At 42.5% G+C, this 72089-nt stretch overlaps 1 protein-coding gene across 1 annotated transcript; it reads left to right on the top strand.

The window, feature by feature from the left end:
* Nucleotides 1-18859: 18859 nt before the first annotated feature.
* Nucleotides 18860-50440, top strand: NAMPT (nicotinamide phosphoribosyltransferase). The gene is made up of 11 exons (XM_035549374.2): nt 18860-19038; nt 29635-29791; nt 30995-31098; nt 33994-34122; nt 34602-34760; nt 35123-35259; nt 37351-37576; nt 38783-38902; nt 44590-44730; nt 44866-45000; nt 47525-50440. The coding sequence occupies exons 1-11, from the start codon at nt 18979-18981 to the stop codon at nt 47636-47638; spliced, it is 1482 nt and encodes a 493-aa protein (XP_035405267.1). The 5' UTR covers nt 18860-18978; the 3' UTR covers nt 47639-50440.
* Nucleotides 50441-72089: the final 21649 nt, after the last annotated feature.

Below are 72089 nucleotides of genomic sequence, written 5' to 3'. Positions count from 1 at the left end.
CTGGCTACTGCCATTAAAGATAACAAAAAATGTTTTTATAAATACATCAACACAAAAAGGAGGACTAAGGAGAATCTCAATCCTTTACTGGATGCGGGGGGAAACTTAGTTACAAGAGATGAGGAAAAGGCTGAGGTACTTAATGCCTTCTTTGCCTCAGTCTTTAGCGGCAAAACCAGTTGTTCTCTGGATACCCAGTACCCTGAGCTGGTGGAAGGGGATGGGGAGCAGAATGTGGCCCTCATAATCCACGAGGAAATGGTTGGCGACCTGCTACAGCACTTGGATGTACGCAAGTCGATGGGGCCGGATGGGATCCACCCAAGGGTATGAGAGAACTGGCGGAGGAGCTGGCCAAGGCGCTTTCCATCATTTATCGGCAGTCCTGGCTATCAGGGGAGGTCCCAGTCGACTGGCGGCTAGCAAATGTGACGCCCATTTACAAGAAGGGCCGGAAGGTAGACCCGGGGAACTATAGGCCTGTTAGTTTGACCTCAGTGCCAGGGAAGCTCATGGAGCAGATTATCTTGAGTGTCATCATGCGGCACTTACAGGGCAACCAGGCGATCAGGCCCAGTCAGCATGGGTTTATGAAAGGCAGGTCCTGCTTGATGAACCTGATCTCCTTCTATGACAAAGTGACACGCTTAGTGGATAAGGGAAAGACTGTGGATGTGGTCTACCTTGATTTCAGTGAGGCTTTTGACACCATTTCCCACAGCATTCTCCTCAAGAAACTGGCTGCTCATGGCTTGGACTGGCGTACGCTTTGTTGGGTTAGAAACTGGCTGGATAGCCGGGCCCAAAGAGTAGTGGTGAATGGAGCCAAATCCAGTTGGAGGCTGGTCACTAGTGGCATCCCCCAGGGCTCAGCACTGGGGCCAGTCCTCTTTAATATCTTTATCGATGTTCTGGATGAGGGGATCGAGTGCACCCTCAGTAAGTTTGCAGATGACACCAAGTTAGGTGCATGTGTCGATCTGCTCGAGGGTAGGAAGGCTCTGCAGGAGGATCTGGATAGGCTGGACCGATGGGCTGAGGCCAACTGTATGAAGTTCAACAAGGCCAGGTGCTGGGTCCTGCACCTGGGGCACAACAACCCCAAGCAGAGCTACAGGCTGGGAGATGAGTGGTTGGAAAGCTGCCTGGCAGAGAAGGACCTGGGAGTATTGGTTGATAGTTGGCTGAATATGAGCCAGCAGTGTGCTCAGGTGGCCAAGAAGGCCAACAGCATCCTGGCTTGTATAAGAAACAGTGTGGCCTGCAGGTCTATGGAAGTGATTGTCCCCCTGTACTCGGCTCTGATGAAGCCGCACCTCGAGTACCGTGTTCAGTTTTGGGCCCCTCACTACAAGAAGGACATGGAGGTCCTCAAGAAAGTCCAGAGAAGGGCAACGAAGCTGGTGAGGGGTCTGGAGAACAAGTCTTATGAGGAGCGGCTGAGGGAGCTGGGATTGTTCAGCCTGGAGAAGAGGAGGCTCAGGGGCGACCTTATCGCTCTCTATAGGTACCTTAAAGGAGGCTGTAGCGAGGTGGGGGTTGGTCTATTCTCCCATGTGCCTGGTGACAGGACGAGGGGGAATGGGCTAAAGTTGCGCCAGGGGAGGTTTAGGTTGGATATTAGGAAAAACTTCTTTACCAAAAGGGTTGTTAGGCATTGGAATGGGCTGCCCAGGGAAGTGATTGAGTCACCATCCCTGGAGGTCTTTAAAAGACGTTTAGATGTTGAACTTAGTGATATGGTTTAGCGAAGGACTTGTTAGTGTTAGGTCAGAGGTTGGACTAGGTGATCTTGGAGGTCTCTTCCAACCTAGATGATTCTGTGATTCTGTGAAGATCTATCAGCAGTCGATGAAGGACAAGTCAGGGATGATTTGTAAGAATTCAACCCATCCAAGTGCATGGGACCAGACAGGCTGCACCCATTAGTGCTGAGAGAACTTGGCAATATTGTAGTGAGGCCCCTTTGTCATTTTTGAAGGTTGAGTAGATTGGGAAAGGTCCCCAATACATATAGGGAAGGAAATGTTTCACCTATTTTCAAAAAAGGCATGGTCAGCATCACTGTAAGTTACAGGATAAGACAATTTGGAGTCAGTTTATGGGTACATGAAGGAGAAGATGGTGATTTGGAACAGTTAGCATGATTTTTAGAAAGGGAAAATCATGCCTAACCAATCTGATTGTCGTCTGTGATAAAATGACTGGATTTATGGGGGGGGGGAGAGAAATGGATGCAACTCACTTTCACTTTAGCAAGGTTTTTGACATGCTGTCAATTTGACATCAAATTGACAGGTAAGGAGAGGGAACTGGTCAGTATCCTCAAGGGCATGGCAGTCATTCAGAGGGACCTGGTCAGCCTTGAGGAATGGACCATGGGAATTTTCCAAGAATCCACGAGGACACATGCAAAGTTCTGCACCTGCAACAGAAGAACCCCATGCAACTATACAGGTTGGACACTGGCTGGAGAGCAACTTCACTTAAAAAGACCCGGAGGTCTTGGCAGATTGCAAGCTGAACATAAGCCAGTGGTGTGGCCTGGCAGCAAAGGCTGGCAGCCTCCTGGAGTGTATGAATAGGAGCAGTGCAAGTAGATTGAGCCAAGTGATTATCTCTCTTGGCATTCATTAGACTGCATCTGAAATACCGCATCTGCCCTCCAATACAAGAGAGATGTTGATCAACTGGAATAAGATGAGTGGAGGTTCAGAACAATCAAGGGGCTGCAGCAGATTCTCCAGGAAGAGATGCTGGGCCTCTGTAGCCCGGAGAAGAGAAGGCTCTAAGTGATCCAAGGCAGAAGAGCAAAAGATAATGGGCATAAATTGAAATAATAGAGCTTCAGACTGGATATGAGAAAAAAAAAATCATCATGAATTTTCAAAGTCAAGCAATAGAACAGATTGTCCAGAGAAGTTGTAGAGTCTCCATTCTTGGAGGATTTCAAGACCCAACTGGATAAAGCCCTGAGCAACATGGTCCAATCTCAAAGATGACTCTGAGACCTCTTAATGTCCCTTATAACCTGAATTTTCTGTAATTTTATGCACTTCATGGAGAGCTCATTGCTGTTGGAGCTTGCCTCTGTGCCCCATTCTCAGTGGGCTTAGATGTGACACAACATGGATTCAGGTAGGGACTGGAAGAAGTTCTAATGGCTTTTAGTGGAAGACACCTCCAACATACACTGGCCTTACAATTGTTTGTGCATGCTGGGGATGGTCAGTGTGAAGAAGTAAGAGGTTCCTATTCTGCATAGTCTTACCAGAAAGTTCCTATTTCTTCCAGGCTTTCCTCCTTCTTCTACCATACCACTGGAATGGTTCTGCTGATGACTGCTTAGACTTGTGGGAATGCCAGTGGGACCTGACAACAGGTAGATGTTTTCCAAAGAGATGGAGAAGGAGACATCATAGTCCAGGAAGTTCTGGAAAAGGAAAGGGAAGGGGGACAAAGTGCTGCACTGATTTTTACCATGTAAGGTGAATAAACGTAACTGCAATAGCACTGACAGTAACACCACGACACCAGGCCAATGACAGGAAAGGAAAGCAGATGCTGTTCAAAGGAGTTTTCCTCCCAGAACTGTAATCACAATGTACATAACCAACACAACTGTTACTCTTAACCACAGTAACTGATGTGTTGTAACTGATTTCTGAACGTAAGTCCTCTCCAGCCGATGCCAAATAGGGGAAACTCCTCTTTAACAAACCCAGTACACTCTACCATCTGTAGGTGGTCTGAAGCAACAAGAACGGCTGGGACAGCTTTAAAAAATGCTTGCATTCACTATTCATTCCCTTCATATCCCCTTCTCCCTTCTCTTAGGATTGAAGCTAATGCACAAAGCAAAGCAGTCAAATGTTAGGTTTCTGCGTAGTCAAGAATCATGGCATGAAGACTGAAAATGGTGTGACAGAAGAAGTGGTTTCTTGATTCTGAATTCCATCCATTTCTTGATTCTTGCAGTCCATCCACTGGATGGACTTCACCTAGATCACTGTTCTTGATGTTGGATGGGAATGACAACAGAAGTGTCCCAGGTTTTCTCTACCATAACAGACTTTATATGCAGGCCAAACTACACGCAGTACCGTGATGAATGCTCAATCAAAGTTTTCATCTTGATCATCTTAAGTGAGATCATTTTTGACACGCTCTTGACCATAGATTTACTGCCCTAAATCTCAAAAAAAAAAAAAAAATAATAATAGCAAACAGCAGCAAAATTGGCCTGTGCCAATGGGTCCTGCCTGTTGAGTGCAGGGCTTCTTCTTTGAACTACATTACAGGTCATTGAGTAACACAAGCAAAGTCAAGTCAGAGTGAGGTATGCAGTGACAAAGGTACAACAAAAAATGGTCACTCTACCAGGTGAATACGTGGAATAGAAATCAAGGCTAAACATAATTAAATACTAGAAACTGTTCTGAACCCAGAGCCTGGGACAAAAACTTTGCCTCCCCAAAAAATCAGTGGACATTTAAAAAATGGTTACAATTCTGTATGCTTTAGTTTCCCAATTTGTTAAATGAAAATAATGCTGCCTACTTGGTATATTTTATAGGCTTCTTTCCTTCAATGTTCAAAGGGCTCTAAGATCTTAAAAGGGTAGACTGATGTCGAAGTATAAAACATATTCTTTTTGACTGCCATCTTATTGATCAAAATCTCTCATATATTTGGAAATACTCTCTCCCTGAATTGCAGTGACATTTCAAAACCACACAGCAGTGTCTGACAACATATGAAAAATAACCTGAAGACCCTTATTCCAAATAAGCTGAAGAGATGAGAAATTTATTCAGAATGCTGGATTAATGTTCTTATGTGTAAAAAATCTGTAAGATTCTGTAAGATAATAAAGCCACAAATAAATCAAAGTATAAATTATTACATCTCAGATCTCTTTGGGTTTCTGATCTGGCGGCAGCAAAAGACAGAAAAATGTTAAATTTCAGATCCTGCAGGGGAAAAAAAAAAAAAAAAGAAGAAAAAAAAAAAGAAATCTGTGTGTTGTACATAAAAAGGCATTTACCAAGGAATGCATGTGTAACCAAGTTTCCATTAGAGATGTTTTCCAATATCTGACTGCATTGATGACATTAACAAAACCTTCCAACAATTTTTACATGACAATATAGTGATGTGGACACTTTTATTTTCATTCTTTAATGCACGACTTGGTGAATATTGCATAAACAATCAGTGACTGATACTTGTAAAGTAAAAACGCAGTCCATTTTAATAAGGGAGTATACCGTATACCTCTCATCTTGTCCACTGATAGTCCGTTGAAGGTAAGAATCTACAACTGTTCCTGCTGGTGCTTTTAATACTGACAAACCCAGCCCTTGGGAGCTTAATCAGATTTAATTTAACAGTCTTGATTTGATATACAGTCACACTAATGTGAAATACAGCAATTTTATTTATTATTTAAAAGACATAGAATAATAGAATCATAGACTATCCCGAGTTGGAAGTGACCCACAAGGATCATGGAGTCCAACTCCTGGCTCCACACAGGTCCACCCAAAATTAGTCCATGTGTCTGAGAGCAGTGTCCAAACACGTCTTGAACTCTGGCAGCTCGGTGCTGTGCCCACTGCCCTGGGGAGCCTGTCCTAGTGCCTGACCACACTCTGGGTGCAGAACCTTTCCCTAACACCCAGCCTGACCCTCCCCTGTCCCAGCTCCATGCCGTTCCCTCGGGTCCTGTCGCTGTCCCCAGAGAGCAGAGCTCAGCACCTGCCCCTCCGCTCCCCTCGTGAGGGAGCTGCAGGCCGCCATGAGGCCTCCCCTCGGCCTGCTCTGCTCTGGGCTGAACAAACCAAGGGACCTCAGCCATCCTCATACATCTTGCCCTCTAGGCCCTTCATCATCTTTGCTTTATCAAGTATGTAAAAAGAAGTATGTTAATGGTACAGGTCTCTGTTGATCTTTGAAGGACTTAATTGTTATGATTTAACCAAATTGTGCATGGATCAGAAAAAAAGGGGGAGGGTGGGGATTGAAATGCTGCACTAATTAAGTCTTTTGCCTTTGTTGAATCAGAGTTCACATGCGATAATATACTTTACTTAAACCATAAGGGAAGGAAATTTCAATTTAAATTTGCCAAATTCTGTAATGATTACACCAGTTTTACATAGCAGTAACCACTACTGAATTTAATATGCTTATGCCTCATTTATATCAATGTAACAGAGTGAAGCAAGGCCAAAGTATTTTAATTTGACTCTTCTTAACCTTTCCTATTCACACAGCAAAGTGTATGTAATTAGAATGTATGAAAGGAGTAAAAGCTTATGCTCCAGTAGTGCCCTTAAGAACTGGACTGTCTGTATTTGCTTGATTGCCACAAAGTTCGAGGTAGAGCCACGCAGACCTGAGCTGTAGAAGATTAAAGCACTGCAATCCTGCTGCTTCTGTGATAACTGCTAGGTGTTGCTCAGAAAATGTTAAGTGAAGTTCAGGTTTTCCCTAGTCACCTATAAGCAAGAGCATTAAATCAACGCAGGAATTCACTATGGCTTTCTAGATAGCCCCGATGATGATCAGAAATTTTAAAGAAGATAAAATACAACATAATCTTTTATTCATGAGTAATTCACGGTAGTGTTCAAAGAAATATTGGAAGTTCTTGGCTCCTTATGATAAATTTACAGACTTCTAAATCTTTCTCAAAAAGTAAACAGAAATATCTACATGGAGAAAGATTTCAGTATGTGTTGCATGTACAGACTCATCCCACCATCTTGAGCTCACTTCCTGAACTAGAATAACTGATTTACTTTCACATGAACTACAACAATCAGAGGAAGTAGTAACTATAGCAATTAGCCAAAGGTATTTACATTGCTTGTAGTGTCCTTCAAAAGTGTTCTTCAGGCATGCATTTGCACACTACACGCCCTGATCTGATGGGTCTTCCAGTCAGCTCATTGCACCCATCAAGAAAAGAAGTAATTATCTTTGTGAGGTTATTGCCTGTACACAGTAAAAGGGGAACAACTGATTCATGTCCCACATAGTAGTCATCTTCCTCCCTTGCTGGCATAACATTCAAGTCTTCCACAATCCTGCTTGTGGTGACAGAGATCACCATTTATTGTGTTGCCAACGGCCTTTGCTGTAACCTCCACAAGGAAGTTAGGGCAGGTGCAATGAGCTAACTGTTCATCACAGAGCTCACAAAATGCCTCCAGCTGCCCACCAAGCCTGGAATTACTCAGATCTGTATGGTTACAGTCCCTCAGTACTGTATTGTCTGAGCAACTGGTTGGGGAGTTTTCTGATTTAACAGGTATGAGCCACTGAGTAGCTAGAACCAACAGAGCTCATAAATAAATGCAAGCTTTAAATAGTTATTATTATTATTATTATTATTATTATTATATTTATATTTATTAAAGAGAAGTTCAAATAAAACCTTTTCTTGCTCGCTGCCGACTGATTTATTATTATTTTTGCAAGAGCATGCTTGGACTTCCAGGAACCCCCAAAGGAATGGAAGACCCAACTTTTTTTGGTGCTCCAACACAAAGTGAGGACCCCAGAAACCCTGCAGCTGCCGAGTCTGAAGCTTCCAGGTTCATTCAGTCTTCCCAGGGCTTCCAGTCTGCTAATTCACTTCATCTTTCTGGGGCTCCAGGCAGAGCATCCAGGTTGTGCACTGTAGCTGAAGTGGGTGTCTGGAAGCTGAGCTCTCTGCTCCAATTTCAACATTTTAAAAGTCTGTTTTTAACAAAATATTTGTATTTGTGTTAAAAAATTATTAAGAAATCCCTCCACATCAAATACTGACATTTCTACCTTTGTTTCTAACAAATATTTTTCATCACACACAAATTTCCCACAAGGCAGATATTTCTGTTTTCACCAGCTCTGCTCAAAATTTTTTCATGTATCTATCATTATGACATGCCTGTAAGACAGAAAAATACAACCACCCTCATGTTACAGGGAAGAAATAGGCAGCAGGCCTGCCAGCTGGTAAAGAAGACTTTAAATGATACACCAGAGAACAGTGATAATAGCTTGCAGTTAAGCAAGGGAGGTCAGGTTGGTAAGTACATGGGACAAGCTGATGGGAGCAAGAAAGCCCTTGGGAAGGATAAAACAGATGTAAAGGGGCCACCTCAGATGCCTATACACAAACATATGCAGTCAGAGAAACAAACAGGAGCAGCAAGACTCCACATTTGGATACAGAGCAATGACACCACTTGAATCATAGAGACATTATGAGATAAGTTATACCAGCAGAATTCTGGCATGTTTGGATGGATGGATGGACGGACAGAAGAACAGACAAAGGAAAATTAAAACACCACTCAGGAACTCAAGGATGAAGTCAGGAAAGACAGAGTTGAAACTTGTGAGGGACATCAAGTGCAACAAGAGCTTCTACTGCTTCATTAGTGAATGGGATGTATGATTTACTGACCGTGGGCACAGATAAGGCTGAAGTACTCAGTGCTTCCTTCACCTCAGTCATCATCAGCAAGGTCTCCCAGGCCACTGTGTCTAGAAGTAGGAGCAAAGGAGAAGAACTTCTTTCTCCCTGGAAGAGGATTGAGGCAAGTACCTCTTGAGAAATCTTGTCTTATCCAACATGATCAGATCGCTCATACCCTGTGAGGTAAGGCTGAGCTTTTTTAGCCTAGAGAAGGATTTAGGGAGCACCTAATAGCAGCCTTCCAGTGCCTACAAGATTGAAACAGGAGGTTCTAGATGGATATAAGGGGAAAATAATTACTGGGAAGATAATGAAGCATTGGAACAAATTGTCCAGAAAGACTGGGGAACCTCTGTCCTTGGAAATTTTCAAGACCTGACATGATAAAGCCCTGAGCAATGTGGTCTGAATTCCACATTCACCTGCTCTGAGCAGCAGGCCAGACTAGAGATCTTCAGAGGTCCCTTCCAACCTGGACAGTTCTGTGAATTATCACAGAGAGTTGAAGTGAGTTGCCTGATATCCATCAGGCAATGGTGGTGTTGTGGTTTAGCCCGGCTGGCAGCCAAACACCACACAGCCGTTCGCTCACCCTCCCCCCTCCCTCTCCGGGATGGGGGAGAGAAACGGGAAAGTGAAGCCTGTGAGTTGAGATAACGACAGTTTATTAAGACAGGGAAAATAATAACAATAATAATAATAATAATAATAATAATAGTAATAATGTGTACAAAGTGATGCACAATGCAATTGCTCACCACCCGTTGACCGATGCCCAGCCTATCCCCGAGCAGCCGGCCCCCCCACCCCGGCTAGCCACCCCTATATATTGTTCAGCATGACGTCAGATGGTATGGAATACCCCTTTGGCCAGTTTGGGTCAGCTGTCCTGGGTCTGTCCCCTCCCAGCTCCTGCTGCACCCCCAGCCTGCTCGCTAGCAGGACAGAGCGAGAAGCTGAAAAGTCCTTGGCTTGGTGTAAGCATTGCTCTACAACAATTAAAACATCAGCATGTTATCAGCGCTCTTCTCATCCTAATCCAAAACATAGCACCCTGCCAGCTACTAGGAGGAAAATTAACTCTGTCCTACCTGAAACCAGGACAGGTGGTAAAAGAAATGGGCTAGAGATTTGCCAAGAATTCAGCTCACTTTTTTTTTTCTTTTTTTTTTTCTTCCTTTTCTGATGCATGTCCTCTCTACCCAGATCAAAATAATGCAGTTTTCGAGACTATTTAGTACACCATTGCATCCAGGAATATCTTCTAAGTCCCAGGTCTGAATCTAGAACCATACCTCATCCTGATTGTATCTGGAGCTCCCATATCACCCTTGTGAGACTGGAAAGTCACAGCAGTCCTCCTTGCCCTGACCCTACCTTACACACCATGCAAAATAATCCCAGGTACATCTCTTGGAAAGTTGATCTGCTAGAATAGATGCTAAGGTGGATAGTCAGCAGCCAAAACACCCATGTACGAAAATGTGAATCAAAACATAAATCAAGATTCCTGATTTAGTGGAACTGCTGAGAACCTCCCCATAGCTATGACTCATCAGAGGGGTGGGGAAGATTACTTCAGTGGTGTTTGCATAACCAAGGATCACTGACCATTTCTTCTACATATATACTCTCGTTGTTGTCTTCTGGATCATCTATTTTCAGTCTTTAATTTCACACCCACTCTTTTCCATTGCTCCAGCCTAGATAGTTTATCCCTCACTGTTCTCTGTATATTTCCCTTGAGGAGGAAAAGTTTTGACTCTGTAGTAGTTCAGCATCGAATAGAACATTGCTTCTTGAGCTACATACTCAGATATTCCCCCACCCGCTCCAGTTTCCATTCTCTATAAAAGAAACCATTGGAATTAACAAATGTACAATATTTATCAGGACATTGTAATGTAAATCTTGAAAGCCTCACAAATGCAAACCTTTTAATTGGAATCAAGTTGTTATCAAATGGAAGATCTTTGTGACAGTAGGAGTTAGTTGAGTGGATAATGCAAAACCACTGAGAAATGTAAGGTGAAACAGAAATAAATCCTCTTAAAAGGAATATGGATTAATTTCCACTACTATGATCAAGTTATAAAAGAGAGAAAAGAGTACTGTGTAGACCACAGAAGGAGATATCTGCAGAGAAAAAATAGATCAGGTATCAGAAACCTGCCTCCCCAGCAAGAAGAAAGAAACTGTTGCCAGAAGCAGGAAAGGGGGTGCTTTACATAGAGAAAATGAATGAGAAGATGAAAATATAAGGAAGGGACTGATTCAATATAGTAAAATTAACAGCAGCTATAGGAAGTTTCACATTTCATTTGACACCAAGGATTGTCTCATAAACCAACTATTCACCTCACTGGGTTTGTTGGATCACGATACCCGAAACATTTGTGGAATGAATATTGCTTGCTACCTGGTCAGCTAGAGACCTGACTTTTAAATTTGGTGCTAAAGATTATCCCATTTCCATGTCTAAAAAATAGTACTGCCAGAGAGCTGATCATTGCTTCATCCCAAGCAATAACCTCACTGCTGGTTTGACACATAACTCCTGCCTCTAAAATCAGCAGTCTAAAACCTCACGCCTGTTTCTACTCACTTGGAGATCTCAGGATCTAATCTACAGAGACATAAATATTAAAAGTCACCTTGCTAATGATCCCAGAGGAAGGACTAGCTATAAACGAATGGGATTTCAGGGGTGTTTTTTAATTATTTGGTTCATTTCTTGAGAGCACTGAGGAAGAAACGAGACTGTAGGCAGGAACTGAGTTCAGGGAGCTTGGCAAACCAGGGTGAGAAGAGAAGCTGGCAAGAAAATACCGTGTGCAGGGGGGCATGCTGTAATTCAGCTCCGTGCAATTTATCGGATTGACAAACTCTCCAAACGTTGCCAAAGTGAAAAGGAAAAGCCAGACCCTACAGGTACTTGTTGGGAAGGTGCAATCCAAATAACATTGCTCAAACTGGGATCCCGCATTGATTCCCGATGCAGCACAAGCTGTTACATAGCATGGTTGCCATCTCTCTCCCTCCTGGGCTCAGGCAGCTTTTCCTTCCTTTCCACTGCTCAGCACCTCTTGTAGCTCCTCATAATTTGAGGTAATACGGTGGTTGTCTTTTTATTTATTTACAGAATCAGAGAATGCCTCAATCTGGCATGTATTGATCAGAAATCGATGCACAATCTGCATCCCTATCTCCTCCTGCCACACAGCAGTCTCTCATCTCCATTTTTGATTTCATGTTTAAACACAGTCCTGAAGGAAAATTAGGACAAAGGTGAGTAAAGTAGAATTTAATAGGAAAAAAAAAAAAAAGACCTAAATCCAAAAGTAGCATTCATAGAAAACTGTGCAGCCGTATATAACGTAGTAGGTGCGTTTCTGTTTAGCCCAAAGACTTTCCTGGTGCTGGGCAGTTTGCTTCTGTGCACACCTGCAGCTGTCCCAGCACCTCAGCCTGCCAGAATCCTCAGACAACATCCCTCTGCTTGCATCCAGCGAGCATTTCTAGGCCACGCTTCATGCACGCTAATGGGATTAAGGTCTTTGCAAAATGCAGCTGCAATCTTTTCCTTCGTGGAGAGCGAGAGCTGAACACTGCCCACCCATTTAAATGACAGCCCAGCAGAAAGAGGCCGCTGCTCCCAGCATGTGTGTGCCCTCCAGCAGAGCTTCCTGGCCAAGGGAGCCCAGGCTGCCTGCCAACCTGCTCAAGGTTGTCTGCTGTAGAGAGAATGGAAGATGGATTGGGTCTGAAAGGGAGCAGAAGAGACCTATGTCTAATCTATACCCTAAAGTCTGTGAGCACTGTGCTGAGAGCCCTGTCTGCTGCTCCAGTGACTGCGTTTTGCATAAACCAGTCAATAGAGATCTTGTGAAGCACAGCGTCCCGTGCCAGTGCAAATATTGTGTAAGAGCGCTGTTTTTTAAAAAAATAACTTTTTTGCCAAGATCATTTCTCTCTGGGACATCAGAAAGAAAGATCTCCAGCTCCACAAAAGCGTGCACACAGTCACACGCTGCTTCATCACTTCTGCGATTGCTCACCAAACGTGCTGACTTTAATCCTGCGCAAGTCAGTAAATCCACTAACACCCTAAATTTAAGCACACAAGGTGGTTTTTGCAAGTTATGGGTTTAGGCTGTTATTCTGAATTCCTCTGTTTTCCTTCATTGTTACCTTCAGAAGCAACAGAATGCAAACCCGAATATCAATTTCCATTATTTCAATTTCGAATTCCCTGATTTGAAGGTATTTTCTTAGACAATCTCCACCTCTTTTATTTTTTTTCCTGCTTTCCACGTCTGCACAGGAGAAGCACAAGCCATGGCACAGCCAGCAGCAGTTCAAATGCACCAGCACTGAGTGAGCAGAAATGATTCTGCATCCGCATGCAGGGCTTGCTCACCTAGAGCTAGGATGACTTAGCAGAACAGCCCTGCATCTGTATGCAGTATCTCAGCTCCAGCCACAGGTACAAATATCCTTGCTGACTGCCTGAAAGGGCTTTAATTTTTCCCATAGCCAAATCCTAAAGCCTGTGATGAGCTGTTATGAAATGGACATTACTTGGGGCTCAGTCCTGGTCCCTTTATAATCTAAATATTCGCACTCCTCAGGAACAGGAGGAGCGAGATCTTGTTCCCATTTAGAAAGGGTGCAAGAAAAAAAAAATCACACATTTCTTTAAACATGTAGTGCAACAAATTTTGTAGCCTTGTGATATTTTTTGCCAGAATACTCTCTGCTCAGTACTGCTTGCCCTCCATACCATTCTTCTAGAGAGCAGAAATAAATTATTCATTATTTTTTCTCTTTAAAGAAACAGTATGCAAGATCCTGAGCTCACTGAAGTCAGTGGTAGCTTGGACTACTGACTGGAGAAGTGCTGCCTGTTATGGGATCATGCCTAAGTAGAAAGTGTCTGAGTATGTTAACACAACCCCAGTTCAAGGCTGAAGTTCATGTGAGGAGACTGGTTGATGTCACCAGCTGTGAAACCGCCACTCCTACAACTGACAGGTTGAAGCACAATGTTAAGTGTCAGGGCTGTCTCCTGTATTTTACAAATGTGTTGATTTATCTCGTTTTTCTGAAAAAACAGCATGAATGTTACAGAAACTGGGTGATCACCACGTACATATAATCTTCCATGTTGCCAATACAGCAAAACCAGAAATTTTGGGGAATCAGAGTTTCTAAGGTAATACAGGTTTTTCTTCCTGAGTATGTAGAACTAAAATATCGAGAAATATAACCTTCACCTTGCTAGAATGAGTATGGAGGCCTGGATCACTGGGAAGTCATCTCTGGGCTTTCTAAACCTGACAACTGTCCTTTGGTGGTCAGATATATCTGTGGCAGTGTGGCTGAACTTTGCATGTTTTGCTAACACAACAGCGCATTGGGTGTTGTCAACCATGTATTCTTACCTGGACACACAACTGGACAGCTCACTCTCTTTGAAAATGGTTCTTTCAAATACACAACAAAAGAATAGCTTTGTTTGAGGTCCCTTGTCCCTCCAAACCATACAGAACTCAGTCACACTCCATGGACACTGCAGTTGCTGCTATTGTGGAAATGCAGAGGCTCTGTTTTGAATCAGTCCTCACCACATTAGGCAACAAACAAACACAGAACTAGAAGTGGTCTCAGCTCCAGAGGACTTAAAATTTATTGTTTTACTCCAGAGCAGTAAAAAGTGATTAAATTACAAATGTTATTCTACAGAAATGACTGTAAAATCTTCACACTGTACCATAACAGCACAAATTCTCCATCGGCCAAACAATGCTGAAGAAACTGTTTAGAAGTACTTCTGAATCCTGAAATAAATTTACTGGAAATAGTTCACTCTTCTTCCTGTAAAAGCCAGACACATTAATTAACATGAACTCTATTTGCCCAAGCTGAGCCTCAGGGCACTCTAATGAAGTGGAGGAAATTTGGTTTGGGAGGCAAAGAAAATACTCTGTGCTTACTTGATTTAAAAGAAAAAGAAACTGAGCTGTTCGGATATTTGGGAACCTTGACGTGTTGGCAAAGCACAGGTGATCCAGTCTAATATTCATGACAGCTACCTTCCTTCCTCCCACAGTCCACAGATAACATTTAACTAGCTGTGGAGGGTGATTTCAGCTGCACATTGTGCCACAGACACACTCGGTATAGCTCAGAGGTTATTAATACAAAGTTCATCGGCTCAGGTACAGCGCTGCACAAACAAGGTTAAATAGCGTTCAGTGTCGTTTCAGATCTGGATGTGGCTGCGCCTTTTTTATGTGATCTGGGACGTGATGAGTAAGCTTTACTGACCGAGCTAGCTCCATTCACTGTATATCTGAACCACACTACAAAATCAGGAAGACTGAGACGTGCAGCACAGGAAACTTTACTCATGGAGAGACATCAGGTCCAGCAAGCCCCAGCTCAGAAAGGTCTGTCTTGATCCAAGCTGGTTCTAGGCAGATGCGCTCAAATATCCATGCACAACACTTAACTTGTGAGGAATCTTGAGCAGTGGCAAAACACAGAGCAGAGACACCTGAGCGGCCCTTTGTGGAGGGAGCCTCAGGACTCAGCCAAAGCTGCCAGACTGTGGTGGATCCACAGTGACTATGCAGAAGCAGACAAGTATCTCAGTACCTTCAGAAACTTCAGGGGATCCTGTGGCATTCGTACATCTGTGTGGCAGCATTTTCAAGTTATCTCACCTTCACAGTACTCTGGGCAGTAAAGTGATTGAACTTTTACTCCCTGAAGAACTAGCAAAAACCTCAGTACGGGTTATGCATTGCATGCCAAGAAATAAATATTCATGTGCTGAATAAAGGCATAATCATAATCTGAAATGAGGTTAGCCTTATGAACCTGAAAATCACCTCTTCCAAAAACCAAGGCAAGAGGTCTGGCAGCATATCTGGAAGGCTAGGAATCCAGCCCCCAGCTGAAAGACATACATCTGCTTCCAAAGATAAGACCTAACTGCGAGATGGAGCTCTTAGGAAGGTATATAGAAAACCTGACTTGCTGTGATCCACACGTGGAACCACAAAGCCCGATAACCATTTGAAGGCTGGTTATCCTGAGACGTGAATCTTGGTGCCCCAGGTCCTGCGGTCATATAAACACCTCTTGGTAGGCTGCAGTTCAGAAAAAAAAAGATGCTACACCATGGACTGAACAGGAACTTCAGCAGACAGACCACCAAGCAGTATTTTAACAGAATATTAGTTTGTGTATACACACACACACATACATACAGAGAGAGACAAAAGATCTGAACATCAAATTACAAATAATCTAGTGTGGCTGCCCACCAAAAGGCTCTGCCATCTCCTGTAAACAGAGCCTTGCACTGGATTTAACCTTGTCCTATAGCGCATTCCTCTTATTTTCATACACATTACGTTCAGTTATTTATACAGCCTGCATAACACAGAATTTTTAAAGAGTACTTTGAGTTATGATTTAATGAGGCTTCTACACAAGCCTTTGATAAAGTACAAGGGAGAAACACTAGTGCTTGCTTCATTCACTGACTATGATTTAAAGTGACGTGTCAGGATTTTCTTTTATTCACTTCTATGCAAAATAATCTACCTCTCCATGATTCCTTGTGATTGCAATTCTATTTAAAAAGACTATTGATGGATACTGTTTAGCAATAAGAATAAAATTCTCAAGCCTAATGAAATCTACTTAGATGGCACTAACATCTTAGCCAATTGTGTGCTGATTAACTCCGGAGCCCCATCCATGGTGAAAAAATGCCTCGAGAACACAGAGGGAGCACTGCAGAGTGGTGTAGGGTGGGAAGGTTTAGGAAGGATAAAAGGAGATTTAGCAGACTTAGTCTTGAAAAAAAAAAAAAAAGTCTCCAGGCTCCACTCTTTTCCTTATAGCTCCAAAATGAACAGTGGTATGCACTGAGGTGGAAAGACACAGATGTCTGATACCATCCAGCAATTCCAACCTGTCTGTCAGGCACAGAGGCATTTGGTGCCAACCATTATAAGCTGCACCAACCCATACAAAACCTAAAAACCTAAAGCAGGGCAGCTAGAACTCTGTTCTTTTGCCTGCATATTTGAGCAGAAATGATCAGTATTTAAAGATAGTCTGTACTCGGCTCTGGTGAGGCCACACCTCGAGTACTGTGCTCTGTTTTGGGCCCCTCACTGCCAGAAGGACGTCAAGGCCCTGGGGCATGTCCAGAGAAGGGCTATGGAGCTGGTGAAGGGCCTGGAGCACAAGTCCTGTGAGGAGCGGCTGAGGGACCTGGGGTTGTTGTGTCTGGGGAAGAGGAGGCTCAGGGGAGACCTTATTGCTCTCTGCAACTGCCTGAAAGGAAGGTGTGGGGAGATGGGGGTCGGCCTCTTCTAACTAGTGACAGGACTAGAGGGAATGGCCTCAAGTTGTGCCAGGGGAGGTTCAGGCTGGAAATGAGGAGACATTTCTTCTCAGAAGGAGCAGTCAGGCACTGGGACGGGTTGCCCAGGGAGGTGGTGGAGTCACCGTCCCTGGGGGTGTTCAAGGAGAGGTTGGACGTGGTGCTTAGGGACAGAGTTTAGTGGGTGACATTGGTGGTAGGGGGGTGGTTGGACCAGGTGATCTTGGAGGGCTTTTCCAACCTTAATGATTCCATGATTCTATGATAATGCTGACATTCAGTTCATTGATATGCTTTGGAATTACCACCAAGATAAACAGAGCACAAGGGATTGGTCTGGGCTCAGAATTACCAAACTAACCAGAAATTCTTCAGGTGAAAAATTCACACTGTGTGCATAACCACGGTGTGTGCAGAAATTTCAGTCATGCGGATCTTCTGTGCAGCTGTGACACGACTCTCACAGCTAGAGGAAATAAATACCTAGTTTTGCAATAGTGACCAAAGTGATATGATCTAATCTCCATCTTAATTTGGCTGTCCTTACACACCTCCCAATACATCAACCTGAGAACGCATTTGCAGGAGAGCTTTCCTCCAACTGCAGCAGCGGGCTACATTATAGACTTCATATACATAAAATGCTGACTGGACACTTCTACTATGAAGAATATCACTTCTCATCAGAAATCCCTGGGGAGAAAAACACGTCCCTGGATTAATATGGCTTTATTAAACCCACCATTAGGGCTCTGTTTATTAAAAATACCTAAAATGAGTACCTCTAATAGCGTCTCATATGTCAAAGGAAAACGTTAAAAGATAGTTAGTGAAGATGCCCATCTCTGTCGGTAGGCTGAACGGTGTCAGAACCGATTTAGCTGAACGTGCATTTAAATCGAAGGACAGTATTTCCTTACGGGGTGCCATCTGAAACGAGAAGTTACGCCCCACGTAAATTACAAATCCTTGTTTCAATAAGCCAGATGATCAGCACGAAGTCAGGTTCACGGATAACATGGCAAATACAGCACAGACATCAGGTGTTTGAGGTCCCGAGGATCACCCCTCTTCCCCCATTTAACTATACTCCCACTGCCGCAGGAGCATTTATTTTTTTCCCAGATATAAAATATGTTCCCTTAACCAGCAACGCGTGATTTAATGCGGCGCTGTTCAGCATAATACTATTCCCTATTAATACTCTGGCGCCCTGACTTTACAATATTTCAGTGCAGATACGGCTTCAGATATGCTCACGAGAGCTAAATGAAACCATTCTTCAGGTTCTGGCACGCCGTAAGACACAAGAAGGAGCCAGCAGGAGGAGTGGGAAGATGCTGACAATTAAAAATTCCGTCTGAGCACATCATCATTAATTGTGGTACTGAAGGCTCGGAGGTCCAGCAGCAGCGCTCTGCAGCCAGGAACGTCAGGGTTTTAAAAAAGGAGCCCTGTAGCATGGGTCTGACTTTTTGCAATTTAAAGGACTGATCTAATTAATTCATTTTTAATTAGCATGCACTATTGTTTTCTGAACATAAATGAGGATTTCCCCTTCGCTGCCGGGAAATGTCGCCGTGCAGGAGCCTAAGGGGCAGGGAGAGGAGGGAAGCTCGCCTTTCGCTTCCAGCCACCCCCCTGCCGGGAAAGCCCAGCAGGGCCTGGGGCAGGAGGAAAGCGGAGCACCCCTCCCCCGCCCCCCAGCGCGCCCCCGCGGCGCGCGCCCCCGCCGCCAATCCGGGGAGCGCGCGCACGGGCCGCGCGCTGACGTCACCAGCCCCTCCCAAGCGATCGCGCGGCGCCCCCCGCGTCACGCCGCCCCCCGCCCCCTCCCCCCCCCCTTTCCCCTCGCCCAATAGCGAGCCGCCCGCCCCCCGCCCACCGCGCCCTCACCTCGGGGCCCCGCCCCCGGCGGCCGGGCGGCGGGGCCAATCAGCGCGCGGGGAGCGCCGCGCCGAGGCCCCGCCCGCAGCGCTCCCGTGCCCGCCCCCTCCCCTGGCGGAGCGGCGGCGCAGCCCAGTCCGCGCCGTGCCCGCGCCGCGCCGTGCCCGCGCCTCGCCGTGCCGTGCCCGCGCCGCTGCCGGGGCCCGGCGCCATGGAGTGCGCGGCGGCGGGGGCCGAGTTCAACATCCTGCTCGCCACCGACTCCTACAAGGTGCGTGGGGACCCGGGGGGCACCTCCGGCACCGGGCGGGGCACCGAGCCGGGCAGAGCCGAGCGGGGCCCTTCCCCCGGGGGGGAACCGTTACCCCCTCCCCGGTACCCGTTAGCGGGGCCGGGCGGCCCCGGGAGCCCCGCGGGGGGGGGGGTTCCGTCCCGGGGCCGGTGCCCCGAGCACGTGTGGGCCGCGGCGGGCGCAGGGCTCGGGGAAGCGAAAGCGCGGCGGGTGCGGGCGGTTTCGTATCCGGCGGGGAGCCGGGCGTGCCCTGCGGCACCGGCAGCCGGCCCCGTAGGTTAAGGGTCCGGGGCTGCCCTCGCAGCCCGCTGCCCCTCTGTGGAGCCGCGCGCCCCGCCGCCCTCCTTCACGCGGCTCCCCAGTTCCATCATTTTTGACCCCAAAGCGCCGTCAGCGCGTCAGGAGGTGAGTGCGGCCAGGCCCCGGTCCTGCGCTGCTCGGGGCTGCCCGAGCCTGACCCTACAGCCCCTAAACACTGGGCCTGTGAGACCCCGAGCCCGGTCCTACACACGCTCCCTCATCACCTAGGCTGAAAAAACTTAACTTTTTTTTCCCTTCAGGAGCGGAATTGTAATTCAAAGAGGTTGCTGGGGCACTAAGCGCAACGACGGTACCACTTCCTTACTTTATTATAGCCCCTTACAGGTTTATCCGCTCATGGGGGCACGCTTCTACAATTCGTGCCCCCTGCTGCCGCTATTCGCAGGAAGGTGAGCTGGAAGCCTACAGGATGCTGATACAATCTCAGAGCATCTCGTTGAGGGCTTGTGGAACTGCTTTCATTCAGGGCTTAATCTGGCACCAGTGCTCTTTAAGAACCACGCTTAGTGTTCATTGTTATCCTTAATTCAGATGTGGAAGAGCCCCTTCTCTTCCATGTTTGAGACTAATCACACCAAATGCTGTAGGCGTGGGTTTAAACAGCATCTATTTTAATTCTAACGTGCCGCTACTCTTAAATTCACTGCATCTGGTCAAGGATTAGTATTAGTGAGGAGAACTGGGATGACAGACGACATTTACTTCTGTCTCATTTGCTGTTTTATAGGCAGGATGATTTAGTAGCAGTCTATGAGCGGTAGAAATCCTAAAGGAGTCAAGTAAAGGCCTGAGTTTTTTCTAGTTCAGATTTAATTTGGATGAAGTTGTCTGTGGCAATTAGGAGCATTTTGTACTGTATCAAAAGCAGTTGGAGTTGCCTGCTTTGCTTTATTAGGGCCGTTCAAATTGTTTATCTTCCCATATACTTTGTTCCAAGTCTTAAAAGCTCCAATATCGTTGAACAATGGTTTTACAAGTAGCTTCTTTTATCTTGTTAGGTAACAGGAGCAAGCATCACTTACCTTCTCCCTGGATGATACTGTCATTTCCTAATCAATGAAGCACACCTAGTGGAAGCACTTTCAGTAACAATCGCGCTAAAATAGCTGGTAGTCTACAACACCAGACTTCTTACAGGAGTGTTACCAAGTGCTCTGATTAGCAATTAGAACAAAATTGAGAGTTGATGTTGTGTTTTTCTTTTTTTTTTTTCTCCAATATTTCTGCTTTATCCACAATCGCAGCATCTGTTTATGTGCAACACACAACAATCAAACCGTGAGGCAGAAACACGTAGCTGTGTTGGGAAGTTTGCTCGGTGATCCCGACGCAGATCCATACGAACTAATGGCGGTGGCAAAAGCCACGTGAAAATAAACAGCTCGGGGACAAAATGTGCAGTGTCCCAACCAGTACAGCCCTAGCTTAGGCAGCTGTCCATGAGTAACAAGTTGTGGTGTCTCCAGCTCATATCTGTCACAACTCATTAGTTTGAGGCAGGACAGCATTGGCTCCAGTGTCCCACTTCTGTGTTGCTACAATGGAAAATTTGGGATGGCGAGAAAATTGGTGACTGGTGTAAGTGCCTGTCAAAACCCAGGAACAAGTAGCATAAAACAAAGTAATTTGGTGGGCAAAGATTTTTCCACTGACAGCTGATCTAACCTCCTCCCTCCCAAACCGCTTTCCTGCCTGGGTGTGTGTCACAGGACATTTCATCTCAAGTCACAGAAGATTATCAAACACCCAGTTTCAGTATTGTACTTAATTCCTGTGTGCTCTGTTTTCCTGGGTAGGAGTCATTCCCAGCAGGTGAATTTCAGACTTTCTACGCCCCGAAGCCAGTACTCAGCTTCCACTGTGAACGGGGCTTACAGATCTGTGCAAGTGCTCCATGATTTTGAGATAAGGTTTCAGATTGCCTAGTTTATCTCTAGCCCCAATAACAATATAAATGTTTTTACGTCAGATTATTTTTTTTCTCCCTCAGTACTTTGCATATTCTTAAGCTTCTCCAAGTCCCCCAGGAGTACAACTCCCCGTGTGCTGGGTATTCTGTGCCATCCCCTCTAGGTCTGGGCATGGGCATCTGGTATGGTTTGTATGCATCTTGCTAAAGTAAAAACGCATTTTTTAATTCTTTGGGTCACAAGACTTTGAAGAAATTCACCCGCGCAGAGTTATTTGGGGAACTGCTTTGTGCTGAAGTCCAACACAGAGATGAGCCTTTTAGCAGTGAAGCTTTCTGCTGGTGACCCGATGTTGCTGAAAAAGACCAGCACGTGAAGTCAAGATCCTCGTTGCTAGTTTGAGAGCTGCAGGTGGGGCTATCAGCAAACTCCTTGAAGTTCATGGTTCCTCATGCAAACATACTGCATGCTGTCTTGTTCTGTCTGTACCAGGAAGTTCCTCAGTCTGGTTTTTCTTCTTTTTTTTTTTTTCTCCTTTTTATCAGAGGTTAGTGTGCCCTAACGTCGCCCTTCCTCCCAGCAGGGCTGTACGGTTCCTCCCTGTGGCTCTGCCTTTCTCATGCCCCTCTCTGACAGGTTTGCTCCCTCATGGTGCTTCCCAACGAAAGGTCCCACGTCCTTCATCCATTCTCATCCTCCTCATCCATTCGGTGCTGCAAACACGCTGCCCCTCTTTCCTTCCTCTTTGATTCCCAGTGCTCTGTTTATCCCACATTTATTTGTTTGTGTACAGGCATCAAATCTTCCAGGGAATCCGTATCTGAGACCGTCCTGGGGGGCAGCTTGGCGGAGCTGTGGGCCCGGCCTGGAGAGCATGAGGAGCGAGGGGAAAGGCTGTCGGAGGGAGGCAGGAGCCTCCTTTGCTAAAGCAGTGATAGCTTCTGTTGTTCTTACCAGTGGGCTGCCTGACTGCTGCTCGGGGTGGTTTGTAATTAAGCTGATAGCTCTAACAAGCTGCGATGCAATTACTCCATAAGAGGAGCCGACTTGCCATCAGGACTGTAAATGAGATCTGTTTCTCTTTCGGGATGGTCCGAGGCAGCTTAAAGATTTTTGCTTAACTCTGTCCGTCTTCCATGTTGAATCTTAATAATTTGTCATTGCGACTGACTTCTTACGCTCTGCGTGGATGTAGAAGAGCACTTGTGAAGCATTTCACACCAGCGTATGTTTATTCTCAGGCGCTGGCAGGCTGCATGTGCTTTATTTAGAAGGCTGTAGGTATGCGAGGAAGAGTCATGAGTATCCTTCAGCTTATTGGGTTTGATTAGTACTCAGTGACGGCAAATTATTCTTCTCTGTGGCACATATATGTATATATATTTATTTTAATTGATAGGAGTTGGACTCAGTGATCCTTGCGGGTCCCTTCCAACTCGGGATAAGCTATGATTCTATGATTCTAATTAAAACCTTTTGGTAGGGGTGCAAATGTGTTTTGTTACCTCCTGTAATTTTGGCAGTGGCAGGCATCGGAAACTTCTGGGCTGGCATTCCTCGTAGAAAGCAGCCTTTGCTCTGTCAGGGGCTGTTATCCTCCAAGTTTTGATTCACAGCCACGTGGTGGTGTCCCAGCCCCCAAGTCGTCATCGCTCCGAGGGAACGCTGCAACAGGACAGGATTCGGATAGTTTTTAAATGAATGGGAAGTACACCTCTACTGAGTCATTGCAGCTTTCATTCTCAGAAAGTTAAATGCGTTGTCTTTATGTTTAAGGATCAGGAAACTTGTAGCACTATGTGAAATGCTACAGAGGACTACTCAAATGTGTAAACAGCAAACATAAGGTGTTTTGTCATCTTTGTTATGATAATCTTGGATGCAAAACACAGGAATTTTGGGAGGTAAAGAAATCTGTTGTGAAGTGTGACCTTTTTAAATGTAGTATTTTTTTTTTGAGCATTTTAGAATACATTTAGTTACAGTGCTTACACTTGACCTTGTTTTTTAGATGAATGTGAATGTGGTCACTTAGAGCATCTCTTGCTGTTACGAGCAGCTTCCATAGAAGTTTGGTTGCGTACACGTGCTCCCCTTATTTTTCATAGTACTGGCTGATCTGTTAACTATTTCTTGCTCACTTCTACCGTCCTCTTATTTGTCAACCTGTAAGTAAGAGATGATGGATGAACCAGAATACAGAGACATTAAAAATGGTACAGAATCAGCTTTCAGTCTCGGTCATAACCTGAACTAGTTTCTCCTCATCTATAAGAGCAGATACCCCAATATTCTCACTTAAACACTGCCTTAATCTGTGTTTGCTACACTTGTGCCACGTCAGGTCATCTGGGGTCACTCTAAGGCTATTTTCTTACGGTAATTTGAAGCTCATATATGATAAAAATAAGAAGATTGTACTTGACTATTAGTTTTTGGGGTTTTTTTATGCTTTCCTGCAAGCATCTTGCACTTAACCTACTACTGTCGAATGCCCTTTTTGTTAACTTCTTAAAGGTTGATTCTTCTGTGATTGCCTTTTGTGTTCAGATAAGTTTATTGTTTAACCACACCAACTTTGGATTTGGTTTTCATTTCTACTTTTGTTTATGGTACATGTTCCTTCTGTGACTGCTTTGGAAGCTGCAAAAGCATCCTTGTTGAATCTAATTGCTAGTCACAGGTTTTTTCTTCCCAAAGAGGGTCAGCAATAACTGCTGTTAGTTATGTCTCATCCCAGTGAGATATATTTGATAAAGCATTTCCTTTGTTCCCAAGTCCGGGTTCGCTTCCTCTGTTGTTAACCGTGTTTTCCCCAAAGGTTACTGGCAAGCTTTGCTTTGAACCACTCCATGGGTTGAACCCGATGAAGGGTTAGGTGAAGTGGTCTTTCAAATTGTGGCCTCCCTCTCCCTACACGAGGTTTTCAACTGGTAAGTAATACCAGCACTAGTGGGGGTCTTACAGGTGTTTCCTCGAAGTCTCTCCAGCAGAAATGCCCGAAGCCCCACTGCAGTGAAGTCACCTAGCTCCGCAGGTTGTATGTGGGGGCGAGGATCCCCCAAACACATCTCTTCCAGTACAAGTTAGTTCAACAAGCTGTTCTGACACCTCATCCCGCAACTTCGGCTCTCCTTTTTGTCACTTAAAACAATTTTTGCCAATGCTGGCATGGATATGGCCCATTTTGGTGTATGAACAAGGCTTGTAGTGCAGTGAGCAAGCCCTAATTTGTGCCCTAATAACTTTCTGCAGATCCTGAAGTGCCCCAGCCGAGCAGCCCATCTACTAGCTTCCAGGACCACGCTCCTTCAGGCTTATTTTCTCCCTGATTCTCCCTTGTTTTCCACCTGATTCTCTGTGTTTCCACCTTGGTTTCAGTAGCTGGGCTGTTCTGTACCTATTCTGCAATATTTTTCAACTAACTCCAGAAAGTTCAAGTACCTTCTTGGTTGAGCTGGCGTTATCTTATCTCTCGTGGAGTTACAGTACAGGCCTGACCCTGCTGGTAGATGTTCTGCATTTTGTTTTCTTTGCTGCAGGCAGGGCTCAGAGGCATCTTTCTGATGGTTTGTGGTTACAACTTGCTGAACACCAGGAATAAGCCACTGCTGGAGAATTTGGCCACACCTGACTCCTGTACTTACATCAGACCTGGTTTCCCTCCTGTTCTCAAATGGTTGATGTGTATAGACTTAAACAACCTTTTTAAAGTAGTTTCACTGCAAACTCTTGTACATCAAAGGTTGTAAACACAAGCTGTTACTACAAAGGGTTTATCATCTAGCCTACAAAAAAAAATTAATACATCCTTTGCCTCAGTTCTCCCTGTTTTGTTATGAGTACCTATTAATTCATTTCTCTTAAAATCTAACTTTTAACATTGGGTGTTTTCTTGGATGCCTGACCTAAATCTGATTTGTGCTGTATGTTCCTTTCAAATGGCTGACTAGATTTAGCTGCACAGATGAAGTCCTTACAGAGGTATTCTTTGCCCAGCATGCGCCTTTTCTTGGATTAAATTTGATAAGGAGCTATCCCAACTGGAGGATAGGTGCTCTATCTCAGTCATAGTCCATACCCTTGTTGGAGATGGCTGGTTGTCAGACCTGGAGTAGACAAAACCTGAACCACAGTCTTGAACTAAGTACCAAAAGGCCTTAGAAGATATTTTGGAGTTCTGTGTTTTGTTTTGTTTTTTTGTAAGGGGTCGTTTAGTCCCCTACTGGGACTTTGGTTAGGTTTTTGTTTGTTTCTGTAGAAAAGGGGGTTTCCTATTGAGTTTCTAGTCACTTCTGCTTATTGAGAGCCTGTCTGTACAGGTCCAGCTTCTGTCATCCCCTACCGGAAAGCATGGGTTTATCAATGCTGTCTCAATCTGTAAGTCACGTAAAACATATTTCAAATGCCATCTATTGTCACTGTCTGTTTTTTCTACTCTTAAGTAGAATACAGAAAGAAGCAAAACATCATCTGACAACAAGGGCAGTTCTGGCATTTTTCAAAGTGTACTTTTCCTTGTACAAGCGCCTTGCAGTCGTCTTGTTTGGTTTCGTGTGGTTGGTTGTGGAGTTTGTTTTGATTTGTTTTCCACTGGCACTCTGTCTCTTCTGTGAGTGTTCCTGCTCCCTAGGGCTTGATCCTTCCTCATATTTCATTTATTTTTTTACCCCAGACATTTGATTACGTTACCCAAGTGCCTGCCCATCCCTCTGGTGGATGGGTATTATTTTCCTACCTCCTAGACATCCAGAAATCCCTGCTAATGGTCAGAGCTGCAGTGATGCATATTAGGCAGATGTGCCTTCTGGGCACCTTTTGTGCCCTGCCTAGTAGCTTGCAGGCACAGCTGGGGCCGGACGAGTGCCCTTTGGCTGATGGATGCGTGCTGGAGGCGCAGAGTGACACCGTGACTTAGCACAGCACGGACATGGAGGGTTGGGAATGGATCCAGAGATCTGCAGCTCCAGCTAAACCCATCAAGAACAGGGGAAATGGCTCTTGTGATTGGCTTCTTGCACACCTGGAGTAAGCAGTGGCTGGAAGATTTGGTCCTTTCATGCTGTGCTTGTGCCTTTTAATACCGAGAAGTCTGTGAGATCCTTGCAGACACCCAGTGGGTGTTTTGATTTTTGTAGCTAAAACCAATAGCTTTGTAGAGCATCAAAGAAAAGCACAAGTTATTTAAGATTACAAAGGTGAAGATTGCTTAGATGTGAAATATGTTAATTGCCAGGGGTGTGTATTTTTCACTGTCCAAATAGATTCTAGTATGTGAAGAATAGAATTAAGTCTTACACATATAACCGTTGGAAAATAAATTATCTTTCAAGTACTTGATGAAATTTAATTGATAAACTGACATTTCTTTCATAAGCAATTTTTATCTAGGTTTTCAACCTTGCAGATAACATTTCTGGATGCTAGCGGGTATATATTTTCAGGTTAAGATCTAATCCAAAGTCAGAAAAATTATTTAAATCCGTGATTTACTGTTTGAGGAACTCGAGGATATTTTTTCTTAGGTTGAAACTGCCAGCAAGGTAGTCTGAAGGAGCTGTTTCCCCAGGCGTGCTCCGTAAAGGATAAATTGGGTTGTTGGCTTTCCAGCTGGGTTTCAGCAACTTCCAGTCTACAGCCAGAGCACCGTGTTTTGGGATCGTGCTTCAAAGCACAGCTAGAATGGGAAGTCCATGAGGAAAACAGCATTGAAGTGCACCAGGGAAGTGTGGCACCAGCTCAGCGTGTGCACTGCACACCTTAAGTGAATATGGGGCCTGTAACCCCTTGACAGAGAGAAATGTTTAGCTGGAGGAGATGCCTTGGAACAGCAAAAGCCAGAGTTTTTGTTTTTTTTAAGCTGGTAGCTGAGGGTCATGCAAGTTTTCATTATAATGTAGGTGCTAACTTCAGCAACCTGCCTTTGTAACTTGGATAATTAAACTTTGTTAGAGAGACTTGATTAGGCAGTCTCATGTGGATGTAGCTTTGTTTCTTTTTTTTTTTTTTTTTTACCATTGTGGGTAAAACAACATCACATCTTTTTGTTCCAGATCGTATTCAAGGAATTCAGGTATTGGTTTGGGGAATTGTTCCTGGAACGCTGGCTCTGTGCATGTGAAGCTGGTGGGCTCTGTCGAGTGTTTCTGAAAGCATGAAGCTGTAGCATGCAAATAGGAGGGAGAATGTAAATGAAGTTAACCAGAGTTCCCAAGCGATATAATCAAATGAAAAGCCCCAGCTTAAAGTCCTGTCCCATATGTGGGCACAAAAAAGAACATAATTTTTCATGTAAGAGGATTGTGTGGGTGTCCATACTCCGGTTAGTTAGGAAGACGTGTCAAACAGCGTATTGCGTTAGACTGCTCCGTAGTAGGTTTTTTGGATTGTTGTGTGGTTGTGGTTTTGTGCGTGTGGTTATGGGGTGAGCAGAACTGCCTGGGCTGGCACTGGGATTCACTTCGTTGGGAGTTCTGCCTAGAACTGGGACAGGGCATGGTATAATTTGTGGGGTGAGACTTTTCCTAATAGCTAGAAACCAAATCTGTCGGGCAGTTTTTGACTTGGGTTTGACATGATTAGCAGTAGGCATTCTCCCTGTGGAGTGGCTGTGGAATCGGAACGGAGCAGGTTGTGCTCCGTTCAATGTCTCTGATCTGCGGTGCCTTGCTTGAAGTAAAGGCAGCTAGCTTGCAGTGACAAGCTTGGGTTTTATTTGATTGGCCTCGAAAATTTCATACAAGTAAAGATAATGGGAAGATCAGAAAATTGACCTTCTGGTTGTTTGACTGTTTCCTTGCAGCATTGGAAACCCAAACACAACTGCTGCTGTAGGAGAACCAGACAGTGCAATTGAGCAGTCTAGGTCACTATCCAAGCTGTGTGAAATACTAAATAGAAATGACATTTAAGAGGGAAAAAAATGACTTTAAATCCTTTAATAGACAGTTTTAGCAATACAGGTAAGGGAAACTTTCAAATGTTTTATTTTGAAAGTGTCAGAGGTACATTTTAAGAAGACAGGACAATGTTAAACTAACCTTTTTCCAGTTCAGTGTGATATTGAAAAGGACACTTCTTAGGATGGTTTGGAGTAAGAAGTTACAGGAAGTATAACTCATAGCTGAGCCTATAAATGTGGACATTTCAGAAAAATCAAGACGTATTTCATGCCTTTTTCGAGTTTTGTTCTGAGGTATGATGGCACTTTGCTGTAGGAACAGTTTTCTCTTATGGAACGTATAGACTTGTTCACAGACTTTTCTTAATAATTTTAGAAAAATGTTGATGCTTCACCTCTGGGTATACCTTAAGCTGATTTATGTATCCTGTAATTTCAACATTCAAATTTACAGTATCAAATTTACATCACTTTTTTCTGTGTGTGTAATATGGAATTAGAGGTTTTACATGAGGTTTGCTTTTTACATACTAGTAGATAACAATTTTGCAGATTTAAGTTGCTAATGTTTAAAGTGCAGCTGTTTCAAACGACACATTACCCTAAGTAAATTTCTGGGTAGGTTTACTAATTACCAGTAGCTAATAAAAGCTGGTGTGGCTGAATCCAGCTTACCTGGATATGTTCGTGTGACCAATTTCGATGTGATACGCGCTTTCAGACTTCAATCTTTTGTGCTTCCTCTATGCCAAATGTGAACTTTTACAGAAATTGGAAAAAAGTACAAAAGGGGAGGCACAAACCTCAAGCAGATCTCGTAACAGCATTACCAGCACTAACAGGTTTGTAAGCTGGCTTTAACATAATCTGAGCTTGAGAAACGCACTCTGCTTATGGATAATGGGACGCTTTGGTAGGTGCCATTGTCAGTGCCTTCTTGAGCCTTGAGGGCTTTCATTCGAATTACGTGATTATAGCCTTCAATGCTTCAGCTACAAGCAGAGACCTTCACATTGGTAGTGGCAGACAGCTCTGTGCTTCCTGCAGCTCTTAGGCTTGGCCAAAGCACAGTGGGGTGAAAACTGACTGGGTAGGTCAGTGCCCGGTGCTGCTCCTAAAACCCCAGCCGGTGTCCTTCCCAGTTAGTCAAAGCAGAGGTTTGAGAGCTGGCCGTGAAGGTTACTGGGGAAAAAGGCCTGTTATGGAAGCAAAGAGTAAGATAAAGGAGACAGACCTCTGAACTGAAAATTGAGTAAGTGGGAAATCCCCCAAAGACTTGCTGACCGTAGAGTGTGAACAGAGAATAGTCCAGAAAAGCTGGAGTTACTGTAAGCTTTAACATACAAAGAGCTCTGCTGGAAACCCTGATATTGCCCAATGACTTTTGATTTCTCTTTTTTGTAGTGTTGTTTCAAGTATTTACTGAAGTTTTTCTTAATGTAGGTTACACACTACAAGCAATATCCACCTAACACAAGCAAAGTATATTCCTACTTCGAATGTCGTGAAAAGAAGACGGAAAATTCCAAATTAAGGAAAGTGAAATACGAAGAAACTGTTTTTTATGGCTTGCAATACATTCTGAATAAATACTTAAAAGGTAACTGACTCAAAAGTAAAATTTACCTGTAAATAAATACCTTAATTTTTCTGAAGTCTTGCTGGAGTTGTAGAATTTTAAACAATTCCAGACTATTTTGGTACAATGCAGGTAGTGGCAGGCATAAGATCTTATTTATGTGATTTTGAAAATGAGCTGACCGCCCTTGTTAAAAGGTATTGACTTCTAAATTCAGGCACCATTCTACTGATTCTTTATGACAATGGGTTACTAAAAATGAAGACATGTTCATAACCCTACTTCAGGGGGTTAAATTGAAATGAATTGAAGTAGAGGAAGACTTCATAGAACCACACGAAGGTACGCTTCACATTTTGAACATGAATTTTAGTCTATTTGCTGATTTATTTAGTGTGTAAGGCAGTAACGTTAGTTTCCCTTAGATTTTTGTTGCCACTCAGATTGCTGAACAAGGCAGCTACATGTGAACATGTTTTCAATATTGACAAATTTTAAAGTAACATCTGAAAAATCCATGGTGGCATTTGAGACTTCGCTTGCTTTTTTGCATTGTGTGTGAATGTCATCTGTTCTGACCCAAATGCAAATTGCCTTCTGCCAGGCTTTAGAAGGACAACTTTAGCCATATAGCTTACTTGTCTTTTATCTCGAACCAGAATTCATAAATCTCTCTGCCAGTTGTGCCAGATACTGGAATTAGACTAAAATCAAAGCGCTTGATAATCTTTTCTGTAGCAATCTGAGGATTGTTCTCTAACATTGCAAATAGAAGATAGGTCATAAAGCAGCAGCAATACTTATTCAAGTAATGCGGTTAGTCTGTCTGTATCACAGAAGTGTTTAATCTGATTTTTAAGGCCTCTCCATAGGGATTCTTTCTGGAGCAATGTAGCTTGAGACCTGGTCAGGTTGCGTCTTGTGTGTGCTGAGTTGCACAATCATCACACTCCTCCAGGAAAACCACAGATAAACAAAACTCTTGACAGGTTATTAACCATCATAAAATAGAAAGTTGAAACTTTTCTTGAGTCACCTGCTGACCACAGCTTCCTTAGCATCCTAATCTATATAATAAGTTAAATTTGGTTTGAGCATAGACGATTTACTGCACTTGACATGTTTTCTGTGTTGTTTTTTTTTTTTTTGAGGCAAAGTAACTTTTCTGTGTCTGACTCTATTTGTTATTATTTCCTAATCTTTCATTTGTTTCTGGAACCACAGGTAAAGTGGTAACCAAAGAGAAAATCAAGGAAGCCAAAGAAGTGTATAGGGAGCACTTTCAAGACGATGTCTTCAATGAAAAGGGATGGAACTATATTCTGGAGGTAAAAATTTATGAAAGTAATGCAAGGTCATCCTGAAGGATTTATGTATAAACTGTAAAATAAATTCCACAGTCTTTTCTTTAAATCAAGATATTTTAACCATAATACCAAAGTGTGGGTAAATTTAGCTTTTTCATACAGTGTACAGGGAATAGAAGCAGTCAGAGAATAATCATAATTGCAAGTCCATAGAGGAAAAACAATTTTCATCCTTTTGGATGCCAAATATGGCTTTGCAGGTAATAAGGATTTATGGCTGCTGTCAGCCAGTTAGAATAAGTGGGGGCTTATTGGCAAGTCTCCATTTATAATATAGTGCTTAGTGGTTGGTTGCGTCATTTATATTGCTTTCTGTAACTAATCATAACGATTTTTATTCCAATGCAGGAAGCATTACAACTTCTTGTATGTGTAAATAGTTCCAGAAAATGTTTCGTTCAATTGTTTCCTAAATTTTCCGGAGATAACTTAAGTTGAACTTCGTTATGAAATACAAGGCTTGAGCATTTGACACAAAAGTCTTTCCAAGTATTTCCTCAGTTTATCCTCTTTCCCCTTTGTTTAAAAAGGTATCAGTCTTCAAGTAATTGCAAACATCTCTTCTGTGTAAAGTCAGCAGATTCAGACTAGTAACGCTCAGAGTTGTTCTAATTTCTGCTGGTGAATTAAATACCAAGTTTCATTGTGGATTCTTATGAATGGCATTTGATGCTTGAAAACACAATTTTTAGCCTTTTGCATTTATTTTCATGTGCATACCCTGACTGAATGTATTTTACGGTGGCATCTGTGAATATATCAGGATGTCATCTTGCAATAAGGGTGAGCCATAAGGAGTGCAAGAGAAAAGTGAATTTAAGTGTTGAAAATGGCAGCAAGGTAAATAACATTGTCTTCTAAGAGGTACTTAAGGAGATGTTTGTAGAGGACTTGCATCCATTTGAAACAACTACAGATGTGAATTCAAGCTGTATTTTTAAGTTACATTATACATTGTGGGCTACTCTAAGCTGTATTTAATCTTGACACCTCTTTGACTAAACTGAATTAATGCCTTGTTAATGCTGCATGTCTGTCCACACTGAGTTTTGACATGGTTTAACTAAACCTGTTTCAATGCATGCTTTTGGCTTATTCAAAATAGCCTTCCCACGTACCCTCTGTATACATTCTTTATTCCTTGGTCATATTTTCTTGCTAAAACAGTGCAGATATAAAAACAAATACGATTTCTGTTTTTTTCTTAGATGCTAATGGTGCTCAAAGTGGAATGGTTTGTTCCCTTCGGGTGCTTGTCTGCCCTTATGAGCACCCAGAGATGTGCTTCTACCCCTCTGTACTATTGCCTGCTCTCTCTGGCTCCGTTAACTTGTATGTTGTGTTAGGTAAAGTGGAGGGATCAATGGCTGTATGAGTGACATGCCAAAAGGAACTTGAAATGTATGTACATGAACTCGTACAGAATAAATGAATGAGTAAATACCTATAGGATGGAGGGGGTAGAAGTGAGGAATGGAATTCCCGTGGAATGAGATGGGGTAGAAGCTGGAAGCAGACAGGAGCTGGTGAGGAGCGTTAGAGATGTAAGCCCTGAACATACGGAGTTGATCTGGGCTAAAAAGGGTGTAAATGATGCATTTTGCCTAAAATGCTTACCAGACACACTCTGCGTACATTCAGGAGATGCCTCATTACAAGAAAGCTGACTACCTGAAAATTTTGAAAGATGCTATAGTGTTATGATGAATTATAGTATTTTGATGAATGGTGCTATAGTGTTATGACACGACCCTGTTGCTTTTTCCATGGACAAAATCAACACCTTTACCAACTATTAAATCTGTTTTGTTTTTCCACTAAGTATACTTTTGCTTTCATTGAATAATTAATACATAATTTTGAGCCTTTTTGAAGGCCTCATTGTCCTTTATTAAACCAGAACTGGCATCTCCAAGTCAGACAACTAAACCCTGTGTGGTAGGTAAACATAACTTGCTTCAGCATCTTACACTTCAGAAGAAAACTTTTAACTGTACTATAGGAGAGATCTTTGTGTTTTGGGCACTGGAGAACATGTATTGATGCTACTTAAGAAATCTGTGTAATTTCTCTAAAGTGATGCAGTTTTTGTTACCTTTAAAGAAGTAATATATCACAAAGATTTCTGTCAAAAAGTATTAATGTGCAAAATGTTTTAAGTATTGTCAGTTTAACTTGCAAAGTTATAATTACTGTTTTAGAGCAACTGTTTGCAACTTACTCTTTTTTGCAAGGCATACTCCACAGACTTATTTATTCTTTCAGGGATGAAAGACTGAGTTTGACAGAAGAATGACACTTCAAGATTGGATTTCATGTTTAGTGAATAGTTGAGATGATAAAATATTCTTTAAAATAGATGCTAAATAGATCCTATGTTAATAAGTTAACAAAGCACGCATCTAGACCAAGCAAAACTAGTGATTTTTGTTTAAGGTCTAGATAATAGCTAAACAGTTGTGATTTTTTGCTTTCTTCATGTGAAAGCATGGAAGAAAACCGCATAGCAGATATTTCTCGTTCTGTGAATAGAGCATATTTCTTTTTATTGACTATTTAAGCTTGTATGCATCAAGGAATGAAGGTGATAACCAAAATTTGGATTGATAAAGATACTCTATATAATTTATTTATTTTTTAGGTTATAGAGTTTTACTCCTTTTTTGATAAATGCATTTTTCTTACTCGTTTGGGTTGGTCAGTATATAAACAAACTGATTTATTTTAAGGGTCGAAAGAAAGAACTAAAGAGCTTTATCAATAAACTCACAGACTGACTTTTATCCACTGCAGTTAAGTGTAAGAAGTAGATTCCAACCTTCCTGTTACCTAACAATATTGCTATTTCTCACACAGAAATATGATGGCCATCTTCCTATTGAAATAAAGGCTGTTCCTGAGGGCTCTGTCATTCCCAGAGGAAATGTTCTCTTCACAGTAGAAAACACAGATCCAGAATGCTACTGGCTCACAAATTGGATTGAGGTCAGTTTTGGAAAGCTAGTATGCTTTTCTAAATAAATATTAACACCCTTAATTTAAGGGTTGAATCCCTTAATGGCTTAAAGCAATTCTGGCAGCTTTCATCTTCTGCTTTAAGTAAGCCTGGATTCTTTCTTCATTGCTCTTATATAGAGCTTTTCCCACTACCTGGCAAGTGACTGTAATAGTTTTTACAGGAAATTCACAGCAGTACTTTTATTAACAAGGAAAAGAGGAGGAAGGGAGGTAAATGTCTGTAGCTTGGGAGCGATAAGTCCCAAGATGGCCAGTACTTACCCTACCTTATAAAGGTATTATAAAGGCAAATTACTTTAACCAAAAGCAAATTGTTGGAGACATCAGTACTTTTTAAATGGGTGATAAAAATAAATAGCCCTTTTTGCACCTGATTAAATACTGAGTGGGGATTTTTGGAATCCTAAGCAAACTTGCACCTAATAATGTGTTGGGTTTTGTTTTAGACTATTCTTGTTCAGTCATGGTATCCAATCACAGTAGCTACAAATTCTAGAGAGCAGAAAAAGATTTTGGCCAAGTATTTGCTGGAGACTTCTGGCAGCTTAGAAGGACTGGAATATAAACTGCATGACTTCGGCTACAGAGGAGTTTCTTCACAAGAGGTAATGCTACTTTTCTAATAGTTGGAGAAGCCTGATTGTTCTTACCTGTAAGGGATAGTAGCATGTATTCGTTAACAATTACGTCTACATGCCACGTTGAAATTGTGAATGCATACAGCACTGCATTTGGACTAAACATGGAGGGGGTAGATCTGGGTGGGGGTATGGGTCTGAACTGTATCTGAGTACTAGGCTGAGAGAGCTTTCTTCCACATAGAAACTGTCTTTCCTGTGTAAATGCATAAAGAGTGTATTGGTAAAACAGGAACTGAGTCAAAGTTTTGCTTCAAGCTAGTGCTAGCCAGTAACTGGTTTTAGGCTTCTATATTTGGCATGGCAACTGAGAGCTGCATCTTTTTCAGACTGCAGGAATAGGAGCTTCAGCTCATTTGGTGAACTTCAAAGGAACAGACACTGTAGCTGGAATTGCATTAATTAAAAAGTACTATGGAACAAAAGATCCGGTTCCAGGATATTCTGTTCCAGCTGCTGAACACAGGTAAGATTTTTGGCTATCAAAACTTTTTTTTTTAAATAAAAAAATTACATGTTGTTAAACTTACTTATCTTTGTATCCAGAAATTTTTCACTTAAAAGGATGAGGCAGGCTTAAACTGTTTCATTTATACCACACAGTATTAGCCATGACTGACCCAGCTATTATGGCTAAAGTTTGATACTGATGTCTTCTGTATGTTCTAGGGGCACAGCAATGGTATGTCTGTTTTTAACTCGAAATGCTTTTTTTAATGTTTTTAACTATAAACTTCTTAACACAGTCTAAGTAAAGTAGGAGTTGGACTCGATGATCATTGTGGGTCCCTTCCAATCAGGATATTCTATGATTCTGCGAATCTATGATTCGAAACGTAGATGATTTTTAGAATGGACTTGAAGGCCTACAGGCAAACGTAGATATTGAGGATCCATGTTATGAACTTTAAAATTGTTCTAAACATAAAATAGTAACATGAAAAATTGTATGAGATGCACCTTTAGGCTTTCCCAGATCATTTTCTCCCTCCAAAAGAGGCAGTTGTTCTAAAGCTTCTATCCACGTAACTAATTCAGCCAATTGATCCTTAATCTCACACTAAGATTTGTTCACAAGTTTGAGAGTAAGGAACTGGTCTCAAACAGGTAATTGAGATGAAGAGCTCTTGGTTTTGATGTAGGAATCATGTACAAGGTCAGGAGTGAGGGCAAATCTTTGGATTTCGCTTGTGTGTCTCTGCATGCTGAAATGAGCACAATATAAAGGAAGGGCCAGTTGTGTTTTTTCTCCTAGCAAGTACAAAGACAGTTCTTTTTAATAGGGTTATTTTCACTCAGAATTGTAAGATGGATAACACAAGTTCAAGTGACTAGTTCTAACATGATTATCTTTGAAGGTATATTACTTCATATAATTTTCCGGACCATTGCAATAGTGCTGTTCTAAAACTGCTGCTTGATCAGTAGAAGTAACAAAATTTGTCTGACTCATCTCTGATTAGCTTAATACTACAGTTAAATCAAAAAATGATTAATAAAGTGACTATAAAATTCTTTGTAACGAAAGGAAACAAGTGGAAGCATCTTTTGTACAGCAAGTTGAAGTGGTAGTATGAGAGCAGACAGCTTAAGTGTGTTAGTTTGTATTGCCAAATATAGACTGCAGTCACTCTTTTCAAACTAGTACAGCAAAAGGGTCTTGTGCAAGAGAGTTGAATTGTTCCAGAATTGTTCTTCTGTTCCACAGCTTCCAATCTAAGGCTGTGTCTTGTGTGTGGTGCTCACTTCTGGCACACCACCAGGGTGGTCCCTGTGACTGCCCCAACCTGCTGGAAAAGAATTTTTTGTCTCTTCATTACCACGAGCTAGGGCTCGTATACACAGAAGTTAATGCTAGTATTTTATGGTACAAGTTCAATGCCCACTAGCTCTTACTGCACACCTACACTTGGTATGAGTGCATTTAGTGTTCATACACAAGTTATTGATGTAAGTTACATCTGCTGCTCTGCGACAGCCACGTACAGACAGCCGCTGCAGATCAGCTAGCATTCAGTAACTTATTACCTCTCATAGCAGCTCTGTTCGATATGCTTGCCTGTACCCTTGTACCAAGGGTAATGCTCTGAGGTTCCTGTAGAAGAACCTTTGTATCAGTCAGCTTAATGGCTTTAAATCATTATCCGAAAAAAGGCAAATAAATTGTTTTTAAGTTTTTTTCTGATTTATGCTGCTAGTTCTCAACTTCCCTTTTTATGGTCTGAGGTTGCCAGAGCAGATGGTCTGTTCTTGTATTTGTAGTTCCCTAATTGTCTGAACGTCAGATTTAAGAGAAACTCTAACAAAAGTTTTTTAAAAAAAGTTATATGTGAAAGAAGTTTCATGTGTCCAGTGCTTGTCTGAGTTGCAAAGATGAATCCAGGTTGCTGTTAATACATCTACTATCAGTGTAGCACAGAGCTGATAAACATATAGTTTGTGCTCTTCTGTAATCACACTGTCTATCCTTATCTTGAATTATTTCTTGTAGAAAGTACAGGATATGTGATTTAATGCAAATGCTCCTCTAATATGTATTTTTCAATTGACTTCACAGTACCATAACAGCTTGGGGGAAAGATCACGAAAAAGATGCTTTCGAACACATAGTGACACAGTTTTCTTCAGTGCCTGTATCTGTGGTTAGCGACAGCTACGACATTTACAATGCTTGTGAAAAAATATGGGGTGATGACTTAAGGCATATAATTGAAGCCCGAAGTCCAGAGGCACCGCTTATTATTAGACCAGATTCTGGGAATCCTCTTGACACTGTTTTAAAGGTAATGCTTTCTTGAAGTCATTTGTATACAAGATTGGGAAGGACAATTTTTTGTTTTGTAATGACAGGCTAGTAAACGGAACATTTTTTCGTATAACTTAGTATGTTTATTATGCTTTGGATGTTTTTTTAATCTGTGAAAAATCTAAATGCTTGCCTTATTTAAATGTAGATATGGCAACTCTTTAGCAATCTCAGTGGTTTTATTGTTTTCTTCAAAACCATTCTTGCATACCATTCCTTGAAGCCTTTACAGCAGTTACCAGTTTTGATGGACTAATGATGCTGGAATGATTCTATAAAGAAGTCTTTCGTCACTTAGTAACAAATAAAACGGGGAAAAAACTTGAGTATTGATAAATGCCAGGCAAGTAAGACTTTTTATCTCCAATATTAGGTATCTTGGAGTCCTAGTGTAATTCACTATTCTATGCTGCAAATACGTGCTTAGTGCTCTTCTCCCTTTTGTAACACTTGCATTTAAGTCAGTGACATACGACCTTTAAGTTGAAAACTATTTCTTGCCTTCTAGCTGTATAGAGAGCATGATGATTGTTGCGGTTTTATACCAAAAACTGTTGATGCCTTCTGAATTTGAGGAGCTCTCAATACTGTTTTAATAAGAAAGGAGGGGAGATTTTAGATACGTAACACCTTTTTTTTTTTTTTTTTTTTTTTTTTACCTTTGGGGCAAATGACATAACAAATAGGAACTTTGAATAATCTTTCTCAGAGCTGATAAGAAAAATCCCATCTGGAGAGTTTAATTTTAATTATTAATGGCTAACAGAATCTTAGAAAACTGAAAGCCTCATTCACTATCTTAATGGAGGTCAAAAGAAGAGCAGAATCTTCAGCTGACTCATGAATAGCCATAAATGACACAACCAAAGAGAGAAAGGAGGGAAGCACGGATCTGATTAGCTTTTGCGTACAAGTGCATAAAGGCTACATATTCTGTGACTGCTTTAATCTAACAGCTTCTGCTACAATGGCTGGCATGCTTTTTGTTTGTGTACCTACATGGATATATTTAGAGCAGGATACGTGGGTATACTCATGAATTTGTGCTTGGGTTTTTTTGTTTGGTTGGTTTGTTGTGTTTTGTTTTTAGCATGAATCAGATGTGGAAATTGGTTTCTTTACTGGAATGGCAGATTTTTATTTTCATTTTTATTTTGAGCTATCTCCCTTCTCTTTCCCATAGGTCTTGGAGATCTTAGGGAAGAAGTTTCCCATTACAGAGAACTCTAAAGGCTACAAACTGCTGCCACCCTATCTCAGAGTTATTCAAGGGGATGGTGTGGATATCAACACGTTGCAAGAGGTAGGAGATCCTGTTCATGTATAAGGGTGACACTGGTTATATTGCTATTTAATCTGGAATCTGTTATGACTAGTCAGGTGTTGCAGCTTCTCTACTGACCCCACCCTGCCCTTCATCCTAGACATCGGCAATGATATCCTAATGCATAAAACACATTCATTAAAAGCCCACAGGGAGTTAAAAAGATGCATAAAAAACCATATGCCATAAGAGGCATATCCTAATCTTACTGTCATAACCATTCTACTCCCACTGTCTCTCTTTTTGTTTGCTTTTATCCTGCTTGTCAAGCCTAATTCAGATCAAAACCTGGCAGTGTTTGGTCCTTTCATTGATACCTAAAGCACACTGCATGACTGCTGTGCTGTAGCAATAGTAGTAATTAACTGATTTAGCTCATTAGTTACGTATGCTCTGAAGAGTGCTTGCACTCAAATTTTGAAGGTGTGTTTTGTGAAGGTGACTGTTTAAGAACTAACATAATGGAGGTAAGGAGTCTACTGATTTGGCAACTAATGGAATAAAGATTGTTGAAAGCCCAGGAAATGTGAATAACAGGTCTGTGGTCTGAATCAAATTGGACTATGTTGCACCATTGATGTCTTGAGTCTAGTAAATACACAAATTATTAGTAATAATACAAAAAGGGCAATTTCAGTAAGATCAAAAAAAATAGGTTTTTTTTAGGGGATGCTGTGTGCTAGAAACTAGTTACAAATTGACCACTATTGGCTAGATAGAGATACTAATATAATGCAGTTATAAAGGTACAGGCTGCAGCAACTGCAGATGATGAGGGGAAGAAGGACTTGACTTTATCAGGCTTGTCCTGGCTTTCATCATTAGCTGTACTAGAGTTCAAAACCAGAAATAAGTTGGATAAGGTTAAGATGAATTTTACTGGATTTTATTGAACCTTGTCCTAGCTTCCTAGACTGGCACACCTTTAGACTCTCTTAACAAAGTTGACTTTTGCTGCTTCTCAAATTAGGTAAGAGAGATAGCAAGCTTATTTTCTCGCTGGCTTGAAACTATCTGCATATTTAACATGGGCACATCATGTTAACCTCAACCACGGAACTCCAAAGATGTTTGTCACTCAAATCCTTAGAGAGCAGTTAATACTGACATTGTTTCCTGATATGCCATCTGTAGTGCAGTTATACACCATAGTTTTGTTCCTATAGCCTTTGAAGCAAATTTGTTTTCTTCCTGTGGCTTCTTGAGAATAATTTGTGCTAATAAGCTTAATGAAACACAAGCATGAGAGGTTAATAACTAGAAAGGAAGTCTTATGGTTAGGTACTAAGGGAAGAGACTTATTAATAAACTTCTCAATGACTGTTAAACAGGATTTAACCATGACTTGATGCCCGTCTTAGGCAAAATATGTACTTGTAGAGATTTTCATGAGTCTGTGACAGGGAAGAAAAATGGAACATTAATCCTTTCCTGTAAGGCACTCAACATTTTCATTTTGTAGGTTATACATAGCAAAATTTGTGGAGGTAAGCTCATATGGCATTGATTGTGCTCAAACAGAGAGCCACAAAGATCAATGAAGGGACCAGAGCACCTCTCCTATGAGGAGAAGCTGAGAGAGCTGGGATTTTGTTCAGCCTGCAGAAGAGGAGGGATCCCTCAGGGGGATCTCATCAATGTCTATAAATACCTGAAGGGAGAGGGCAAAGAGGATGAAGCCAGACTCTTTTTGGTGGATGCCAGTGCCAGAACAAGAGCCAGTGGGCATGAGCTGAAACAAAAGAGGTGCTGCCCGAGCATCAGGCAGCACTTCTGTGCTGTGCGTGTGACGGAGCACTGGCACAGGCTGCCCAGAGAGGTTGTGAGTCTCCTCCTTGTAAATCTTCAAAAGCTGCCTGGACGTGGTCCTACGCAGCCTGCTCCAGGGTAAGCAGGGGGGTTGGACCAGATGGCCTTCAGAGATCCCTTCCAACCTCAGCCATTCTGTGGAAATGACAAAACTATTGTTAAAGTATTTATGTTAGAGGATAAAATGCACTCCTCTCCAAGTTCTACATCGAGCAGGAAATCAATTCTAGTAGCTAATGGGAGAGGATAAGAGGCAGAAGGGAGCAATTCTTTGCTCAGATGATCCGCCTGTTCATGTATCTTTCTCAGTCAAACTGTTGCTGATTAAACGGAAAAGTCTTATCTGTAATATGTAGAAGAGGGTTGAGGATTCAGTTCCTCAAGACTTATGGAGCTGACAGAACTCATTGCTGCTTAGTGGCCACCTTCTGATCCTTTCCTGATTCTGTAATCTTGCTCTGCACTTCGTCAGCTCTGGTCACTAAACTGCTGAACATTAAACAAATTTAGCCCACAAATGTAGCAGCAAATTAACTTGGCCAAAGCCAAACAATTTTCTTTTGTTTTAATGAAATTGGCCCATAAAAGGGGCCAGTAACCACCAGTACAACACAAGAGTAAAACCAAACTGTTGTCTTGAGTTGGGGGAAGCAGAAAAGGAGGAAAGAGACACTTCTCATTTGGCAGCAACAAGTTATTTTGGAGCAAAAAGGCCAAGAGCTTGCAGCCTAATTTTGGTCATGTTTAAGATGTCATGGATTTCTTTCCTTTTATGTCAGCAAAACCCAAGTTTTTTCATTCTTTTCGTAAAGGAGTTTACATGAACAAATCTGAATGCATTGTCATGGCTATCCGTTTTTCCCTCTTAAAACCTATGCAAGTGATTGTTCTAATTACTCTGTATCAGCCTTAGATTGACCTGTTGTTATGGATCAGGTGAAAGGTAACTGGTACAATGGGAAAACTTAGAATGAGTAATGACAGATCAGTCTCATTTAAATATCAGACCTAGCTGAAAGAAAAATACAGAAAACAGAGTATAAACTGGATTTTAAAATTCTTTGTTTCAATAGGGATTGCTGGTAGAACAGGTAAGGAACCTTTTCTGACTTTCTTCTAGCATTTTCACTTTTAAAAATCATTCCAATCTGCTAACTCCACAATATACTACACTTTCAAAGGATTTTCTTTGAACATTCAATTTCCAGATGTCTTTAAATGGTTATAAAGAAAAAAAATCCTCTAACCTGGACTCACAAATGATGTATTAATCATGTTCATAATGGTCAGGGCAAGCTAGTCAAAACCCTGTCACTGAATCTGTTGTCTGTATAAGTTTGGAAATGTGAGACAATCAATTGTTCTGCATTGTTTTTCCTCTGGAGGAGGATTTAGTTGTTTGGGATCTCCTCCTTTTCTTCCTCCCCATTACTGCTGCTGTTTGCCATCTCTTCTCCGTATCTGAGGAAGCTGTAATCTGGGGCAACTGTGGGTCACTGGTAGAAGTCAGAACTGTCTTTCAACTCAGGCTCAATTTCCCTACCCTTCTGCCCCTCACTGACCAAAGATCAGTCTGGCTAAGGAAATCCCTTGATAGAGAATGGAAAGGTGGAAGCAAGTTCTTCACCCAGGGTAAGTAAGAAGTTGTGCCTGTAGTATAAGATGAACAAACTCTCTAAATTAGAGCAGGATTTCCAGCTGAAAGAAGGTTCCCATTTCTTCTCACCTAGGCAAGGGGGCTGAGAAGCTATGTCCCAGCTGTGTTACACTTGTACCCATAGAATATGTTATCCTCCAAGTATTGAAGAACGTGAAGTCTAAGCATGGGCACAGGATGTTGCTTATACCATGTAGTTTATGCTGAATCTTGCAGGCATATTCAAGTGAATTCGGTGTCAGACCTATCTATAAAGCTGGATAAGTTGTGGGGCAGAATATATTGGCTCAGGCTTGGCCAACAGTTTACCTGACTTCAGGCTTGGTCAGTGTCTGGACAGACCTTGCTCAGAATCCAGGTAGAGCTTACCAACACCTGCCTTTTCAAAAGACAGTGTAGATAAGCAGAGCCGTATCTGGGAGTCAAGGCTAGCTTCTTTCTGTCTTACTTGATCTTATGCTTGAGAGGGTATTCAAAATGCCTTTTCTTACCCTTCCTTTATCATGTTCAGTAACTTCTGAGGTGCTTAAGGGAGAATCTCATTAGCGCTGTGATGGTACTAAATCCCTTGTCCTCCATGGATACCCCTTTTAAAACTGCTTCCAGGAGAACTTAATCTCTTGAAAACATAGATTCCTTTCGTAGAGGGTCACTGTCTGAAAGGGTGGAATGGCTACTACTAAAATCCACAGGACTTTCACATATTGAAGCAGTATTTGTTCAGGACAAAGTCTTTCCCAAGGGTTTCCCTAAGCAAAAGTCATGGAGGTGGGGACAGAGATTCCATTTGCTTGGTTTGTTGGATGAGGCTGAGTAAGCAGTCACCATTAGAATGAGGAAGACTCACTGATGGTATCTCTGCTGGGGAAATCTGCTAAAAATCTAGTGGGAAATTGTTCGAGGTGTGCCCTCAAATTATGGCTCTCCAGGCCACCTTTTGTGTTGGCTGGCCTCTGTCAGGCATTCAGTCTTTGAGAGTATCCTTGAGACAGGCAGTCTCCATGTGACTAAATGGATAAATAAAAAGAAAACTACTAGATATTTTTGTTTACATTAACTACCCATTTACCATTGTCTGAAATTGGAGTGGTCTTTTTTTTTTTTTCCTTCCATATAAAAGTTTGATTTTTGCCTTGGCTGTCCTTTGAAGAAATGACTTCACATCAGACATCAGTAACTCCTAGAACAGTTATGTTAAGTGCTACCGTGGTGTTTTCCTTTGCAGGAGGACAAAAAAGATTACCCCATTTCACATGACGCTGATTTCTGAAACTCTGCACTGTTCCACATGGATTTTGTGCTTCCATTTTGCTCCTCACCTTCCTTTTTCTGGATGGATGGGATTTTGCTATTTCACCTCCTCTGAAATTTTCTCACCCACTTTTGTTAGTGAACTATTTAGGAGATAGGAGTTCAAATACTTTTATCGGGGCCATAGTCACCTTTTCAGTCCGTAATAAGAATAACAGGTCAGGGAAACAAATCTTGCTTGCTTATGAGCATGACTAAACTAGCACCCATGACTCCAGGCTAGAGGATGCTATGTTTGTGTGGATAGAATGTGGTGAGGAGGATGGGAATGCTGTAGTAAGTTTTAAATTGACTGTTGATACCCGTGCAGTTCACATTGATCTGTATCTGCTTGAGAAGGTGCCAAGGCAAACTTTTTAAGCAACTTTATGTATTTCCTTTTTCCATCCTCTAAATTGCCAATCTTAATTCTAGATGTGATTTTTTTCAGAACTGCTCTGCTGAAGTCATTGGTCAAAGTGGGTAATATCTTTCTGGAGTTGATGAGCAAGATGATTGCTTTGTTTCAGGATACATGCTATGCTTTGAGGACTGCCCATAGTTCTGAAAAATCAGAAGGCTCTGAAATAACTCCCACGAAGTCTTTTGTTTTCTCTAATTGTCTGGGCATTGCATTGCTGTGCTACCCTAGTTTGGAAAGGATATGTGCCAGCATTATAATAGTTTTTCAGCAAAAACTTTCTATAATTATCCTGTGCTGTAATCGCAATGAAAAACGCAAACAGTATGCTAAGTATTGGCAGCATTGTTACATATATCTCCTGGAAACTGAATGTTAGTTGGTTTAATTGTCTGTAAAAGCATCTTGTTTAAGTAGTAGTATATTTTTATGGAAAAAAGTGGCATGGTCTAAAAGCATGTTCCATCATAGTTTTCTTTTTATTATTAGATTGTAGAAGGAATGAAGAAGAATAAATGGAGCATTGAGAATATTGCCTTTGGATCTGGTGGAGCGTTGTTGCAGAAACTAACCAGAGATCTCTTAAACTGTTCCTTCAAATGTAGCTATGTGGTGACCAACGGTCTTGGGGTATGTCTTTTACTACGTCTACCGTTATGCTGTCAGTAGAGGCCTCTTGAAAACTGTTTTGTGTTTCCTGTTACATTACCACCGTCTGCATAAGGTACACAAGTCTGACAAAGCCCAATGTTCCTTTCATTTTAGGTAAATGTCTTCAAGGATCCAGTAGCCGATCCAAACAAACGGTCAAAGAAAGGCCGACTGTCTTTGCATAGGACACCTGCAGGAGATTATGTAACACTTGAAGAAGGCAAGGGAGATCTTGAAGAGTATGGACAGGTATGAATTGTCAAGATTTATTACATCATTCTTCATGAAAAAGTAGACTGAAAAAAAAACAGGTTATAACTTCATTTCACAACTTGTTTCCAATTGTCTTTTTGTTCAGCTCCTGTCTCACTACCTCAGAAGTGTCCCCGGTGCCAAATTCACTAACAGTAGAATGCTAGGATGTTAGTAGAATGTTCAGACTTGAAAACTAGCGCTCTCTTTTTTGTTTGTGTTTGGAAACAAGAGACTGTTGCTTCTTTTTCACAAAAGTAGTGTCTCATAATGTAGCAGGACGTAAAAACTATTAGAGTGCCCAAAGGAGAGCAACAAAAATGGTTAAAGATCTAGAGGGCAAGATGTACAAGGAGCAGCTGAGGTCCCTGGGTCTGTTCAGAGCAGAGCAGGCTGAGGGGAGGCCTCATGGCGGCCTGCAGCTCCCTCACGAGGGGAGCGGAGGGGCAGGCGCTGAGCTCTGCTCTCTGGGGACAGCGACAGGACCCGAGGGAACGGCATGGAGCTGGGACAGGGGAGGGTCAGGCTGGGTGTTAGGGAAAGGTTCTGCACCCAGAGGGTGGTCGGGCACTGGGACAGGCTCCCCAGGGCAGTGGGCATGGCACTGAGCCTGGCGGAGTTCAAGACATGCTTGAACAATGCTCTGAGACATGACACTTGGTCTGATTTTTGGGTGGTCCTGTGTGAAGCTGGGAGTTGGACCCTCGTGAATCCCTTTCTACTTGGGATATTGTTATGAATATGTTAACGAAGTACTTTTGTATGAGTCATGTATTTGAATAGTAGCTTGAAGTGGAAGGAGAGGGACAGGCTTAACTAAACTTGTTTCTACTTTCGCATTGAGATTTGTAAATAGTTCCTTCAGGTGTTAATGCTCTATACCTGGAGTAACTTCCCAATTTTCGAAGGCATAAATTAATCTACAAAGTCTGTTTCCTTGTTAAGTCTTCACAATCACAAAATTAAGTGCTATTTCAGTAGAATAAGTACAATCGTTAGGCCAATCTCAGGTTTTCAGATGGAGATCTCTTAAGTATTCAGTGAACTGGCAACAAAATGCTTAACTGTATGTTGAGTCTCTTCCTGAATTAAGAGGATTGAAAGTAAACACATTATCAAATTGCACTTCAGCCATTAAAAGCTCTAAGATTCTTGAATTTTCTGGTATGTAGACACATTTCTGTGCTACAAGGCAGAGGGATTTTTCCAGGTATGCTGTTTAACCATAAAAGTGAGATCTCTGAGAAATTGAAACATAGAAAACAAACAGTTATATACTCTGTAGTAATGTGCTCTGGATGCAAAGACCTAAGAACAACAACAACAAAAAAAAAACTAACTGGGAGTGTAATAATAGGGCAAAGCATAACTACTTCAAACAGAAAGAGGGTAGATTTAGATTAGATATAAGGAAGAAATGCTATATTATGAAGGTGGCAAGGCACTAGAACAAGTTGCCCAGAGAAGCTGTGGATACCCCATCCATGGAGGTGTTCAGGGCCAGGCTGGATGGGGCTTTGGGCAGCCTGGTCTGGTGGGAGGTGTCCCTGCCCATGGCAGGGGGTTGGAACTGGGTGATCTTTAAGGTCCCTTCCAACCCAAACCATTCAGTGTACTTTCAGAGTTGTATATGCACATATACATGTATATGTTTGTGATGCATGTTCATATATATTTATAAATATACGTGTGTGTGTATGTATATATATATATATATACACATAAAGGGGAGTTAGTGGTAAAAAGTTCTTCCAAACAACTCAATCACAGCCCTTGGGGTCTGAATTAAGTTGATGTGTGGTTCCTTCATTTTTGACAGGTGAAAGAATTCATAAAGTAGTTTCCTGTAATGGGATATTAGAGAAGGTTGTATATGTGCTACAGGATCTTTGGAACTTGGGGAAATGGTGGGGAGATGTGCTCCTTTGTGGGTCCTGATTATCTAAAGCCATGGGTCAGTAGGTCACCAGGCATAGCAGCTGTCCAACATTGCTTTTGTGCTAACTTTTCTGTGCAAAGCTATGTTTATTGCCCTTTCAGTGTGCTACTTGTGAGCACTTCTTGATGCATTTTTAATAGATTTTCCTAACGGTCCACATTACATAAAGTTTTTTCCATAGTTGATGTAGAGAAAATTAAGATTTAATCTAAACCTCTGAAGTTCAATTGTACTTAAAATTTGGCTGATTGTCTCCTTTCCCAGTAGCTGGTCTAGTAGGATATATTTAGCTTATTTTTTTTGTTTGCTTGTCTTTGGCCTGATGTGGACAACTTAATGAAGGGATTTCTCAGTCCAAAACTTCTGTCTGCACACAGGATGGGCTAAATCCTTTCTTCTGTCTAACCTTTAGTGAAAGTTACCAGACAGAGCTGAAAAGATCTATTATGTTGACAGTCAAAAGCTCGTCTCATCGGTTTTGATTTGGGTCCTTGCCTTTTGAGTTTGTGTGTAGCTTGTGTAATCTGTGTTGTTTGTTCATTTGGCAAATGAATCTTGCTAAAACAGTGGTGTTTCTTGCAGGATCTCCTTCATACAGTATTTAAGAATGGAAAGGTAACGAAGTCATATTCATTTGATGAAGTAAGACAAAATGCCAGGCTGAAGAACAGTGAACTAGAAATGGCGTCTCACTAAGTTTCATTCCTTGTCCGTGTATGTGTGTGTAACAAGTATGTACTGCATAGCTACTGGGTTTACTGTACAGATTTGTGTGTTTGTGTTTTATGACATTGTAGCCAAATTATTTGTTGGTTTATGGACATACTGCCCTATCTTTTGCCAGTCTTTAGAAAAGATGAAATCAGGAAATGGTACTTACAATGTAAAACATATTTAATGCTAAAGTGTGCTTTTTAGGGCCCTTTGCCAGTAGTGATTCAATCTGGTATTGATCTTTTCACAAATGAGACAGAGCTGAGAAACTTTTTTATATATAACAGAATATCACAAAATGGATTTACATAAAATTATCATGATTGCTTTATGTTTATATTTAACTTGTATTTTTGTACAAACAAGATTGTGTAAAATATATTTAAAGTTTCAATAATTAAGTCTTTCCAACTTTTCATGATTTTTATGAGCACAGACTTTCAAGAAAATATTTGGTGGGGGGGAGAATCCATTGCCTTTTGTCCATTAATCAGCAAATAAAACATGGCCTTAAAGTTTGTTGTGACATTGTACCATTTGACAACTAAATCAGGACTTGTATCTCCTTAAGATCCCATAGAACTGCTGACCTCACCGTTTCTTGTAGTTGTCTGTATTAGTTAATCTACATTAAAGAAAGTTACTGTTCTTACTAGAAGGTTTAGGTACTACAGACCTTGCTGGCATGGTAAGGTGTATAAATGGAATGCCAAATTTGAAAGGATTCTCTACTGCAACTTAACTTGCCAAGTCTATCCCACTTGGCACATGCACCTCAATATTTTAAGAGTAAAGTTTTTAAGAGATCTCCTCTTCCACTATAGAATATATGTGTAAAATACTGAAATATGGAAGCGGTGTATTTTAAAGTAATTACACTTCTGGGTTTATTTTTCATATACTGTAAGTGACATGACTTTAAAGCAAAATACTGGACTCGGTAGTGCACTTTTTTACTTTTTTGTATTTTTTTCATTGATTTGCCTTTTGTCAGACTGGATGTTAAATTGTAAAAAAAAAAAAAAAAAGTTTAACTATTTTTGTTAACAACTTTAATAAAACTTTATGCTAGCCAAACTCCTACATGAATGGCAGACCTGTTTCCCCTTCTCCCCTGTCTCACTGGGGCAAGGAGGGGCTTTTATTTTGCAGAGGGTAACTGTAAAAACAAGGTTTCAGAGAGAGTTTTGAACTGTCTGCACTTGATTGTACTTGCTCTCTGCATATGCTTGATTTGAATATCTGCTAGAAAACAAAACTGTTGAGGATTTTATTTGAGAAGCTATGTAGTAACCTCTGAAATGTTTGATAGTACTGTAGGATGGCTCTCACTAGAAAAGGAATACCTCCCTTATTTAAAGAAAAAAAAGCAAAAACAAATGGTTTCTGTATTTTGTTTATGATCAACTGTCAGACAATGACTTAATATACTGATGTAATTAATGCTTCTAATTAGAAAATGATGTTACAGGAAAATGTTAGGGGTCCTCTAAAATCACTTAAGCCTACAAAAATTATACAAAATATGCTTTTAAAGGAAGATTGAAAAGCCATACTTCATTGTTTTTATTCTGTCACCAAGGACCACATCAAAGCATTCATAATGTTTCCAGGGTTTGTGGTTAAGACATTTATGCCCAGTCTCAATAGTTCTTGTTAATAAAAACTTGTTTTCCACTCTTAGTGTATGTAATTATACATTTAAGTGATGTCTTGTTTCAAAAATAGTGCTTTAGTAAAACTTTAAATGCTGACCTTTCACACTGAGGAACTGCCTTCCCTTTGCTATTAATGATATTGTTTGTATTTGGCCAAGAAAGAATTTAAATCTGGACTTAGGATCAATAGCAAGTAAATAGTACAGAGCCTATTTTACTCCTCCAGATATGTACTAGGGAATTTTATGATGTACGGTTTAAAAAATAAGAGTAAATGCTGCTTTCATTCTGTACCAATAAAAATTTTGATAACTATTAACTACCCATAACTGATATTTTTGTACTTGAAAAGTGAGGATATGCTGTGGAAGCACTGTTTTCTTGTGTAACAAAGAAATGCATCAGTAGTTGTTCAGTGTTCTCTAAAACTTAGCGTGTTAGCTGGAGACTTAAAAGCAAATTCTCTACCTGTGCATGTCACTCTCAGAAGGTTGTCACATCACTCATTTTAATAAATGCTAATATATTTTTAAAGGGGGAAGAGGGGGTCAGAACACCTGGTGCTATTCACACCTGAATACATGTCTTTGTGTTTCTGGGCATCAAGGAGTTGATAAAACTTATTACAGTGCTTGAACCATACAGTATCCTGATTCTTCCACATAAAAGCAAACAGCATGTTTAAGTTTGCTTTAAATTACTAGATTTGTAGTCACTGATATATTTTAATTATCCCCATTTCATAATATAACACAGTATTTGTATTTAAAAATAGGAATTGGGAGTTTTGTGTTAATACACTTATTTGTAACCATATTTAGCATAAGAAACGGATTTTATAAAACTATTTTTTCTTAAGCTGCATGATTATGAAAAGATGCTTTTTTCATACTTTGAAAGGCCTGAGGAGAGAACAGAAGAGTACTTAACTGTTTGGTTTGCCAAAGTCAAAACAACATTTAAACATTCTTTTTGTGTAGGTTTTTACATTCCTTCTTAAACTGTTTAGTGAAGAATAAGTATTCCTCACTTAAATCCTCTGTTAAAGTAATTTTAATGTATTTGACATCAAATACCAGTATGTAATACACATGGAAATAAAGTTTAGTTCTGGCAGTGAAAATAAGAGCCATCTGACTGTGTCTTAAAGTTGTGATGTTGGGCATCAGATTCCGTTCATGTGCTCTTTGTTGCCAAACACAGATTGGAGTACAGCTGTGCTGTCGTTGTAGTCTGCTGTCGGAGAACTGCCCTGTTGGCTCACATGCAGTTTGTGGTCAGCTTAGTTCTAAAGAAGAAAAGGAAAACTGGATTCTTTTTTTTTTTCCCTTTTCTATTTTTCTCTTGCAGAGTGTGAGCACATCTGTACTTCAATATCTGGTGTGCTTTTGCTTAAAAATGGAGCACTTGCCATTGAATTTGCTATGAGGTCATATCCTCCATTTACATTTCACATAATCCTTTCTGAAAGATTCATTATTTTTACTCAGATTTTTACCTCTAAAGCGGTTAAAAACGCTTCAGTATCTATCAAAAAATATCAGCTCTTTAATAGAGAGAATGTCTCCAGTCCCTTTGGACAGGATTTTCATAACTGGAAGAAATAACACATTTAGTTCCTACATAACTTTAAATTGTACCTTAAGCACAGTCTCTAGTACACGTGTAAAGATTACTTATCTTTGTTGCCAGTCCCTTTAGGTTGTGCTGGACTATAAAAAAGGACACCTGTAGCCTACAATAATGGCCTTTAACACTTGAAATCAAAGTCTCTGTTACGTTATCTTTACAGAGAGCATACACAGCATAAGGTGTAGGTAAGCAGGGCTCTTCCTCCTCCTTTCCATGCTGGTACAAACATCCAGGTGCAACACTCCAGCTCTTCTTACTCTAGGTAGCCTTGGTGCAAGTTAAAAGTGACTGCCAATGGTGAGTGTGCTTTGGTGGGCTCCCAGATCATCGTGCAAAGGAGTCTACAGGGAAACTTCAAGCCTCAAATTGCAGGAGAAGGCAAGGGACTTACAAATGTCTCTCTGCCATCCCCTTAATTCTGCTGTAATGATTCAAATAGTATCTGTGCTGAGTGGCTCAAGGCTGGAGCTATGAGTTTGTGTTTGAGCAATGGTAATTACCTTTCCGTGCAGTAATGTGTGTTTCTGCTTGTCCGTGAGAGTCCCATTGGGATCCCATAGGTACACACCTCTGTGAAATTTGTAAACAGCTTAGTGAAAGGTGATCCCCTTGTTTTTAACCTGACAGATAGAGGCATGTTATGTGGGGAGCTGCATGCCTTCTAAATAACTTGGCCATCATAAATAAGGAAATTCTGAAATTAAAGCTACTCCATAAAGTCAGGCTTAGTGAAATCACAATTGTTAACCCTAGATAATTTTTTTTATTGCTTTACTGATAGCACAGCCATCCTTGCTAATGATTTAAAAACACCCATTTTGTTTATCTATTTGTTTTTTTATGGTAAGGGATGAGAAGTACTTAATAGAGCTTTACTAAAAAGTTTTTTTCTGTGTCATTATTTTATCGATACATACCCTGTTTTCTGCTGTAAGATAATAAAGAGCAAATCAAAAGATTTGGGAATGAAGTCAGTAGGATTCTTCTCAAGTAACATATTTTGTTCAATGTTGTTTCCTTACAGCTCTTTATCTCTGCTTTTTGAAAAGAATTTTTAGACTTTTCAATTTCTGGTGAGGTTTCCTGGAACCAGAACTGTAGTTCTCTCTCCTGCTCCTGGCTGGAGCAGGGAGGTCTCCTAAGGAGAGGGAGGTAGGGAGGAGTCCCTCATGACTCTAGCAGTGTTTTTACTTCCCTCTTCTACAACTCTTCTGAGAAGAAGGGCAAGTTTATAGCTAGTTTATAGCTAGTTTACCATTAGGTCAAAAATCAGAACATTTGGATTTTACTACTTTTTCTCCAGCAGTTTAGATTGTATCTAAATCAATTGACATTGGTTCTAGATCTCTAGATATAATCAAACAAGGATACTTTATTACTATATGCAATACTTTACTTTTTTGTTGTTTCATTGATTAATGCTGTGAGACTTGGAAATCCAATTCTTGGTGGTTGTTCCTATGCCTGTATCAAGTACATATATTGGATAGAGCCAGGGAATTATAAATTATTGAAAATGGTTTCAGCATTTTCTGAAACTACGGTATTTAAGAAATTCAAGTACATGGATAAAGAATGCATTGAAGGATCTGAGGTGTGGGAATTTTCACTTCTTTGTCACTAGATTGTGTAATTAATGTAGCTATTTAAAGCTTTCACATCAGCTATTTTTATGAAAGAGGATGTGGAAACACTTTATAATGACTGAGTATTCATACCACCAAAAGAGTAATAAAAAATGTCGGGTGAATTGTGTGGACTACACCTTATACCTTCTAAAGAAAAGTGATTATTAGTCTTGATCTTTCTTCTTTTTCTTACTAAAGGGAAGAGAAGAAAGCTTTTTTGTCAGATTGATTGGGATGCAATTTCCTCAGCTGACTAAAGAAAACAAGCTAGCATGCTCTGCCCTTTGAGGGAGTTTTTCATGTTTTAAGAGATGTTGCCCTAGTTTAAGCCTAAGGAATTGTGGCTTGTTTTTTGGTGTGTCAGAAAGATGACCTATCCAGCAATTTAAGAGGATAATCTGTAGGTTAAATGGCTTTGGGTATGGATATGTCTGTAAGTCACAGAAGGGTCAGAGCATGACAGCTAATCTCCCTCTGGTGAGGGTGCCTCCCCTTGATTTCTGTCTCAGCTGAGGAGGTTCAAGTCTATCCTATAATCTGCTGCAAAAAAGCATTGAGGCTGTTCAGCCAAAACTGGGGGTGGTCATGTCCATGTGGTAACAAAGCAGTGGTGTGCTAATGTGCCCCAGTCTAACCTTAATCCATTTTTCAGGGCTTATAGCTACTTGTTAAGCCAAATGCCAATGACAAACTTCATTAAAGCTACCATTCTTCCCACACGCTGTGTTTTTTGCAGCCTCACCTCCAGCACTCTTGCCTGAAGACCATTATTTGCTTTTATTGCAGCTATAAATCTGCACAAGGTAAAAGGAAGATTTCACCTCTGTACAAGGTTTTGCAATCTTTACACCTTCAGACAAAAGCAAATAGATTAGCACAGTAAAACCAAAAGAGAAAGCTGTCCCTATGCAGCCTTTCATGTCCTGACTTGTGACCATGAAAATGTTAATATACATGAGCCTGGCAAAATTCAAAGAATTTGTTTTCTTAAAAATTATACATGCTGTGATGCCATATACTGAAACATACAGTTACAGTCTTTCTAATTACTAAAACATAGCTGAATACTCAAACATTTTAGCTTGATTTCTGCAGCTGCTTCCTGACTCACCAGTCTCAGCCAGATTCCAGAGGCTTTGCACACATAGTTAATCCCATCAGACAAAGAGGCAGCACTGCACACAGAGCAGCAAGACAAAGTGCTCAAGTATAGGGAGTGCAATGTCATGTCTTGTGTCCACCATGAAATTCCAAACACTGTATGAAATACACACCCTGCTGCTGTCCTGATCACCTGAGGGGAATAAAAAAGAAAAAAAATGCATTTTTGGTGGGTCTAATTCAGCTCCAGCTCTGCTTCTACCTGTGGATGCTATTCCAATGGCTATTTTGTCATATGAAAGTGTGTGCATGTTCCATCCCTGATTGATTTTTTACAGCCTGTATGGAACTGGGAAAGACAAAAAAGAGTTTCATCCGCTTCTTCCATGCTACAACAACAGTCCTGCTGAAAGGCATTGTGAGACAAAAACCCATATGGTTATTGAATATGTGGTGTGCTGTAAACCAGCGTGAGAAGAACATGAAAGTGACTTTGCAGGTTGTGATGTGATTATAAGTAATAACTCCTTCCCTAGTCAATCAGTCAGACACAAATACTGTCACTCAGGTGATTGTTATAGCATTGTAGGAAAGACGAGAGGTGTGTTGGCTAAGGCTGCCTCTAGTTCTTTTTCAGCTTTCTTTATCCACCACCCCCAGCCTGCAGATCATGGATTTCCCAAGGCACAGGAAACACATTGTATTTACTAACTTATCAATAGTCTTTTATTTCTTGAATTTTTCCAGTCTCTCCTTAAACACCATGTGAAGTTTAAGCATCTGAAACAACCTATCGTAATAGCACAGCTTAACTATACACGGTGTTAAGAGCTAGTACTGTTGTTTGTTTTCATCCTGCCAACAGCTACTTTCTCGCTCTAAGTCTTCCTTTCAGAAAAGGAAAGAACATATTTCACCTTTTCTAAGCCATTCGTGTGTATATAGATCTGTATTGTTGTCTACTCCAGGCTGAACTGTCCCAACCTACGTACTTATTCCTTGTACAGAAGCTCTTCCATGCTCTGGATCTTCGTTTTCATCTCTCTCTAAACCTTTTCTAATTGAAGTCCATCCTTTTCTGTAATGGGACAATATATGAAGGGAAATGCATGCTGGATTCAAGATGCAAGAGAACCAGGGCTTATACAATGGCATAAAGCTCTGTGTCACGCTCTCTGTTCTTTCCTAACACTTGAATTGCTTAGTTTGCTTGGTTTTAGTGCTACTGAGCTTTGTACTGGCATTTTTATTAATCTATTGTTTATAACTCCAGGATTTTGTGTTTAAGTGGTAGTAGATTATTCATAATGCATCATTTCACGTGTGAGGTAGGATTATGTCCTATGTGCATCAGTTTATGCTTATGTACACTGGATTTCATCTCCAATCTTAATTTGCTGTCATGGTGTTTCATAAGATCCTTTAGCATTTCTTCACAATCAATACATGTCTTTACTACCTTGAATAACAGCATCTCCAGCAAACGGTCCCCTTGTTACTCATCCTTCTCTAGACTGTTTCATAATATGTTGAGCAGCATGAGTTCCTGCACAGATCACTAAGAAACTCCACTCCTCTCTGTGAAAGCTGAGTATTTTTCCTACTGTTTCCTATCTTTTGATCAATGCTGTATACATGTAAGTACCTCCCCTCATATCACAAAACTTCTTAGCTTCCTTGAAGATGTCTGATAAGCAAACCTCATTGTATGCCTTTCTGGAATAAAAGTAGGTTATATTAAAAGGATCTCCCTTACCCACACACCTGTTGTTTCCTTCAAAGAACTCTGGTCTGTGAAACGTGACTTCCTCTTGAGATGTCATCTAGGGACATTTCTTTCCCAGCAGCTTAAGCTATTTCCTACCACCGCAGTTTTGGAGTTGAGTTTGTCCAACTTCAACCTCAGCCACGTGGCCTTTCTATGCCTTTCTCAGCAAGGTCAAGAATCCTTTGAAGATTTGGAAAATCAAACTCTTTAAAATTCAGGGCATTTGGGAAGCCGATCCTTGTTCTTCTGCTGTCTTTGCCATACTGGAATAAAATTCTCAGTGGCAAAAAGTACAATGCTGATAAGACTCTGCAGTTTTATTCATATGATAACAGTCACCTGCTTCAGCAGAGCCCCTTGGGACAAGATAATTAATTGTTCTTTTATACATACTGACTGTATAGGGATCACATACATCTAAGTATATATACATATATTACAGACATACATACAAATCTCTCGATATAAATAGATAAATGAATGCACATGCATATATATTCTATATAGAGAAGGAAATGCCCACAGACTAAAGACATTCTAACAGTGTTCTTTCATGGGCTGTGATCTTTCACGTGCTATGATTTTTCAAAAACAGGAACAGGGATCCTTGCCCCCTTCTTCCTGATAGCTTCATTTTGTAGATGAAAGGGTTGTGTAATCAGCCTTTTCAGCTGCCAACTGACTGGTAGCTTATGCTGAAGTGTTCATCTATGATTACTCCTAAATCTGTCTATGAATTATTGCTCGCCAAGACAGTCTGCATGTCTGTCTCTGGTGTTCTATAAGTTGGTATTTAGCTACCTGCCAGTGGGTGTCATGGGACTGTGACCGGGCAAGGCAGGTTTGCATAACCCATCTTTCTCCCCCTTCACTACCTTCCAATTTGCATTTTCCACAGACTTTGCCAGCAGAAGTTTTATGTCATTGTCTAGTTCACTGATAAACAAACTGAATTTTAGAAAAAAGACCCCAACCCTTTGGCATCCATGCTAAAAATGGTCATGCTTGTTGGTGGCTCCTAGTGACCAGTATGAATCAATGATCAGAGGTCAGTGAAAGAACCAGTTTTTAATCTATGTAGTTAATTCCTTGGTAACTCCATATTGCACAAGTTTTTAAAACCAAATACAATGGTGTACTAATGCCCTGGAGAAATTAACATGTTACCACAATGTTTTCTGTTATCCAACAGATCTGAAATCTCATCATAAAAAGGACTACAGCATTCAGATCCATGCTCTAGTAATTGCCTTTGCCACTACTGGCCACTAAAGTGCTTTGAACTGGAAGGTTATAGATACCTCCTTCTCCATTTAGGACCTCCTTCTCCATTTAGCTTTGAGCAGGAAGTGCTGCTGGCCAAATCCTCCTTTCTGCTGCAATTCCTAATTACGAAAGGAAATACCTTTAGGTAAGGAATGTGCTGAGAATATTTGGCTGGCGAAAACACTGCTCTCAGGGGAGAGGCAGGAGCCAGTGTGTTAGCTTGGTAAAGTCACACAAGAAGAGGAGACCATCGCCCTGGGGGCTGGCCTGCCCGGCACACCTCTCATCTGTCAGTTCTTCCCTCCCTTGGGCCCATGTCTATCAGACCAACCTGGCCAAGCCACAGGACTGAAGCCCCAGCTAGGCTGAAATGGGGCTTCTGGGCCATGGGCAGGTCCCACCTAAGGCTGGACAGGGCAGCCAGAGGCTCTCAGCACCAGGGCAGAATCAGCAGACCATCATACAGCTCGCAGCTCTATTTCTGAGAAATTAAACCCATGTACTTGGAGGATATGGAAGGTGGAAGACAGCTGTGGTGGACCTCAACCTAGTTGACGCTCTGTCCCCAACATGCTGCTTCAGCAACATTTAAAGGCTCCTGAAATGAGCATAAATGTAGAGTTCAGCAATGTTTATGTGCCAAAAGTCAGCACAAAACAGTGAGCAATGCTGATGAGATTGAAGAAAGAAGATAGTCGAGGAACAAAATTTGTAAGGGGAGCGCAACTTCTTGAGATACACAAGGTTCAGCAGGTGCCAGTGATACCCGCTGCCCGGTGGGGAAGGGCAGCCAGCCCCCAGACCCAGTTACACCAGTGGCAAACAGTCAAACACACAAGACAGCCCAGGCTGATTTTCTGTCAGCAGAAAGAAGATAATGCACAGAATGAGTCTGGGGCTTGCTTGCCTGTCAAGGAAAGCCAGGAATGCCATCATTTAAATGCAGGAGTTTTGTTGAAAGGGGAGGCAGAGCTCTGGGGGGCTCTGAAGCTGTGGACATGGGTGGGATGAGCACGAGCAGCAGCAGGAACACACCACAGGCACAGTGTCTGACCAGTGATGGACTCTTCCACAGAACAGGCCTCCACACGTGTCTGGAGAAGAAAGTCCCGGCCCTTCCCATGCTCACAGGTGCCAGGCAGCTGCACAGGCAGCAGATCTGCGAAGAAAGGAGCTCACTGACTGGACTGTGTCAGCCAGGGCCTGACCACCTGCGGTGGCACCAGAGACCTCTCTGGGAGGTCTCTGCGTTTTTAGAGCAGTTCAGACACAGATATGTGCTGTATTTGGGGATTATCTAAGTGTGGCAGAGATAATGCACAGGAATATGCCTTTCAGAGCCTGCCCTGATGGCCTCCCTGGGTTTCTCCAGTCCTGCTCACTCACCAGGAGTTTTCCTCTTCTGCAGACGTGCTCACACACCCACCACAGCCCCAAAATGCAGCTCCTCGGGGGCTGTGAAATTCCTTCTGGGGTAGCAGAGGGCTCTGCTTGGAAAGGTTTCCAACTGTCCAGGACAGGCCCTGACGTGGAGCAGCCCCTCCTCTACCTCCTGGTGGAGCCACCACACTGCCCAGCCATCCCCCGAGCTCCTGTGGCCTCTGGGCAGCAGTGTGCAGCTCTGGGGCCAGAGAGGCCACCGTGGTGTTGGCATTGCTAGAGCAAACTATGGCTGATGCTGGTGTAAAATTCAAGGTGGTGAGTTACATCCAAACCATGCCTGGACCAGAGAAGCACAATGTCGAGAAGAGTGTGGGGAGGCCAGCAAACTGAGCAAGGATGAAGAGGACACTCCCCTCAAATGCCCAGCATACCACAGAATGACAAAAAGGATTTGTTACGCGAGGCGTTTTCCTCTTTCACATCCCTCCTGCTCATTAGGTGTGAGCAGGGAAGGGAAGTCGTCATCTGGCATGCACACACAGTGTCCCTCCGTGCTGAGCCATCCCAGTGGGATGCGTTTGTGTGTGGAAGCTGAACTCCAAGTCAGCCAGGCTGTAAGCTGGGGGACAGCACAGTCATCCAGACCACGGCACTCTGCAGGGAATCGGCAGCTCTGTGGATGCTGGATCCCTCTGCCTGCATCTAAAATAGCCAAAGGAATGGGCGCTGCCACAGGAGTCCTGCACAGGCCAGGGCTTTTTTTACCAGTGACCTTTCAGCTTCCAAGCTGGTGACCAGCATGAGCAAGAAGCAGCCCCTGAAGTGACTCTGCTCCCACCTCCAGCGATGGCAGAAGTGCATCAAGCCTTCAGGCAGCGTCAGGCTGCTGGCCAACACTATTGAACCCGCCGGGCATCTTTATAGGGATTATTTCCTTCAGGGAGCTGCCTGCCATCCCAGAACAGGGTGTGGGTTTCTCTGACCTGTTAGTGCAGGCCTGGGATCAGGTAGGTGTTGGCAAAGCTGGTGGCCCATGTGCGATGTGCCTTGCACGCTGACACTTCTTCTGCATAAGGTCCTCTTCAACAGGCTCCGTGCTAGTTTAGTGCTGGTCAGGACAGGACAGTAGGCAACAACAGAAAGGAAAAATTATTTCAAAAGTGGAAGAATCCAGGATTCTGTGATGCCTTCCTCTGCCACTTGAATAATAAACCAGCAGACCACAGTGTTTGTAACTAGAGTCTTCCCTGTATTTTTAGCAACTGATCTATGAGATCATTTTGCTATTTTGAGTTGTTTGTGACTTGGGACTTTTCTGCTGGGAACATGCTGAGTGAGGAGGAGAGCATACCCTGAGCTCCCAGTGAGGGTCTGAACCCAAAAGACTGGACTCGTTTTCTGAGCTGTTTACATCTCCAGAGCATCAGCAAGCCAGAACACGAACAATAGTTTTGGAAATGCCCTCAAGGTTGCTCCTCCAAGACACAGGATAATAAGCACACACCCAGGGAAAGTCCAGACAGTCTTCATTAAACTGAACTGATCGCTCCCTCACACAGGCAGAGTCTGTTTGTCCATCTGGATGCCATCTCTTGTGCCCTGTTCGCAAGCAAGCAGCTTCTTGCTTAAAGCAAGGAATACAGTTCCCACATATGCTGTCATTTGGTGATGCATGGGTTTCAGTGTGAAGTGTCCCATGTGCTATATATTTTACATGAATCCGAGTGTTAACAAAATGCTTGATGCAGCACCACACACTCCTGCCTGCTGCTTTAGGCACAGCCTTGGCTGCTTGCTCTGGTGGCTTCCAAAATGCAGAGCCCTCCACCTGGGCTCCAGGCACCAGAAAGTGCCAGACCTCTCAGCCTCAACAATTCAGTATTTTCAAAGCTTCAGGATCCCCAGCTCAGCTACCAAAGTTTTAAGCTACTTAATTACTTTTTTCTACAGTATTTCAAATAATAAAGTGCCTATAGAAGGCCAAAATGGCATTTTACTACCGTGAATGTTTATCTATTTTTATTTCCTATCCAGTTAAGAGGAGAGTAGAAGAAAATAAGAACTTTCTTTCTCCAAGAAAACAAACTGACCTTTTGACTGTTATGAAAGCCTTTATACAAAAACTTCAGCAAAGAGAACTGGAATTCCTCCTGTGAAGCACATTTTTCCTTTAAAAATGCCAGTTTGTTAAAACCAGAACTGTTGGCAGAAAGGCTTGGTTTCAATAGCTCTGCCCATTTGATGCATAGCAAAGTTTGGAGACAACTGCTGAAATGCTGAGTTTGTCAGCAAAACTTTTCAAATATTAAGTTTACCTACAGTTTGAGTTAAATAATAGAATGAGTCAAAGAAATAAATAGAACTGAAATAAAAAATGTTTGCATTATTTAAAACAAAGATGTTTAAAGTGACCTAAGCAAAAAGATGTTGTGAGCATCAATTCATAACAGTTTTGTAATTTAAATTTTTGGGGAGCAGGAAAGTCCACTCCCCAAGGAAGAGCTTTGTAACCAGCCCCAGGAGGAAAGTGGCGCCTGTGGGGCTGCGGCTGCACACCTGTGGTCTCCAATAAGCTGCCAAAAGTTACAGCATTACTTTCCGGTACACTGATGCAAAAATAAAAGAAATAGGGCAGCCCCTTCTGCCTCATTTCCCCCGCCCCTGCAGCCAGAAGGTGGGACACAACCACTGGAAGGTTTGTCTGAGCCAATACATGGCACAGGGAGGACAGGTGAGATGTTGGCTTGTCCTTGTTTGTCCATGTTTCACTGATCTCCTGCTATTTGACGGTTTTGTTTTAATTTGTTTCTTTCAAGTAGCGCAGCTTCAAAGCAACAGAGGAAGCATTTCTGTCTCTCTCCCTTTTTACCAAAGGAGTCTAATGAAAAAAAAAGAAATAAACTTTACACTAAAGGCATGTCTTGCTTCTCTAAAATAGCTAGAAGACTTAGTACTGTTTTGCTGCTGATTTTTATCCCAAAAAGGATGTATTCTTGGCTCAAATTAGCATGAGGCATCTTTAGAGCAAGATAAAGGTCCGGTCAAAACCCTGTCCTCTGCTAAAGATATTCTTTTCCAGGAAATACGGTGGGTAGGGGAAACCAAAGGAAATAATTAAAGATAGGTAAGTAAACTGCCTTTCCATTTTTTGTTTGTTGTTTTTTTTTTTTTTCCCTACTTCCCACACCAGAGAAAGATTTGAGAAAGCACATAAAGCCAATTACATTCACTCTAACTTTGGAAAAAAAGTGCCTTTTTTTTAATGGCCAAAAAAGAAAAAGAAAAAAAAAAGAAAAAAAAGTCTTCATCCTGGAATGACACCCTCCAGATCCTGCACTGGCAAGGTGCTAAATGTACTTCCCAGCTGGGTGAAATGACACTGCCTTTGACCTTACGCCCCACGGCACACCAAAGCCATGAAACAAAGGCTCCTTGCAGATACCTTTTATTGTGGCTCAGGGCCAAAAAGTCGATGCTAATGACTTATATTTGCAGTGCGTTTCATAATCCACCGGGGTTGCAGCAGAGCAGGTTGTGTGCAGCTGTGCCCTTCTTATTCAAATTCCTAACAAATTAACGTGCAGGTTCGTGGTTGTTAGAGAAGACGCTAAGTGCCCTATCTTTTCCCCTTGTTGCTTGATAACACATCCTGCTGCAATTCTTCCTGAGAGCTGCTGCCGTTGATTTTTATCCTCCAGGGGCTGAAATGACATTTTAATACCAGTCAGTGTATAATCAGTGCAAGCCTGCCTTTGCTTAGGTCCCCAGCTGGAGCAAGAGATGTATTTATTTGAAACCAAGAAGGACAAAACCATTCCCTCTCTCAGATGATCATTTCCAAACTGCTCTCCCTGGCAGCTGTACATGAGGAATCTTCATCTGGAATTAATGTTTTCTCTTCAAAAAATCATCCATCATTTTTTTTTTGCCCGCTTGCAGCTTAGCCAGACACTTTCCTGAATAGCCAGGAATAAAATGGCATCATGGTTGTCTTTAAAGTTCACAGCACTGAGTCTGATTAAAAATATCCAAGAATTGAAAATATCAGGCTTAAACATATCTAATAAAAATAATAAAGAGAGAGATACGGAGACTTTTCTACATCTGAAACAGGTAATTCAAGTGTCATAAAAAATCCCAGCCATAAAGAAAGTCCTCGGAGTTCTTGCAGTAAATCAAGTCTGAACCCTGGAGGCTTGACCTCATCCTGCAGGAGCCACAAAACTCCCAAGGCAGCTGAACTGCTATAAAAACACCTCCACAACTCCAGACCTAACCCAGCAGCTTTGGGACTGATCTGCTTTAGTTTTCTCAGCTTGGAGCTGCTCAGCTGTGACAGGTGCCGTGTCTCACACCTGGCTTTGCCTTGCCATTGCAAAGCCTTCTGAACAATGGTTATGACCCTTTTCTGCTTGTTTTTGTTGTTGTTTTGGTTTGGTTTGTGAGCTTTCTGTTGTTTTGTAACCCGTAAAAGTCAACCATTCTCCAGATGATATGGTGAAGATGAGGACCGCTCGGTGGGTTAGGAATTGGCTGGATGATGTCACTCAAAGGGTTGTGGTCAAAGGCTCGATGTTCAGGTGGAGACCAGTGACAGGTGGCATTCCTCAGGGGTTGGTATTGGGACCAGCACTGTTTAATGCTGACACTCTGGAGGGAAGGGATGGCATCCAGAGGGACCTGGACAGGCCTGAGAGGTGGGGACTGTGCGAACCTCATGAGGTTCAACAAGGCCAAGGGCAAGGTCCTGCAGCTGGGCCGGGGCAATCCCAAGCACAAACACAGGCTGGGTGGAGAATGGATTGAGAGCAGCCCTGAGGAGAAAGCCCTGGGGATGTTGGTTGATGAGAAGCTCAACATGAGCCAGCAAAGTGTGCTTGCAGCTCAGAAAGCCAACCATGTCCTGGGCTGCATCAACAGAAGTGTGGCCAGCAGGGTGAGGGAGGTGATTGTGCCCCTCTGCTCTGCTCTCATGAGACCCCACCTGGAGCTCCAGCATTCAGCTCTGGGGCCCCAGCACAAGAAGGACATGGACGTATTGGAATGAGTACAGAGGATGATCGGAGGGCTGGAGCACCTCTCCTATGAAGACAGGCAGGGGAGTTGGGGTTGTTCAGCCTGGAGAAGAGAAGGCTCCAGGGAGACCTTACAGGGGCCTCGAAGTACCTAAAGGGGGCCTGCAGGAAAGCTGGGGAGGGACTCTTTGTCAGGGGGTGTAGTGATAGGACAAGGGCGAATGGCATTAAACTAAAAAAGGGGAGATTTAGATTAGATATAAGGAAGAAATTCTTCACTCTGAGGGTGGTGAGGCCCTGGCACAGGCTGCCCAGAAAAGCTGTGGATGCCCCATCCCTGGAGGTGTTCAAGGCCAGGCTGGATGGGGCTTTGGGGAACCTGGTCTGGTGGGAGGTGTCCCTGCCCATGGCAGGGGGTTGGAACTGGGTGATCTTTAAGGTCCCTTCCAACCTGAACCATTTTGTGATTCTATCTACTTTCTTCAAGGTAAAGTGGTCCGAAGAGCCCCTGCAGCCGGGCTGACTGAGGTTTGCCACAAGAATGGCAAGAGCTCAGGTGAGAGGAGAGTCCTTGGAGGGTGGGAATGACAGAGCAGCTCTTCAGAAATTGGGATGCTGGTCTGATCAAGATGGGACAGAAGAGAACATGCTGATATCACGGCATGAGGACCTTTGAAGGACCTAGTGGCAAACCAGGCTGTTTCTGATACATGCAATAGGACTGGGCTGTTTTGAAATCATTTCATTTTGAAGAATGCACTTCCCATATGAAATACCTCCTGCTTTATAGCAAACTGTCTGGCGTGGGCTTGCTGCTCACGCCCGTATTGCTAAATAAAAGAGGCCAGGGATGGCTGCCTCGCCTCAAGGTGCCGGCTCCGGCCCCTGTTCAGGGACTTGTGTGTGGTGGAGGCTGCAACGCAACAGCCATTGCCACGGGCATCACAGGCCAGCGTTTCAGGCTGCTGCATGTATTAGAATAGACAGAGCCTTTCTCCCCCCCTTCTTCTCTCTTTTTATTGCCTTTGGCCCCAAATCTTTCAAATGAATGCTTTGTGAAAGCAAGTACATTTAGGCACAAATATTTGGCCCACATATAGCTATGAAAATTATAATGAACCTTGCCTGATTTCGCATCAGAATCAGAAACTAGATAGAAAGCTACATAGGAACCCCGCAGTTAGGATCTAGACATGCATTTTGCCCTGAGCCAGGGTTGACATCTCCTGGAGCAAAAGACTGGGTTTGTCCTTTTGAGAGGACACCACAGTACAAAGATTTGTGCCACCCAGTGCTACCTTCTGCAGCAAACCCCACGCCAGTGATGGGTTCGTTCAGGCTGGCGTGGACTCACAGAGGCTTGCATCTGTTGGAGTAATCCCATGCACACAACAGCACATCTATGTCTTTCGACACGTAGGTGGCAACCAAATGCCTTCACGACTGGGTTGAGCAGTACGTTGGAGCTAGGTCACTTGTCTGACTCAGCACTGCGGGATGGGATCATGCACTGTGGAAAAAGCTGGTGTCTTGGACAGCACGATCTCAGTGCTGGTAGCTCCAGCCTCAGTTACATGAAGGGCCACGTCATTCTGTGAGCACCTCCCATGTCCCAGCGTGGCCCAAGCAGGTTCCTCGACTGTCTCCTCACACCCATTCTGCGGGTGTTTGAGGAAGGCAGGGCAGGAAACAGAGACTCAGGTTAATGACGACAACTGGAAAAGTTACTAGGGCAAAACATAGCATCTTGGAAACGAAATGCTGCGAGTGCACACGAGGCTATTGAGCTGTTTTGATGGGGAGCATTGATTTTCCTCTGCAGTCAATTGCTGCCACACAACGCACAAATACTCCCTGTTCCAACTTTGTTCAAAAGTTCAAATTTGCCTGTGGTGCTGGGAAAGGGCTGATGAAAACAATAGCTCTTTTTGACTTGTCTTTTCTTGGCAACACAGTGAGAACAAATTGCAAGGGAAAAAAGAAACAAGACGAGGTTGGTCCTTTTTGCTGATGATAGGCTGAGCAGGGAGCACAGCATCTTCTCAGAGGAAGCACAGAGGCTGCAGAAAACCACAGCAGAGCCAGGAAATCCTAGGTTCTCCCTCATGAAGTGACCTGAAAAGGTCTTTTGGTCACTGAAGACTGTTGTCCTCTTCCCCAAGGCAGCGCAGGAGTTAAGAGTGCAAGCAGCTGCCATTGAGTGACAGGACAATAAATCTCTGTCTCAAGGGCAATGGGAATGAAACTGCCTCAAGTATTATTGGAAAAACCCTCCTCGTTTCTTACTGTGTTCAACCAAACAGAATTAAATCACTATTTTTTCCCTTCTCAGAGCTGTGCATCTTGTAGATAAAGGAAGACAAATGTATAACTGTCCACCTCTGGCAGCTTGCGTGGTTGATGCTCTGTGCACAGGGCCTGTAGAAAATCACCTTTCAGGGAAGGTGACGGCTTGTCCTTACAGGAATCAGGCCCTATTTTGGTAAACTTGCTTTTTTCTTTTAACTAGGGAAGATCCAATATCAACATTGCTGCCATAGCAGCAGCACAAGGAAATAAGTGATTTCCTGTCTGAGCGTGTTCCACCACTCTGCGTTTTATTTTTGTGCTAAACCACAGCCATGCATATCACCCCACCCTGCACTGGGACACTTCACCCCATTCCCTGCCATGGGGAAAACATCACAGAGGCAAAATATGCCCCAAAATGCTCACTCTGTACTTGCTCCAAATGCCTTCCCCAGAAATACACTGCCATGGCAGAGTCTTCTGGGGCCTTGGAGTAGCCAAGGGCCCATCTTGCAGTATGTGCCCCTCCATTTTGGAGTGGTCCATGAAAATGGGGCCAAGAAATCCAACCTTTGGCACGATCTTCACCCAGAAATTGCTCCAGAATCCAGAAGATAATGAAACCCTCTATCTGGCTGTGCAAATCATGGAGAAAAACAAAACAAAACAAAACAGCAGCAATCCTTCTTCTTGCTTTTTCTTTCCTTAATAATAATAATAATAGCAACAACAACAACAAGACAAAAGAACTAACATATCCCAAGAGAAGTAGGATCTGCTTGGGTATGGTGCTGCTGATGTCCATGGCTATTGGCAAGGGTGTTCAGGGGTCTTACCATAACACAGAAATACAGAAAACATACTGCTGGCTGACTGCAAATCTCACAGTCATCACCTGCTCCCTCACAAGCTTTTGCACAAGCTCTGGCTCCGAGCAATGTGCCCTTGCACCGGCTGGAGCAGAAAGCGGCAGCTGGGTGCAATGTGACCGCCTCTGCCCAACACAGCTCTCACAGCAACAAAGTCATTATTGGCTTTGCCGCAGTGTGGGGCAGCTCTGGGGGCTCTGCTGCCTCCAGCCCTGGCTCCCTGGAGGCACCTGGACAATCTTCTGCATTGTCAGAGTGTCGGAGATGAGTTCCAGGCTGAGGATTGATTTTCTTAATAGAGCAGTCGCAATAAAGAACATTTTATTTACACACAGTTGAAATATTTTGCTGGACCCAAAATACTATGTTTTGTGTCTGTTTAGCTTTTATTCTATTCTCATTATCAAATTGCGAAAGTTTCAGAATAAAGCCTGCCTTCAAAATGAAAAATGACAACATTTTAATTGAAAATGTGTAAAAATGAAATCTTTTTATTTCTATGTATGTATGTAACACACATGTAATGCACTAATCAAAACTTTTCATATCTCATTCACTCTCTTGTATATACTGTGCCATTACCTTTGTCCAAAAGTTACTTTCTGAATTAGATACAACTTTTTGGTCAACACAAGAGAGATTTGGGGGTAATAAGATATCTATCAATCTATATAAGACATCTATATATATCTATATAAAAGGAGGTCCAAATCCCAAGCCTTTTTCTAGTTCTGAGATTTTACATCTACTCACTTTTGCAACCACCAGCAGAGCTGTTGGCTCTTCTAAATGCACTTTGAGTGAAATTCAATCCAGTGTTGAGCTCGCCATGAAAATCAGCCTAGCCAAGGTGTAGAGGTCCTACTTGAGAGGTACGTGATCTATCGGCTTGTGATGGTTCATCACGCAGGGCTGAATGTGACCTTTAGATCCCTCCTTCTGCTCATCTGCCACCTTGTACATTATCTTTGGGACATTAATCACGGCAGGATGAGCTCTCCAGGGAAATGCTGCAGTGTTGCCAACATGCTGATTGCTGGTCCCATGGTACACAATGTACTTCTTAAGTCCCCAGCTTCTGTAGTCATATGATTAAGTGAGGATCTCAGCTTTCACACTAAAAAGTAAGTTTCTAGCCATTGAGACTGCAGAGAAAAGCTGGAGAATGTCACCTCCTAAAGGTAAAGGATCAGAAGACAAATGGAAAGGAATCTCAGCTGTATTAAGAACCTGATTTTTAAGTCAACTGCATGGCTTGAAAGCTGCATGGTTTTGAGGGCTAACTAGTGACTATTCAATACTTTGAATAAGAAATGTTATCATGAAATTCTTGAAGAGACAAAAAATTGCTCGTTGCTTTCTCTTCCTTCTCTCCCTGCCTTTCTTCCTTCTTTTCTACAGCTCTAGCCTGTTGCTTACTCTCCTTGATGCTTCTCAGTCTGGAGATACCATTTGAGGAGGATGCTCTTAGCAGTCGGACAGAGTGTGAGTGCTGGGGATTTTCCAGGGTTACAAAATGTTTTCCTTGCATCTGCCAAAGCTAACGGCAGCCGTCGCTGAACACGTGCCACTGGAAAATCACAAGCAGGCTGGCTGCCAACTATGCAGAGTTCTTTGGACGGAGGCATGTCAGGGTCTTGTGAGTGAAAGGACGCTGCCGTACCTGAGCTGGCCAGGCAGTGCTGCGGGCTGGCCATAGGCACATGACAGCCCACGGCTGCATTTCCAGGCAGCAGGGCTGGGGCTGAGCCAGGCACTGCCTGCAGATCCCTGCTGCCAGCCCTTGGGCTCTGTGCTGAAGCGATCCTGGTGTGATGACGGCCCGCTTGCTGTCAGATGAGCAAGCTTGGTTGTTAATGGAGGGCTCTACGTGGAAGCGAAGTGCTCAGCCTGGGACAAACAAAATGGCAGCTAACGGCTTGCTGACAGTTCAGCGGGTACACCTGCAACACGCCTTGAATCCTGTGCCAAGCTGTTAAAACCCTCTCACGTGGCAATGGGCATTTGTCAAAAAGAGGTTAAAAGAAAGCTGCTGAGGAATTAGTCTACTGTGAGCATGTGAAGAGAAATGTGGGGAATTTTACATTTACACTTCCCATATAAGACATGGGCAGAAATCAATCAGGCACATCAGAACAATATCCATACTAGATCATTCCTGGGGCCTGTCTGACCCCACAGTCTGTTCTCCTGTACTGGCCAAAACCAGGGGGAAAACACCTAACACTATGGAAGGGTTTCTCCCAGCCTCAAATGAGTTGTGACACATGGGATACTGTGCATAGTTTGGGGCACCACAGCATAAAGACATAAAACTATTAGAGAGTGTCCAAAGGAGGACTACAAAGATGGTGAAGGGCCTAGAGGGCAAGAATGTGTGGAGCAGCTGAGGTCCCTGGGTTTGTTCAGCCCAGAGCAGAGCAGGCCGAGGGGAGGCCTCATGGCAGCCTGCAGCTCCCTCACGAGGGGAGCGGAGGGGCAGGCGCTGAGCTCTGCTCTCTGGGGACAGCGACAGGACCCGAGGGAATGGCATGGAGCTGGGACAGGGGAGGGTCAGGCTGGGTGTTAGGGAAAGGTTCTGCACCCAGAGGGTGGTCGGGCACTGGGACAGGCTCCCCAGGGCAGTGGGCACAGCACTGAGCTGCCGGAGTTCAAGAAGCGTTTGAACAACACTCTCAGACACACGGTCTGATTTTTGGGTGGTCCTGTGTGGTGTCAGGAGTTGGACTCAATGATCCTTGTGGTTCTTTTCCAACTCAAGATATCCTGTGATTCTATGACTCTATGAATTTGGTGGGGACCTCCATTTGCTAGGGGTACAGCCACTAAACAGGCAAAAAAGAAGCTCTTTTGTACATCCAAATGAATCCATCAATGTCACAATGTATGATCCAGAGAAAAGCTGGCAGGAAAGGCTGAATCCATGTAATTGCAGGAGATCATAATTTTGGGGAGTATAGGTGAGACTCTTGTGTAACACATATAGAAAAGAGCAGGATATTCCCACAGGCACACACACCTCTGTATACATCTGCATGTTAGGTTGATTCTACATTCATGCTTTTGCATTGAAGCCAAATTCTTCAACTAAAGCTCTATATTTCCACGGAAGATGCTCAACAGCACCAATTTTTTTAGGATATGACTTCCAGGGAGTTATTCTTGATTTATACGAGCTTAATGAAATAACAAATGAAGCTCCATTTCGCAGAAGGTTCTGTCAAAACACTCAGGTCCTAAATTCTGTCTTCCCTTAACAATATGCATTTTAATCAGGTAATTGAAATTTACAGCTTAATGTAAATTATGTCTAAATATGTTATGTGCCAAGCCTATATATACCTGTTTGAGGGAGCTCCAAAAAAATCTCTCTTGGATGCTAACAGGAAAGTGTAGAGAAGGTAAAATTATTAGGTACTATGTATAGCCCAGAATTCGGTGTGTGCTCAGTGCAGAAGGGATGAAGAGAGGAAATAACAGTGGATTTATGCCTTTGCAGCAGCAGCCAAGCCAGGACAGCCTCACAGTGTGCTGCCTGTGACCCTCTGAGGTTTCTCCAGCTTTATGTTGGAGTAATACACACTGCTGAAATGCTGCCTGGGGCCAACAGGCCAGCAGCAAGACTGATTAAACCAGCTACTGAAAAACTCCCCAGCAAGCTAGTCAAAACATAGCACTTCCCAGCACTGAAACAGGACTCCTGGGTTTGGTTGTTTAAATTTTATGCACACACACACATGCCAGTACAGCAGACCATGACAGTGAGGTGACAGCACACCAGGCATTGCCTGCGGCATGTCAGAGCCAGAGGTTTAAAGTGCTGTACACAGGTAAAGCACGTTACTGTCTGTGCTCTAGTGACATGCAGATATTTGCTGAAAGACATATTGCAGAGACAGTGGCACCAGGACACCCCAGAGCTACCACGTAATTAGGCAACCTAGACTTCCCTTCCAGGCTTTCTATTCTTCTACAAAATATTCTCAGAGCAAAGGGCTCATTTGTGAATATGATGAATGGCTAACTAAAATGCCTTGTACAGCAGGATGCTTACAGTGAAATGGGCTGGGAGCAGACACAGCAGCATTATTATTGCCCTGCCCACCCGGCTTCTTGCTAGCCTCTTGCTGCCTTCCATCTCCTGTCTCCTGGAAAATTCCCCCAGGACTGATTAGCGTGAGATATCCCAGAAAAAAACAGAGGCAGAAAGAAAGGCAGGTGATGGTTGAAGGGAGGAATCAGCCCTATGAGGACCCACACAAGCACCTAAGTGCCTGGCAAGGTGCGAGAGTAATGCAAGTCACAGGAGCAGGGAAGAAGAAGGAAATTCCAGGCAACCTCTTGCTCTGTGGCATGATGGTGCTCCAGCCCTCCCACAAAAATGATGTTCTGTTTGGAAAAATTCAAAAGTTGCAAGGAGAGCTGCCTGCCCTGAAGCACTCTTGGTCATCTTCTGTGATTCTGTGATCCCAGCAAACCAGTGAAGCACTGGAATTTGGATACATGGACTTGCTCCTACATATTTTCCAGGCACATTTCAGGACTGAGGGCGGTCAAGGGACAGTTCCCACCAAGTCACACAGCCACCATGGTTTGGCGGCTAAGACTGGAGGGTCCCTGGCCATGCTTAATTTACCATAGCTGAAGCACTTCAGGATGCTAAGGTTTTCTTCCATATTTTATGTTGTGTTTGTACTGCCACTCATCATGATACTGATCAAGCTCCAAAAAGATAAGACTTTTTTTTTTTTTTAATTACACTGGAAAGATTGCCAAAGCAAATCTGAAACCTGATTTTTATGACCTTACTCTGAGGGCCAGTTTGTTTTTTCACAGCCCAAGTATTTGAAGGTCTGGACCCTTCAGCTAGCCTGTAGGAAGATAGGCTTTTTCTTAAGATTTCTCTGCAATACCGCTCTAGGATAATTTGGCAGCATTGCAACATCCTTCTCGACTTGTATCCTCATTTGCTCCACTTTCTGCCAAAATCGTGCTTCTGTTTCAGGCGGGCAGGTATTGGCAGTGTCTGAATGCATTCCCTGGCTCTGGAGGCAGCAAGAGAAGGGCAGGGGTCACCATGCGCCTACTCAGTTTGTTTCTGTGGAATGTCAAGTGCTGAAGCAGCCTTGGAGGGAAGATGTTAAAAATGCAGCTACCAAACTGCAGTGCCAAGAGTACAGTTTGCTTTTCTACATGAAGCTGGACTTTGCCAAACTCTTGGCTTGCATGAGAGAGAGCTCAGCCTTGCATTTTGCGGGCTGTGAACTTTTGCACTACGGATTTATGAACTATTTTCACTAAGCAGCACTTGCATTAATGACATTGAGAGAGGCTTTTATATTTATACAGGGTGCTTGAGACTTGTTTGTTTTGTGTTTTGGTTTCTAAAAAATTTAATCCTGTCAAATGATAACTGAATTAACTACATAGCAACCGTTTAACTTCATTATGCCTTCTATTTCATTTTTTCCTTTATTTCTCACTGCTGCTTGCATTTTATTTAATCCATATGTATATTTGCAATTTGTGAACTAAAACACACAACCTACCCAGTGCATTTCATTGCTTCCAAATTCTTAACAGACCCTTTAAGAGTATCTATTGTGTCTCATTTGGCAGACAAATAATACCTGTTGGCCATCTGTATTTGTATACAGTTGTTCCACCCAAGACTTCCTTTCTCACAGTTTAGAATGAGAAATATTTGTACTGTTGAATAGATTAATTTTTATTTTGTGGCCTCACATCCATGACCCGGATTTGAGTTATAAACCTGTCATGTGTCAGGGCTCATTATCCACTGATTTCATAAGCTATTGTTACT

The sequence above is a fragment of the Cygnus atratus genome, chromosome 1 (assembly GCF_013377495.2).
Source record: "Cygnus atratus isolate AKBS03 ecotype Queensland, Australia chromosome 1, CAtr_DNAZoo_HiC_assembly, whole genome shotgun sequence".
NCBI lineage: Eukaryota > Metazoa > Chordata > Aves > Anseriformes > Anatidae > Cygnus > Cygnus atratus.
This window is presented reverse-complemented; position numbering and strand designations above follow the sequence as displayed.

Coding starts and splice junctions, on each gene's coding strand:
- NAMPT (XM_035549374.2), top strand. CDS start 18,979: ATGGAGTGCGCGGCGGCGGGGGCCGAGTTCAACATCCTGCTCGCCACC. Junction 19,039..29,634: donor TCGCCACCGACTCCTACAAG/GTGCGTGGGGAC, acceptor TTCTTAATGTAG/GTTACACACTACAAGCAATA. Junction 31,099..33,993: donor GATGGAACTATATTCTGGAG/GTAAAAATTTAT, acceptor TTTCTCACACAG/AAATATGATGGCCATCTTCC.